A 72,089-nucleotide genomic window follows, 5' to 3' on the forward strand; every position below is an offset into this window, starting at 1 on the left:
AAGAAGAGGAGATGCCTAATGTAGACGCAGTGTACAATGGAGCCAATGATGGAAGGAGAATTAGGGATCACATCACTCAGATGTACTTCACCAATTAAATTCACACATTAAATTCTTAATTACCTTTCTACTTTATTTTGTTTCTCTTTATTTTTTTAAAAGTATAATTTATGCTTCCTACATGTACAGACACTTCATGTGACGAAGTTTCAATCTGTCTTATGACTTTTGTCATCGACCTCAATTTCATGGTTCAGCGATGACAGTTAAGTATTTTGTCAATCATAATTCATATGCAAGACAGTGTTTGGTCGATTGAATTATTGCTAGTTTTCATATCAATAAGTAAAATTGAGAATGAACATGGGACATATTTCAAAGAGACAACAACCCTACAATAGAGCAGACAACAGCTGAAGGCTTCTAAAACATGGTTCACCTGACCTCGCCTATAAATAAAACATCGACCGTATAGTCATTCATTCATTCAGTTTTTGTGATATTTGTAGATATAATTGTATCTTAAAGACTTTCTGCATAAATTGAATGTTTATCAGCCTCAGAAAGCAGTTGCTAATATTAGTGTGGGCACTACTGTTTATAATTTTGTTGCCAATGGAAAATAAAAAATCAACCAGACAGAGTCAACATATTTATATGTATAATATATATTTGAGATAAACAAAAAAAAAAAAAAAACATCCGTCCATCAATCTTATCTTTGTTAGTCTTCAACTTTTTGTATACTTATTTTACCTCTGTCAGTCCCTCTGTCCTACTATTCCATAAATATTTTTTGTCAAATTTTTCTCAATAACTACATTACCACAATTTCTATTTTTTTTATAAGTGACCTGAGTGACCTATACCATGTGATGCGTTTTCAGATTCATCACTCGACAACTTCCTATTTATCAAACACCAACATCATGATAGCCAAGTTGAAAATCATTTTTCGCAGGAACTACATTTTTACAGTACAAGGATTTCTGTAATTTGGTTTCAAGGTTTATACGAGTGAGTTAATCTGTCATGACTATGTGATGTGTTTTCAAGTTTAGTTCATCACATCCCTTAGCCGTATTTGGCACAACTTTTTGGAATTTTGGGTCCTCAATGCTCTTCAACTTTGTATTTATTTGGCTTTATAACTATTTTGATCTGAGCGTCACTGATGAGTCTATTGTAAACGAAACGCGCGTCTGGCGTATAAAATTAAAATCCTGGTACTTTTGATAACTATTTTCTCAGTAACTACATTACAAGGATGTCTGAAATTTGTTTTCAAGGTTTAAATTTAATTAGGGAGTTATACCATATGGTGCGTTTTTAGATTCATCAACTTACAACTTCCTGTTAACCAAACACTTACATCATTTTACACATGATAGTGGCTATTATCATAATTGATTTTTGTATATACCCTCTCTTTGAAAAAAGTTGTGGTATACTGTTTTACCTTTGTCTGTTTGACAGTTTTTCCATCCCATAAATGTCTTTCATCAAATTATTCTTAAGAACTACATAAAAAAGATTTCTGAAATTTTTTTCAAGGTTTATATGAGTGAGCTCTACCAAGTGATGCGTTTTTCAATTTATTATTTATCAACTTCATGGTTCTATCATTAAAAAAGGTCACTAAGAAGAATCACTTTAGCCTCTGTTTTCTGCTTGACGAATTTGCCAAAAACCTTTATATAAAGGTTTTGAAAAATAACGATTGTTGCATTTGATATCACGACATACGTCTCATAAAAATATTTTCTAGCACCATGCTGTAAATATATTTCAGTCTATAAACATTTGGTGTATAAACCCCCATATGATGAGATACACTGTACCCATGTTTTCTTAGTTCAGTTGTAACATGTTAGACATATCTCAGTGTTAATAGTGAATTGTATTTATCCACAGAAAACTGAAGAGAATTTGCAGATATTGGAGGAGTTGTACCAGTCAGTAATGACTTCCAAAGGAAAATCCAGTGAATCATTTCACAAAGAAACAGAAAGTAAAACTTGATTACAACTTCAAGTTATAAAGGTAAAATATCATGTTAAATGGTATCTTTTAGTAAGGTAAAATAAAATACATTAAAAACAGTTATTTTCTTTGAAGATTTAATCACATTAAAGTTGATTATTTTAAGACATAATTATCTTGTTCATTAAATTACTTCAATATCAACAGACTGTTTTCGACTTATAATGAACCTGTATTATTTTTTCTCCTTGGTTAGTTGTCTTGATATTTATCTTGAACCATAAAAATAAAACTATTTGCAATCATGATATTTTTTTCATTCAGCAATAAACCACTTCGCACCAAAGATGGTTTGTTTCTCCTTTAATTGGATACACTGATGGTAAACACGTTAAGAATTCAATTAAGAATTGTTAATTTATAGAAATTAAACAAAGCATACTACTTCAGTTTATATTCCAATGAACAGGGGCACAAAACACTAATTTTCTTGCAACTATGTCATTTGTTTATAAAACTTTTGTTCAATTTAAAAAGTAAACCATTATAGGTTAAATAACGGCCTTCAACACGGAGCCTTGGCTCGCACCGAACACCAAGCTATAAAGGGCCCCAAAATTACTAGTGTAAAACCATTCAAACGGGAAAACCAACGGTCTAATCTATATAAACAAAACGAGAAACACGTATATATTACATAAAAAAACGACAACTACTGTTCATCAGATTCCTGACTTAGGACATGTGCAAATCTGGCCACTGGATAAGCGTTCAAGGCAAAAGCTTGCCATTTGAGATTTTGATAAACTTTTCTCAAAGTCTTTAACGGAACACTTTTGAAGCATAAATGGATATTTTATTTTCACCAAACCAAAATCATCTTCTCCACCATCCGAAACATCCCTCACTAGTCCATCTCGACTACAAGCTAGCTCTGGGTGTTTTGGGTTAACCCATAAACCACTTTGCGCAACTCCTAGCAATGGAGATTGCTTTTGCTTTATCAATGTGTACTCTTTTAAAGCATCATTTTCATGCTCGATTCCATAGGTCATAGCTCTAGTTTTGATGGTATCGGCTTTATACATAACTTTCTTCCGGTTATTAAACACTGAAGATTGTTTCTTAAGTGTGGACACATACTTTGCATTTGATGCTGTTATCCTCATTGCTCTCTGGTAAAACCATTCATCACTTCTCTGATTTTCAACTATTTCATATGGCACATCACTACCATATAAAGATAAGTTAAGCAACAACTCTGTTCGTTTTTTCTCCAGATACAATTTTGTGTCAATATTCATTTCATAGTCTTCATAATTGTATTCATTGATTGTTGGTTGCTTAACGTCCAGTGTCAAATTTTTTATGCATATTCAGGACGGGAACAAGTTCACAATAAATACAGTAGGTAGGTCTTGTCACAATAAAGGCCATCTGGAATGATGGTCGGGAAAATTTGGACTGCCATAGGAAAATGAAGGTATATTGGAAAGGGACAGAAATTATGCCTTGCAACAGGCCACCTATGGGCCCTCAAAGAGTTGTTGCATAGGTTCTTAACGTGCATTGAGCGTGGCACTCTCATTACACGAGACATCGGATTTAACGTCCCCATTCTGACCGGACGTGACTGCGATCTTAATACATCCCGCACAGCCAAACAAAAAATATATAAGAAAAATGCTTTCAAATAGTCATCAATTCATCTTGACGTTGAATACAATATTCATGTATTTCTTATTACAGGAAATTCATTCGAGGGTAGTTCTGAATTTGACACATCAAACTTTGGACTCCCTTCCAAACCTTTTTTTATTTATTAATTTTTGGTTGCTTTACGCCGCAATAGCACAAAAATGATATATTGCAGCGAGAGCTTATTCGAATATTTTTACAATGTAAAGAATATTTTTTAGAATAATATACTAAAATTCTAGACTAAAGCAAATTGATTATTTAAAAATTAACAGTAAGATAACGTAATAAAAATTAAATAAGGTTTAATTTCATGTAATTTATTATCATCCATTTTAGCTATAGCGTTACTCGTGATACCAATGCTTATGACAATAAGGATGACTACTGAAACAGATAAACCTGTTAGCTATAGCTTTACTCGTGATACCAATGCTTATGACAATAAGGATGACTACTGAAACAGATAAACCTGTTAGCTATAGCTTTACTCGTGATACCAATGCTTATGACAATAAGGAAGACTACTGAATCAGATTAACAAACAAGTTACTGTTCAAACAAGTCAGTAGTTGCATGGGTAATGAACCTTCTTATGTTTTGAGGAGATGAAAATTGGCGTTTTTGTCGGCTTCAACTTCAGATTTTGATTGATTGATTGATTGATTGTTGGTTGCTTTACGCCGCATTAGCACAAAAAGGCTATATCGCGGCGAGAGCTAATTCGAGTATTTTTACAATTTAAAGCATATTTTTAAAATAAGACAAAAGGTCCTTCAATACACTAAAATTCTTGACTAAAGCAAATTGATTATATACAAATAAAAATCAACAGTAAAATAACGTGATAAAAATTAAAAACGATTTAAATATAATAACATTTTTATATTTTATAATAAATTCCAATTTCTTTTAAAAAAGCAACAATATTTGTAAATGGAACATTATTAAATAAATCATACATATTATTGACATTGAAATGCTTCTTACGAATATCAGCAAAGTCAATACAATTAATTAAAACATGTTTAATAGTATACTTGCAGTTGCAAGGAACACATTGTGGTTCATCTTCATTTTTTAAAAGATACTCGTGTGTTATTCTAGTATGACCAATACGACATCTAGTAATAACACACTGACCTTTTCTGCACATAATATTATCAAAAGGTTTGCCTAAATTAGGTTTAATTTCATGCAATTTATTATCGTCTTTTTTACTCCATTTATTTTTCAATATATTAAAAACATATTCTCTAATATTAGATTTAAAATCAGTATATGGTATATCACAGTTAGATATAGGGTCACCAAGGGCATTCTTTGCCTCAAGGTCTACAGCTGTGTTTCCAAGGATTCCAACATGACTCGGAACCCATAGAAATATTATTTCTTTCAGAAGAATTTTTAAATTCCTCATTACATATAAAATTTTCAGGATTGTTGGGTTTTTAATTTTAGTATTTCGTATAGCTTGTAAGCATGAAAGAGAATCCGAACATATAATAAATTTGGATTTATCTGAAGAAGCAATACATTTCAAAGCCAAAATTATTGCTTCTGCTTCAGCAGTAAAGATGGATGCATCAGATGGCAAACGGAGGGTTGCAGCTCTGTCCCTGAAGACAGCAGCAGATGCAACTCTATCACCATCTTTTGATCCATCAGTATAGACAGTTGAAAAATCGAGATAATCGGCTTTAATTTCAGCATAGTGTTGCTGAATTAAAAGAGGATTTGTTTTATTTTTATTGTGTTCACGGAGATCAAATATCATTTTTGGTTTGGGAAGTTCCCATGGAGGACATTTGCAAGTTTGAACTTGAGCAACAGATTTTAAATCAAAAGAAGCTAAATGTGGTTTTAAACGTAAACCTAACGGAGGAATTTTATTTTCATGTTTTGCAAAAATATCTTCATAAATCGGATTAAAACACAGCTGTAGGCAGGATTATCTGAATGCGCTTTTAGTTTGACAGCATATTGAAGTCCAAGCTTCAAACGTCTGTCAGTGAGTGAGTGCTCATCAGCCTCTACATACAGACTCTCAACTGGTGAGGTTTTAAATGCGCCAAGACAGAGACGCAAACCTTGGTGATGCACAGCATCGAGAATCTGTATGTAGGACTTCCTTGCAGAGCCATACACTATAGAGCCATAATCTAACAAGAGATCTATATAAATTGAGTAAAATGTTGCGATCAGCACCCCAGTCAGTGCTGCCGACAACTTTTAAAATATCTAAAGCTTTTAAACATCTCGCTTTTAACATTTTGATATGGGGTAGAAAGGTTAACTTTTTATCGAAAAGTAAACCAAGAAATTTGGATTCATCAACCATTTTAATTGGGTTGCCGTACAAAGTTAGTTCTGGATCAAGATGCAATTTTCTTTTGTTACAAAAATGCATCCCGACCGTTTTTGAAGTGGAAAATTTAAAACCATTTTCCGAGGCCCATTTTTCAATTCTTCCAAGACATAATTGTAATTGTCTTTCAATGTTATTCATATTTTTGCCTCTGTAACATATTAAAAAATCATCAACGTACAATGAACCTTCAATATTACTTTTTAAAACTTCAACAAGGCTGTTGATTTTAAGACTAAATAATGTAACAGATAAAATACTGCCCTGAGGGACACCCATCTCTTGATCATAAAGATCAGACATGGTCGAATTAACTCTAACATTAAATTGTCTGTTAGAGAGAAAATTAGAAATAAAATTAGGCATATTGCCTTTCAACCCCATATCAAATAGATCTTTTAAAATACCATATTTCCATGCAGTATCATAGGCCTTCTCAAGGTCGAAAAAGACCGACACCACATGCTCATTTTTCGCAAAACCATTACGGACAAATGATTCGAATCGAACAAGATGATCAAGAGTACTGCGACCCTGTCGGAATCCACACTGGATATTGGCCAATAGCCCATTGGATTCCAGGAACCAAACAAGGCGATCATTGACCATCCGTTCGAGTGTTTTACAGACACAACTGGTAAGAGCAATTGGTCGATAATTAATAGGATCCGTATGATCTTTACTTGGTTTTGGAATAGGCACGACGGTTGCAAGCTTCCAGATTGATGGTAAATCACCAGATTCCCAGATGTTATTCATGAGCTGCAAGAGAGCTTCTAGCGAGGAATCTGGCAAGTGTTTTAAGAGTTGGTAGTGAATATTATCAGGCCCACAAGCTGTATCATGGGCTTTTGACAGAGATGTTTTAAGTTCTTCAAGAGAAAATAGTTTATTATAATTTTCACCATTTTTTGATTTAAAGTTTAATTTAATTTTTTCTTTTTGTTTTTTAACTTTTTTAAAGTCTTCCCTGTAGTTGTTACAAGAAGAAGACTTCGCAAAAGTTTCACCAAGTTTGTTGGCAATTTCCTTTTCAGATGTTAATAAATTATTGCCGTCTTTCAAATGTTTTACAGTGGCTTTAGAATTTTTACCTTTAATTTTATTTACCATATTCCAAACTTTTGTCATCGGAGTGCGAGAATATGAATAACATTGAAAGACAATTACAATTGTAATCCCCGAGACAAATTTTTTCCAGGATGTTCGTCGGGCTTGCCTACAAGTCCGCCGTGCCTTAGCGCGAAAAATACGGAAATTACTCAAGTTTTCCGTCGTTGGTTGTTGATTGAACCGTCTTTCAGATTTTTTACGGTCACCTATGGCTTGATCACATGCGTCATCAAACCATGGTTTACTGGGATGTTTTGGATTTGCCGAGGTCTTAGGAATAGTTCTGTCAGCAATTGACGTTAGAACTGTATTAAAAGTTAAAATTGGATCTTGCACAGTCTCAAACATCTTTGACTGAAGTTCCGCTCGACAGAGATTCTCAAACAAGGACCAGTCCGATTTTGAACAATGGCTAAATATATATATATAATTGGGACAATACCCCTAATGCGCCTTGAAATGAGGAACACAAAAGTCACGTGTAAACGAAAAATCTGTGTAGTGATATTTGACACATTTCTATAATAACAAAATGACTGAGCTGAACCATTTGTGTTAATTCAGGAAGTAAGGGAACACAGAATAAATGTGTAAAAACTATGGATTTATTAAATGTGTTCAAAGTATTAAAGTATTAAATTTTCCATGCACTTATTGTGTTAAAAATGGGATTTTTTACCATGAGGAGCCACATCGAAAAGGATACTCGGGGTTTGCTAATTTACGGAAAAATGAATCACACTTCGTACCCCGAAAATTAAAATGTCTCAGCTTCGAAACAAGCCATCATACATATACAAGTTTACGATATGGACTGAGCAACAGAAGAACACGTTACCATTACGGCCTATGTAGAAACAATTGCGCATATTGCCCCAATTGTCCCCCAAAAATGTGATCATATATTTTAAATGCTCTGTTTTTATATTTCAGACTTACATTTGTGTTACCTGTAAAAATGAATTTAAGTCCAGCTCAGGTCTGTCAACGCATCAGAGATTTGTTCACATAGAAAACCAACCAGGGTGTGGAGTATGCACAAAGACATACAAGTCAAGAGAATTCCTGCGACGACGGTTCATCAGGTAATTATATGGTACAAAATCTTTAAGTCATGAGATGCTCTACGACGACACGAGAGAACAGTACATCAGGGAATTATATGGTACAAAATCTTTAAGTCATGAGATGCTTTACATCGTCACGAGAGAACAGTGCATCAGGTAATTATATGGTACAAAATCTTTTAGTCAAGAGATGCTCTAACGACGACACGAGAGAACAGTGCATCAGGTAATTATATGGTACAATATCTTTTAGTCAAGAGATGCTCTATGACGACACGAGAGAACAGTGCATCGGGTAATTATATGGTACAAAATCTTTAAGTCAAGAGATGCTCTACGACGACACGAGAAAACAGTGCATCAGGTAATTATATGGTACAAAATCTTAAAGTCAAGAGATGCTCTACGACGACACGAGAGAACAGTGCATCAGGTAATTATATGGTACAAAATCTTTAAGTCAAGAGATGCTCTACAACGACACGAGAGAACAGTGCATCAGGTTATTATATGATACAAAATCTATCTTCAAGTCAAGAGATGCTCTACGACGACACGAGAGAACAGTGCATCAGGTAATTATATGGTACAAAATCTTTAAGTCAAGAGATGCTCTACGACGACACGAGAGAACAGTGCATCAGGTAATTATATGGTACAAAATCTTTAAGTCATGAGATGCTTTACATCGACACGAGAGAACAGTGCATCAGGTAATTATATGGTACAAAATCTTTAAGTCAAGAGGTGCTTTACATCGACACGAGAGAACAGTGCATCAGGTAATTATATGGTACAAAATCTTATAGTCAAGAGATGCTCTAACGACGACACGAGAGAACAGTGCATCAGGTAATTATATGGTACGAAATCTTTTAGTCAAGAGATGCTCTACGACGACACGAGAGAACAGTGCATCAGGTAATTATATGGTACAAAATCTTTAAGTCAAGAGATGCTCTACGACGACACGAGAGAACAGTGCATCAGGTAATTATATGGTACAAAATCTTTAAGTCATGAGATGCTTTACATCGACACGAGAGAACAGTGCATCAGGTAATTATATGGTACAAAATCTTTAAGTCAAGAGGTGCTTTACATCGACACGAGAGAACAGTGCATCAGGTAATTATATGGTACAAAATCTTATAGTCAAGAGATGCTCTAACGACGACACGAGAGAACAGTGCATCAGGTAATTATATGGTACGAAATCTTTTAGTCAAGAGATGCTCTACGACGACACGAGAGAACAGTGCATCGGGTAATTATATGGTACAAAATCTTTTAGTCAAGAGATGCTCTAACGACGACACGAGAGAACAGTGCATCAGGTAATTATATGGTACTAAATCTTTTAGTCAAGAGGTGCTCTACGACGACACGAGAGAACAGTGCATCAGGTAATTATATGGTAGAAAATCTTTTAGTCAAGAGATGCTCTAACGACGACACGAGAGAACAGTGCATCAGGTAATTATATGGTACGAAATCTTTAAGGCAAGAGATGCTCTACGACGACACGAGAAAACAGTGCATCAGGTAATTAAATGGTACAAAATCTTTAAGTCAAGAGATGCTCTAACGACGACACGAGAGAACAGTGCATCAGGTAATTATATGGTACAAAATCTTTAAGCAGTAACAAACACGAGTCGATTTTATATAATTGTTATTTGTGTCATACAAATGTACCAGTGAAATGGAGTTACATCTTACAATTGTTCCATACAAATGTACCAGTGAAATGGAATTACATCATTCAATTGTTCCATACAAATGTACCAGTGAAATGGAATTACATCATTCAATTGTTCCATATAAATGTACCAGTGAAATGGAATTACATCATTTAATTGTTCCATACAAATGCAGAATAAGAGTTCTAATTTTATTATCTACAATGTTAATGAGCGATCTCGTTCGGAGTGCATCTGCGATATCTGCGCCTATCTTTATCAACTGTTTATTCAAGTTCAATCATTTATCAAATTTCAATAATGGTTTAAATTTTATTCAGTTGTTCCATTGTGGTTTTTACCTAATTTTACAGAAACGAAAATACGCGATATACTATGTCATAAGTTAAAAAGTAGGGATCTGTGTACAATTTCATTGTTTTTGGTATAAAAAGACAGTCAGATGACACACCAGGGTGTAGGCAAGTTTCCTTGTGATACATGCAAAAAAGTGCACAACAGAAATGAAGACTTGCAAATACATCATTCCAGAAAACATCAGGTAATAGTATGTACCTAACATCACTCGGTGACATACAGTTCAATAAAGTTGACAACAAAAACCCGATACTTTAGGTAACACAGAATATGGCACTACATTTAAACATTTCAAAATCGTATGTACCGGCGTGTTTTTGAACATTTGTTTTTGCACGTGTTTACTAGAAATATTAATTGATTACCAATACAAGACATTTTAACATAACAACTTATATTTCATTTGCATATCAATACAGGCTGGACCACCTTCACCAACTCCAGGTGCAGTTCAAGTATCAGATTTCCTAGACATGATAGTTATTGACAACAATCTAGACCCAATTCAAATGGAGCCAATCCGTTTTGAGGAAGATTTTTGCTCGATTTATGATAGTTTAGAACAAATTAGATAACTTTTGATTTAATATTTACAAAGATCGTTTTCACGAAAACAATTTTACATTAAATACATATTACTTGCACGGAACTTTGTGTGCACACTGATAAAAAAGTTACTTTCTTTTTATTCCTTCGTTATTGAAGTCCAAATGATCAAGATGTTAAACAAGATCACACGGATATATTAAGTTGTAGCAACAGGAGAGAAGATAGTAATTGCTAGTAATTCCGGTTCTTTATTTTACATGTTTCATTAAAAACCAGAGGAAATAGGTAGATGTGTTTGCAATATTGAACAGATATGTGATAGGACACTTTTTTCTAGTTTTTTTTTTTAGTTGATTATAGTTTATAGAAAGCTTATCCACAGAAGAATGCGATACTAGCTTAGACAGCACTATACTATTTACAATATTTCAGCATGCACAGTACTATTTTTACATTAAAAAAAAATTCAAAATTAATTATCGTATGTTAAAAGTGTGCCTTTTGTACTTCTTCGTTACATTTGTTGTTTTTATAGTGATATTAAGATAATGACACAATAATGACTGCTGTACCCCAATTTTTGACATTTTTACTCCTTGAGTATGTTTGTTTTGTTCATGCATCGTTGACAATGGAATGGAATTTGATGCGACTGTCATACTAGTGAGAGGTTTAGCTAGCTATAAAACCAGGTTCAATCCACCATTTTCTTCATTAGAAAATGCCTGTACCAAGTCAGGAATATGACAGTTGTTATCCATTCGTTTGATGTGTTTGGACTTCTGATTTTGGATTTTCCTTTTTGAATTTTCCTCGGAGTTACATAATACAACTATTTTAACATATACAGTATTATTTCTATCAGCGAGGACAACTGTAATACTTTAATCATTGAGCATGTTTGATAATACCTTCTGCTGATAAAAAAGTACAAAGTGACGCATCACTCATTATTTATATCTTAACGAAAAAATAAATATCCCTCTTTGATAAATGCAGTTATTGCACTGCATGAATTGAACCGTTTAAGAAATTACTGTAAAGACAACAAAGGATAATGAATTGTACCTAATTGGATTCATGGTACGATTTAACTCTGACAACCACGTGCGCTGTCTGTAACAAAGGTAAACGGAAAAAATTCACAGGAAAAAAGTCATGGATAAAAAGTCACAGATTGTTAAGTAAACTTATTGTCAGAAATATGTTGGAATGCATGTGAAAAAAGTCAATATGTATGTATATTTATGCAATAAATAATTTAAGTGGAGTTTTTGAATGCATTGAAAAATTGTAATTTGATATGGCTTCTTACGGACGGAGACAGGAAATGAAAGGTCTACAAAGGGGGAGCTGCCACAAGAAGCCACACATCAATATCAACAGTCCCTAGATATATATGTATAAAAACACTAAGCTATAATTATTAATGGCAATGGGTTGTTTGTTTAAATTACAGAATACTTATCTTTATAAAAATCTAAAAAAAACATGTGGTCAAGTAATATACAGAACTTCTAACTTGTATTCAAATTGAAGGAAATTGTTGCTGTTAAGCTCACATCTCTTAGAGATATAAAACAAACATAAATACAACAAATCTTTGAAAACCTGTATCAATCTAGTACACCACCATGTAAATGTTCCATTTAAATGATTTGCAATTTGTATCTAAATTTCCAAGGCTAGTCGTATAAAATGAATTAAAAAATGTCTATTTCAAAACAAATATGTTTCGCCAATTATTCATATACATGTGCGGCCTTATGACCATTTCCATAAAAAATACAAATTGGATATGTTTCTTCTGTTAATACATGTATGTGCAGACCCTATGACTATTTCATGCAAAAAATATGTATTGTGACTTTTTTTCCTGTGACCTTTTTTCCCTACATTCGTAACAAATTCACCCTAAATATTCTGGAAAAAATTATAAAACCCACGTGACACAGGTATAACAATCTTAAAATAAGTAAACCAGTATAGGTCAGTGTACGGCCTTCACCACGGAGCCTTTGACGCACACCAAACAACAAGCTATAACGGGCCCCACATATACTAATGAAAAACCATTCAAACGGGAAAACCAACGGTCTAATCTATATAAAAAAAACGAGAAACACGTATATATTACATTAACACACGACAACTTTACATCAGATTCCTGACTTAGGACAGGTGCAAACATTTAAAGCGGGATTAAACGTTTTAATGGATCAAAACCGTCTCCCTTTATTCTGAAATAATAGCATAACATCACAACATAGAAAAAAACACACAATTCAATTGCCAGACTTAACTCACTGAAAAAACGTAAATTATTAATAAATGAAATAATAAAGCCCATCTTACACAGGTAAATTGAAAATAGCTTTGTCGTTGTTATTATTGAACATTGGAATTTAAGACCACGTGACACAGGTAGATTGAAAATATTTTGACGTTGTTGGTGTAACAGTATTGTCGGGTGGCTATATTCTGATTCCCAAATTGATGAATAAAAAATCTGTTCAAGCAGATAGACCAAAAAAAAAAATTTTGATTTTAAAATGATTTTATCTTTCAGATATCCAAAATAAATTTAACTTTTATATATATCTAAAAAATATTAAAACTTTCCAAACCGCACATGTCAGTCTGTACACTGTATTTGCCAATTTGTTATGATAAAACTGAATACTATCAATACTGTTCAATTTTGACTAAATAATCTTAATTGATAGCGCTAAAGGGCTTCGGTAATAAAAATCTGACTCGAATAAAAAACAAACATTTGTGTTTCTGATCATCTTTTTTCACCTCCATCTTCATTCTTCATCAATATCATGTACTATTAAATTCAGAGTCGGTTTTATGTAATTTCTTGCATATAATTTTTTTGTTTTATATGTACATGATGTAGCTTACTTTTCAAGTTCTCATATGACAGCAAACTAAAATTGAGAATGGAAATGGGAAATGCATGCATGTCAAAAACTTGCTTTTGAGTAATGCTTAATCATGTCATAGTTGTTTTCAAGAAGACACATTTGGTTTCAGACAATAACTTGAGTATAAGTTAATGGATCTCCATGAAATTTTTCTAGGAGGTTCAATTCACAAAAGGAAGATTAGAATTGATTTTGGGGTTATAAAACAACATTATTGGGGGTATTTTTTTTCAAAATTTTTGGTTTTTCTTCTACTGATTTGGGAGGAGATGCACTCAAAGTAGGGTGTTTTAAATATTTTATCTGTAATTTGTGTATTTTTTACAAAGCTCGACATAGGGATAATGATCCGGTGGCGGCGGCGTTAGCAAACTTCTTAAAAGCTTTATTTTTTAGAAGATAGAAGACCTGGATGCTTCATACTGTGTATATAGATGCCTCATGTTACCAAGTTTCCATCAGTCACATGTCAAATGTCCTTGACCTCATTTTGTAGGCTAAGTGACTACTTGAAAAAAAAGTTAAAAATTTTTGTAATGTGAATTTTCTCTTATTATAAGTAATTGGATAACTATACTTGGTATTTGCGTACATTGCAAGGTTCTCATGCCCGTCAGACAGTTTTCACTTGACCTCTACCTCATTTCATGGATCAGTGAACAAGGTTAAGTTCTGGTGGTCAAGTCCATATCTCAGATACTATAAGCAATAGGTCTAGTATATTCTGTGTATGGAAGGACTGTAAGGTGTACATGTCCAACTGGAAGGTGTCATCTGACCTTGACCTCATTTTCATGGTTCAGTGGTTATTGTTAGGTTTGTGTGTTTTGGCCTATTTTTCTTATACTATATGCAATAGGTCTTCTATATTTGATGTATGGAATGATTGTAAGGTGTACATGTATAGCTGACAGGTGCCATCTGACCTTGACCTCATTTTCATGGTTCAGAGGTCAAAGTTAAGTTTTTGAGTTTTGTTCTATTTTTCTAATACTTTATGCATTAGGTCCACTATATTTGGTATATGGAAATATTTTATGATGTATATGTCTGTTACGCAAGTTTTATTTGACCTTGACCTCATTTTCACGGCTTATTGCTCGGTGTTAAGTTCATGTGTTTTGGTCTGTTTTTCTGAATTTATAAGCAATAAGTCAACATTATTTGTTGTATTGAAGAATTGTTAGCTGTACAAGTCAGCCTGGCACTTGACCTCATTTTCATGGTTCATTGGTCAATGTTTTGTTTGCTTGGTTAATATTGAGTTTATGTGACAGTTGTACTAAAGCTTTATATTTGGTCTATCAACACAATATCTACATGTATGATTAGTAAAGAAGGTGATACATTTCAGCGTGTGCACTCTTGTTCTTATGATACATGTATGTACTTCTTGATAATGTCGATGTAAGTATCATGATAAAGAAAATATATTTGGTAAGTATATATTCACAATTGACATGCGCCAGTGCGCCGCAAAAGGGTCTTCTTTCAAAATGAATATTGCACATGATTTTTTTTCTCACAGAAACACATGAGTTAGTTGGTAAATAAAACACTTGTCATTGTTTGACACTTTCGGTAATAAACATTAAGTATCGCCTGTTTAAATATTTCACTGATTGTGTGAAAATTTTAATAGAAAATGTACAAAATACTTGATAAAATTGCATTATCTGCAGAATTATCGATAACTTTCCTCACAATATCACAATATATTCACAAGGACATAGAACAAACATATTGCATTGAAGGATCCAGTTTGGGGGGGGGGGGGGGGGGGGGGGTCTGCGGGGTGGAACCCCCCTTTTTGTCCTGGGTTGGGATCCCCTTTTAAAATGTCTGGATCTCCCCCTGTATTGTCCATGCTTATCTGATCCAAGTTTTTATTCATACATACATGTATACTGGCATGGCTGGTGCTGTTTCAAGTTGTCTTCTTTTTCCATTTCTTGAGAAGTATTTGTTTAACCTGTTCAGTCACTATAAAGTGTTACAATTTTTATCTAGACACAACACATAAATAGTGACCAAAAAGGTACTGCTTTCACATGAGAGAAGCTATAAAAAAAAATGTACAATATTTTTGTAGGACTTACTATCATATGAAATTAAGGATATATGTAGTTAGAGTCTTCTGCTGAATAGAAATATGTGGATTCACCTGATACCTGTTTTCAAATTAGTCCATATTGAAGTTTAAAGGATCCCAAATTAAAATATGTTTGATTTCAACTGACATAAAAAAAAAATGGTGTTTTATATATGCTTAATCTACATCTGTGGTCGTATCAGGCTTAGGGTGGAGAAACAATTATTGCCTTTAGTTCTGGCTACATTTAACTCGGCTGTGTATTTTTAAATAAACCCTTGATAGTTGATTTTTTTGTGCTTAATCATTTAGGCAAGTCTGTGAGCATGTATTTTTGTCGATCCACGTTCTCAACGCTACTGACGGTTATGGTGATAATTTTTTTTTATCAATGAACAGTGAATAAACTGAAATGATGAGTATTTGTTAAATAACAAGGGTATTTATACGCCCATATAATGAATAACAATATACCCTTTATTCTTACGTTATGTTTGCCTTAATTAACTGCGACGTTTCTTTTGCGGTTCAGTATATATTCACTATGGATTTAGCACTTCTTTTGCACCGTCCAACATATGTTTTCTTAATTCCCGGCGAATTTTTCCCGTTGAAATCTGACACTTTGTTGTCAAAGTATTTCTCGGTTTCTGGATACCCAATAAAAGGGGGCGAATGTTGACTTTGCAATTCTTGCATATAAAGGTAGTTCATCCAAGGCAAATCTTCTTAGGTCAATTGTAAGAGTTGCTGCATGATGTCTTCTTTTAAGTTTTGCCTCGATTGTCTTACTTGCTTCTGGGATTATATTAATTCCCTCTTCATCGAATACCTCGTCTAGACTTCCTAAGTCGATGCTGATAGGGCTAATTCTATGCATGGGAGAAGATTGTTGTGATGAAGGAATTTCGTCATCCATTTTGTCCAAATCTAATCTTGTATTATTCAATTTTTTACTTTCAACCTGTAGTGCGTTTAAAAGGAGAATGAGGTTTTCTGGTGTATTTTGCTGTAATTTAGGTTTAAATCAATGAAATCGATTATACGCCTAAGCTTTTCATTTCACAATAAAAAAAATAGACATTTTTTTGTAAAACTTACTTGCCATTGAACTCATTGAGTGTGACATGATACCCAATAATCAAAATGAGATACCTACCTGTGACGTAGCTGCTAATGAATCCATTGCTCAATTCATACTTCCTCTTGGTGGTGAGGCGAAAATATTGCTTATTAGTAGAGATTGTCAAGCCATATCATGTCCACTATTGTTACTTTTTGTTTTATGATGAAAAACATATTTGCAGTTGACTTTTTACCATGATAATCAATCTACCTATTTTCATCAAAATATGAAGTTACCTTTCAGGTAGACAAAGTTTAATTACACACATATCTGCAGCTTTGTGAGGAACAGAAATTTAAGACACGCAACTCCTACTCAAGAAATTTCAGAGGATGCATGTAGAGTGACAAGATTAAAGTTTAATATAGTGACAAATTAGCTCCTTTACAATGATGAACTAGTTTCTCATAAACACCCACAGCTAGTTCTTGTAGATTTCATACAGTTTTTAATGTCACTTTGTGCCAGTGACAAACAAATTGCCTGAAACGAACAATTGAGCTGGTCCAAAACAGTAGAATTTTTTTTAAGGTTAAAATAACAGGCGTCAAGAAATAAAATAAAACATAAAATGTCGTTTAAACATTAAAGGAGGAAATAATTTTAAAATAAGTGGCAAATATACAATTCGGAAAAAAACACCATAAAAGATAATAACAATGCTTTCCTGCACATATATGTTAAAATAAATACTTGCATAAAATAAAAATTATTTACATTACATTTTATGAAAGGCATTTTTTTTATTTAGTGCAGCTTCGATTCAGCACCAATTCCTTCGGACAACTTTGAAGCAGCAATGGGTAATTTCAAGAGTCCCCCGGTTGTCACCATCATCAATATAGCAACTCTGCCAGTCAACCAGAGGATATCTGTAAGAGGTGAAATAGCCTGAGTAAGTTTGTATTCAAATTAATTTTACATTGTGCAAATATTAGTATATGGAGAATACATCATTATATCAGTTGCATATCATTTTTACTTAGAACTCTTACCATTAACAAGTTTCTTCAAATGTTAATGTATAAAAATTAACTAAATGTGTTTGTAGAGAATATCTGTGCGAGGAGAAATAGACAGAGTTTGAAGTCAAATTAATTTACATTTTGCAAGTACTAGTATGTGGGGAATACATCATTATATTTAAACATACAGCAGTTGCATATCATTTTATTTTTTTTTTACTTGGAACTCTTACCATTAACAAGTTTCTTCAAGTGTTAATGTATAAGCATGAAATAAATGTGTTTTGATAGGTTCACATTTCATCAGCAAGTGTGGCATCTTCAAATACAAGTATTTACTTTAAATAAAGCACACATTTTGCAATTGACCAGAACTTGAGAATTTACTTAAAGATAAGATCAATGTAGGATAAACTAGTTTGGAGTAGAGATGAGTTAAAATTTCAGCAAGTTTTCCTCTCGTGTATGTAAAAATACATTTTGGACAAACAAAATATATTGAAAATTACTGGACATCTAAATGAAGCTATGAATAAAACACAAGTTAAGCTATTTGCATTTCCCGATAAATCAGAGTACGAGACCAAAGTGTGGTGTCAGCAGTTTCAACATAAACCTACATTGGGTTACTTTTATAAATTTTTACTTGGATGGGGAGTTGTTTATTGGCACTAGTACCACATCTTACTATATTTATTGAACATGAATGCAATAATCATATACCCATCAGTCATCAAATTGCCATATATGAGGGTAGAGGGATAAAGGCTGTGGATTTTCTACCAATTTCCCATATGTTTAGCATTGAATCCAGGGAACATAATCTTTAAGGTTAATGGTCATTTCTGTGTCCTGTTTATTACGAAATTCTCATACTGCAATACTATTAAAACCATTAGGTTCATGTATCACAGGGAAAATTAGTGCAAAGTATTATTATTTATAAATTAATTGCATTTTGAAAAACAAGAAAAATTAGAGAACATAAACCCAAGGTTATATTTGTAGATATTCCATACAGTTTAATAGAGGGGTTTCTCTCCTTCTATGTCCAGCTAACGTTTATTGTTTACAAAAAGTCCAATAAAACAACATTTAAATTCCAAACACCTCGTGCGAAGTCACTCAAGTCGAGCACACGTTCTTGAATAGGTCCAGATATACAGATCTACATTGGTTTTAACTAATATCTAAATTTATAAATTTGTTTTAAGGAAATCATGGCTAACACTGTTGCAATAAGCTTATGAGTATCGCTCATCGCATAGCATCACATGAAAGTACAAGGCGAAAGGTTTGGGTTTCCTATAAAATTACCATGTCTGGCATTGAATAAACACAAGGGTACATGAGATTGAGGAATTCAACTAAACAGTGCTAGTTCACACTTGACATATTTATAGAACTTTCAGGCTGGCCATTTGAAAACAATTAACGATTTTAAACAGTAGTTTTGATAGAATTTTACACGCACATCTGATTAATCAACTTGCTCCTTTTTCAAGTTTAGGTGAAAACAGATAAATATTCATCGCTATGCCGTAGGTTTTCGAAATCAAAGAACCGGTTTTATAATTTGGAATCTTGAATCACATACAATTTTAAGTTGTCACGAAATTAAATCGCTTGTAAAGTTTCTGCTCGAATTGTCTTGATATTCACCAGCATACTACTGTTAAATGTCCATGCAAAACTCATCTCCTATCCAATACAGACAGTTATTTCAGTGGGATAATTGAAGAGTATCTGACTTACCGTCATAAATGACAGATCAGTTTTCAGTAAAAAGTAAAATTACATAAACTCTGAACTTGGGGGAAACTAAAATCGGAAAATCCCTAATCACATGGCAAAATCATGTAAAATTAAAATATGTGCCCATTCTCTAGCTTTATACCAACATAGAAATGAGTACCATTTTCGTATCCTGTAACAGACAAGACATGAGAGGGAATACATCTTTGGTGGATACCTATAAACAAAATAAAAATCTTAATTTCAATTTTATTAAATTGCAGTCATCTATAACCATGATAACACTGAGGCATATGACCGCACTTTGAAATATCAGTCTACCAGATGTAAATCACCATATAAGAGGGACGAAGGATACCAACGGGACACTCAAACTCATAAATCGAAAATGAACTGACAACGCCACGGCTAAAAAAAGAAAATACAAACAATCTTGTATATCACATATCATAGAAAACTAAAGAATAAGCAACACGAACATTGTTATTCTAAACAATTTTCACATAATTCGTGCGGAGTGTTTGATGTTTATTCTTTAAAGTAGTAAGTATCTGTATATTGCTTACAATAATATAAAGGATTTAAATTTGTTATATACGTTGTGAATATTTGTCTATCATATTCTATTAGATTTCGTCGCGGTCACATGATAATTTTAGGACTATGATACTAGATACTATATTCTCCAAAATTGTTTGGAATTTATACTGAAGCGCAAAAGAAACGTCGTATTTTTCGAAAGCCTAAATTTTCAAATGCATTTTACCCCAATGGTGACTGGGGTTAAAGTCCGGAAATTCGAAAAAGGAATTTCCGGATCCCGAAAGGGTCAATCCCGAAATCCCGAGCTTAAAAACACACGATCCCGGAGTCCCGATAAAGGTCCTATTCCTCCTCTTGTATGAATGTATTAAGATATCACGTGACTGGTCAGTTCAACTATTAACAAGAGCTATCTTTAAAAAAGATAGCCGCCGTATTTAAATTTGAGTATATGTTTAAAACTATCATTTCGATAACCTTCAGAAGCAGTCCCACTTTGACCACCTCTCGTTGTTTGCTGTCTGCATTGTAGGTTGCTAATCCCTCTTCAAGTTAAACCAATTCGTTTACGATGAACTCATTATACTTATTCAACTTCTCAGAAGCACGTGGTCCTACAGAGAAAAAGTTCAAATACACTAATAATTAAAAAAAAATATGTGCCAATATAAAACTTCTTGATAATTCAACTTATTCTATACTACGGGTTCTACACATTATTTAACATAACTTTTACACCTACTTCATCTTTGAATCCTGTGGGACACTGAACTATAAAATATTTGTTTTGAAATCCAGACAATCCTCTTTTTCAAATACTAACCAGAACAATAATAATTCACATACATGTATTTTAACACCATGCAGTACGGAACTACAACGTCAAGAAAGAATTCGTCATCCGGCAATGCACAAGTTTGATAAAGTTATGCTTCTATCAAACACAGAAATTTAGGGCGGATCCAATATTTTTTATGAACAATAGTTATCAAAGGTACCAGGATTATAATTTAGTACGCCAGACGCGCGTTTCGTCTACATAAGATTCATCAGTGACGCTCAAATCAAAATATTTATAAAGCCAAACAAGTATAAAGTTGAAGAGCATTGAGGATCCAAAATTCCAAAAAGTTGTGCCAAATACTGCTAAGATAATCTATACCTTGGATAAGAAAATCCTTAGTTTTTCGAAAATTCAAAGTTTTATATTGTTATTAAAAACTCATAATTCATGTTTAAAGAACAAAACAATTTAAAACTTGTTTGAGAGATATATCTGGTTCTTTGACATATTATATATATCAATTTTAATGCGTTATGATGGTACATATGCTACTTTACTAATAAGTAAAAATATTTTTAAATTCTATGTGTAAATCAGATCATTCATGATGATACTAGAAAAAGATAATGTATGCTCTGTAGCATTCAATTGTTGCTTGGTTGTGCATTATTTTATGTAATACAAATTAGAAAATATAATCACACTTGAAATAAGTATAAACAAGTGACAATAGATAAAACATATTTTAAAATTTCATCATACAGAAAATTTAATATTTTTTTCTATAATTTGTTGCTTAAAATGTACTATTCTTACTTTTAATATAACAGCCATGAATGTGATCTGTGTAATGTCTGTGGCAACATGCAGTGGTTTTCTACGTGAGTCATCCTTATTGTGAATCAGGTGTCCAAATGGTGTTATTGGATGATCCTGCAAAGGTTGTGCCAAATACGGCGTTGTTTTTATGCTTGGGATAGGAACATCCTTATTATTTAAAACAATTCTTGCTATCGCAAACAGTAAATTTTATCAAATGAATATGAATGAGATATACATTATGAAACTGAAGTATAAACTAATTACAGAAAACTAAACGCGAATACATAATGCTAAGACCAACACAAAATAGACACACCCGAGTCCAGGCGTCAACGCAATAAATCATAAAAATGACGTCACATGCGATGGTGAAAAGGCACAAACGTTTCGCCACATTTGAATTTATGAAATTTAGAAACAGCATGACGTCACACATGAAAAACTATAATTCAAAAGTAAGAGAAAATTAGGATTTATTTATGATTATATTAGAACTAAATACTGATATTACATTTAAACACAATGCAGATTTAAATTTACTTCTTATTACCAAATACAAAATATTTGGTAAGGAAGAGACCGACTTAGATATTTATGAATTGTAACAAAAGGGTTCTGGTATCATTTTCAAATTACAATATCTTGTTTGTGACAATGTAAATTATACAATAATATTTCTGATGCGCCCGTCAAAAATTTTGATGGAAAGTATTATGGTATACAAATGTCTGACATCCGCCCGTCTATCAGGCGTAAACATGTCAAACCGTAACTTGAAAATATCCAAATTTCATGAAACTTTATATAGTTACTTTTTATGATGGTGAAACTATCTATATGTTCCGGACCATATGAGTATTTGGACCATACGCGAGGAAAATGTAACAGGTGATTTGGCGCTAGAATTTCTAAAGATGCGGGCCAAAGACTCATTGAACTCATTAAGTGGAAATTTGTCATCATCTTCAATTCAAAGATGTGGAAGAAGTTTGCAGTTTGACAGCTACACAGAAGGTTTGCAGCAAGTTATATTTCAAGTTACTTCAAAATTAGGGTGAACGAGATCAAGAAAATATGCCAAATTTCAGGTTTTCCTGGCGAAATAACTAGGTACTTTATGACAGCACGGTTACCATAGCAACCAAATAGCAAAACAGTGATATTTTTTCATTTTTTTCACTTATTCCCTGAAAGGAAACAATAGAACCCCATCAGATCCAATTTTGCAACTACCAGTGAATCACCCTTTGCATGAATCTTAGGTGGAATGGTACTTAAAAATTCATTTTATTTATGCGTTTCCATAGTAACCGACCCCATATTATCTTGTATTTCTGTGAATTCTAGTATTCTCTGATTCTAACCAATATTATGGTTAAAAGTTGGTTAAATGTCAGAAAATTTAATTTTATTTGTTTGCCTTTTAATATTTCACATATTCCTATTTATTTTTATTTTTTATTTGCACTGTAATCATATGAAAAAAATATTCTTAGTGATAAAAAGGTCCCAAAAGTGATGAAAATGTGAAAAATGGCTTGGTCAGTTGTTTAAAAATGTGGCTACTGATAGCAAAACTTGTCATCTTTACTTGTAATATTCATTTTTCTGAACAACATATAAAAAAATTAAAGTGGTAATATTTGTTTAAATAAAATAAAATAATGTTATTGATTGCTTGTTTCTGACAATTTCACAAGATTTTATTAAGAGTTATTTCCCTTGTTAGAAATCTTTTCTCAGTGTTTTGTGCAAGTGAAAGTGAAAGTAGCAGCAGACGTTTATACTGTGTGAAATATGGACTGTATAGGGAACCATTGCTGAAGTATATTGATGATTTTGGCACAGAAACAGAACTTGCCTGTGATATAAACAGTTTTTTAACAGTTTTGATGGCATAATTCTGTATTTATTTAAATTAATGGCCGCATCATGTCCTGTCAGTGTCATTTCACTTTATCAACTTCAACTGAATGTTCCGGTAACATTGTTTTATTAAATGCTTGTGCTTACAGAGATAAAACAGTTATTTTATCCACTGAAAATGGATTGCATCCTACAAAATTAAATAAATTAAATATTCAGAATGTGGCTATATGCACTGAACATTTCAACTATTTCTTAAAATTAAATGTAAACCGCTCAAAAAGAACACTATGCCAACTGCCACCACTATTGAGCTACCATCCAGGGTAGTCCAAATAATTATGACGTCTTGAATGGCTATTATAATTTTTTTCTTTGACGCCTTACATGATGTAAGGCGTCAAAGAAAAAAATTATAATAGCCATTCAAGACGTCATAATTATTATTAACTCAACGTCATAGATTCGCAAAGGCCTGCTGGATTGGTAGTTCAGCCCTGGATGGTAGTCCAAATAATTATGACGTCTTGAATGTCTATTATAATTTTTTTCTTGTACACGACGTCTGATGAACGTTAAAGAACTAGCAGTCAATGTTACAGTTAATCCTACACTACTTGATCAGGAGGTAAAATTATAAAAAAATATGCTTTTATTTCAATTAAATAGATAAAAAGAGTCTGCCATGGCATTTATATAAGTATATATTATATGGAGTGACTGAACTGTGATATAGGCAAATGCTTGGATTTCACAAGGTGTGAAATATTGTCCCAAAGGAATACCATGAACTACTTCTGTTTCTCGAATAAGGAAGCACTTAATCTAATACAAGTACTTCCCTTTAATATTTTCCACGAGAATAAGAAAAAATAAATAAATTGGAAAAAATTAACTCTGACATTTGTTGTACCATATTAAGTAGAAAAGATGTATTTTATGACTAATATATTTATTTTTAGATTTTGGTCAATTCCTGGGACTATTATACTAACAAAGAATTATAGTTCCAGTTAATACCGATATATTTTAAATTAAGATTTTATTATTATTTATAGGTTCAGACAGTTGAAGACACTGCAACTACTGATAAACAGTCAAAAGACAACCCTTTATGCAGGTACCACATAGCCAGAAATGAGTAGTGGTTTTGCTAATTAATATTCATAATATGTAAATGAGAATTGTACCACGTGATAGTAGTTTGAACTGGACTGGCTTGATAGACTTGATATCATTAAAATCTTTAAAACACGGATATTATAAGTTGCCCGTCACAGAGTCCTTATTTACAATCACTTTGATATTTCCGTAAAGTTGCCAGGCGGTCAAAATCAAAACAATGAACGTGAATTTAGTGTTTTTATCGTGCTTTCGTGAGTTTATTCTTCTTGAAATAGTGACATTTTAATTTTACGTGGGAACCTAGAGTTCAACGACTACACATACAAGGTTTGGACTCGCTTATTCTTTGGAAATTCAAGTTTCAAATTCCACCCCGGCAACATGTTTTTGTAATGACCTTGTAAGCCAATTTTCAACACGAAGTTGGCAAATTTGACGTTTCAGCCATTTTAGCCTGTATTTTACACTGCAATGTTAAAGGCCTCTCGCTTCGAAATTTAAAATAGCTCAGGAACCTGTATTTTTGCAACAACAGTCATAATGTTTCGTTTAAATGGTGTATATTTTTGTGTATATTCATTTTCTGCCCCGGCAACCTGTCTATCACTTAAATTAAAATTCCCTATCATTTTTAGTAGATTCCGTGACCCGTATCCGATTTCTTTAGTATAATATTCAAATAAGCAAAGTGGCGTTGATTTCTGGATATGAACAGCTTTTGAAACTGCCATGTCACATGTGTACTGCAATTATAATATTTTCAGCTAAATTTTATCACTTTGATTGCCAGTTTGTAGTTATTACAAACATACTTGAGACTGTTGGTTTTGATGTTTGAATGATTTTACACTAGAAATTTTTGGACACCATTTGTAGCGTGCAATTCGGTGTGAGCTAAGGCTTCGTTTTGAAAGCCGTACATTGACCGATAATTGTTTCCTTTTATTAATTGTTACTTTGATGGAGAGTTGTCTCATTTGCACTCATACCACATCTTCCTATATCTATAAAAAGTAACGTTTCTAAACATTTTGCATTTGAAGAATGACAAGTTCCAATTTACCATGTTTCATGACTACAATTAGTATTATTTTAATGTTTAATAATCATTAGTACCCTACCAACAAAGTTTGAGAGGACAATATATAAAATTGCTTCTATTCGTAAGTCACTCTTCTATTTTCTTAACCACTTTAGAGACCATTTGACCAAATGATTTTGTTTTTGGCATATATGCTGAAAATTGTGAGTTTAAATTTCCCACTTATCAGATTATATTTTAAAGAGTTATTCCCTTTATATGCTATGAAACCACAATTATCTTCCTTTGATTTGTGCTGTCCAGGAATATATTCCCTATTGTGATAGTGTGTTTCTTGCCAATATGTTTTATACCCCTTCCAAATTTATTTCTTCATATTTTATGCCTCAAATAAAGATTTAAAAAAGGGGGGGAGTGTAATTATACTGTAAAAAACAGGGTTCTTGAATTTAGAAGTAAAGTTGTGATTTGGTCCTGCTGAAAAAGGTTTAAAAAAGGCATTTCAGAAGTTATTAAAAGATTTCAAGACCCCCTTTTCTTAAATTGTCCATATTTTGAGTTAAACACGGTGAAGTTTTCTATAATTTTAATATAATTTGTCCATATAGTAGTATAAAAAAAATATTGAAAAAAAAACCACATGGGATTTTTTAAATTTTCATTAATTGTCTCAAAGAAATGCACTTTGAAATAAATGTGGTCTCAATTAAGGGAGTACCATACACCTAAGACAAGATAACTCTTAATAAAATTCTAAGTTAACTAACGTCAATTAAGTGTTTTAAAATACGCCTCATATTACAAGCGTTTTATTGACATGAAATAGTTGTTTACCTGTTGTTATGAAGCAGGACGATACATCACTGTCATAATGGAACAGCGTAAACGTAATACGTTTAGTAAATTTACGAGATCTTAATCTGCCGATAAGTTTTTAGTTAGGTTATCTAGTTATTGAGGCAGTAGAACCAGGTGATTTTGTATTGGATTTCAAAGTCAAACTGTATTTGCTTACAAGCAGTATTATTATTGAATTGTTTTTAAATAATACCATGCTGATCTTTTTTATAAATCTAATAAATGTATCATATAGAATTATATCACACTAAAGTTTAGTATCTCCCTCAAACATCAGATATATTAAAGTCAACAATCTTTCATGTAATACATAATTTACAAAATGCCTGAATATGCATATAGTTCTGAATTGATATTTAACCATATGTCATTATGAATGCATTTTTCTTCTTCAAATAAAATGTATTCTTGTTATTTACTTTGTTGTGAATTATTTTACTAAGTAAAAGTGCATTTTCCAAAGGACATACGTATTTTACATCATCATGAAAATAAAATACAAAAAGTGAGAAAAATAAGGTTGTCTGTTTTAGATGATTTACTGGGTTTGTATAACATAATCAACACAAAGGGTGCTACATGTGGAGCAGGATAGTGTTGTTAATTTATTTTTGATGTATGACTTTCAATGTCCCTCTAGCATACACAGACTGTTACTTATGATAAAGATTTCCACACAGTTTACTTAAAATTAAGGCACACCTCGAGTAAAAAACAGGCCATCTAATTTTTTTTACCTGATTTGTTATAATCCAGAATATAGATAGTTTGAACCAGCATTTCATTCATTATAAAAGAAAGGTATAGTAATTCCATCAAAGTAACTTGATTTTTTTAGTTCCACAAAACTGAATAAGATAACAATAGGAGAACAAAAAAATATTTTTAATGCAGCAAATTCATTCATTTTTACAAGATTGGTTTTATCGTGAGGCTCATATAGGCTTAAATATATGTTCGCCCTTTTAAAGGCTCACTTATAGGCTATTTTGTAAAATAAAAGTGTTTAAACAGTCATATTATCAACTAAATAAAAAGAGAAAAATAATTTCCGATTATCCTTTTCGTTTTAAAAAGGTTCTTAGTATGTTGTGAAGATAAACAGCTGATTATGAGCTAATTTACCCCCCTTTGAGCCCCAAATTTAAAAAAAAAAATTGTAAGAAAACATCTCATGGTTATGTATGGCACCCTGATATTCATTGTTCAAAGCATATTTTGGCTGTAATATTGTTAACACATGATAATTTTTACCTAAAATTGGCAAGCAAGATAATTAAAAACCTAATTTATCCGCAATTTTCAATATTTTTTTTTTGTTAAATCAAATATTACCACTCTTATTTTTCTAGAATAAACCAGAACATTTTGTTGTAATCTCTAAACAAACCTAAATTAATAAGAAACTTTAACAGTTTAAACCCCGATTGATTTTTTTTTCTAATTTTTATTATACCGTTAAATTTAAGCAAACACATTAACTCTCATTTTGCAAATACTTTGGAAAATACAATTTCAAAAGATCACATCATTAACATACATTTAAAATAGATATTAGTTAACAGTTAATGGCAATTTGCTTAATATATATGAAATCTGCATTATACTAATTTGTAATAAATAAGGATTATCTTATACCAGTAATAGATAACCTTAGCCGTATTCGGCACAACTTATAAAATTTTTGGTTATTCTGTACTTAATTGGCTTTAAAACTAATTTGATCTGAGCGTCACTGATGAGTCTGTTGTAGACGAAACGAGCGTTTGACGTAGTAAACTGTAACCGTGGTACCTTTAATAACTATTACAAAATTCCAGACCCTTTCACTATTCTATCATTATCCTATTATTCCCTATTGTAGTATTTCAATCAGAATCGGAAAGAATATAAGATACGAATACTATAGAGCTAGACTATAGTGTGTGATAACATTGTGTGAGGGAATTCGACGTTTGACTTCAGTATTACCTCCCTTGGACTGAAAGAGCATGGTGAAAATGCTCCGATAAAAAGTTAATTTTCCTGCAAGAAGGGACCGTTGAATTGTAAGCAAAGGATGATATTATGATGCAAAAGTAATTAGATTGATATAAAATTGAATTATTTGACACTAGGGAGAGAAAAATACGCTTAATTTAATAAAACGTAGAAATGGGGAAAACCAGAAGTCCCGCAAGTAAAAAGGTACAACTGAAAACCGACCCCCGGCAGATAACGTTTAATGCAAATAAATCATCAATCGCTATATGGCGAAGAATGTTTCTACTGAGATACTTTATAAAGCTTGGAGAAAGTGAACTCATCACGGTTTCTTGGAGTGATTTTGATATTAAATGTAAACGAATAACCCTTGACGATGAACAGAAGCCATTTAGCTCATCACTACCATCAACCCTATATAAATCTGTTACCCAGATATTTGTGAAGGGTAAAAAACTTATCACAATAACTATATTTTATACAACACTGAACTGCTTAGTACAGGGCAGTGTCACACAGAAATGGGTAGAGACAGAATTTAACTTGCTAAGTGAAACAGTAGCAGATATTTTTGTGCAAAACAAGGAAAATAATCCTGATGAAATAATAAACCAAATGACATTAGTTTTACCCTTACAAAATGAAGCTGAACAAAATGAAAACATTCAAAACTCAGATAAGAAATCAAGAGAATCAGATGAAAATGATCATACCCCAACATCAGAAACTGATAAGGAAGGTGAAAAAAACAATGAAAAACAAGGAACCTTGTGTGATGATGACATATTACATGCCATACACAGTATAGAATCTGATCATATTGATCAATCCATTACACTACAGAGTGATGTTAAATCTATCCAAATAGTGGCAAATGAGATGCTTAAAACACTACAATTTTTATGTACAAAAGTGGAAGCTCTGGAAAAAAAGGTTTATCAAGATTACAATATGAATAATGTGGTTGATCAAAGATTGAAAAAAAATAGAAGAGAAAATAAGTACCGAAAATCAAAATCAAACAAAGTCGAATGATGATAATACACATTTTATTGATACATTGGTTGAACTGACATCACAAGTATCTGGTTTGGAAAATAAAATTGATGAGATGGCAAATATTTCAAAAATAAAGCCAATAAACAAAGAAATTCAAATCGAAGATAGTATGAAAGAACCTATTACACACAGTACAGAAAATGAGGAAAAAGAACTACAAATCAATGTAGAAACATATAATAAATTTGAAATTTTACAAAATTTTAGTGAGGATAATGTAAACACAGAAAGTTCACATAATCTAGATGGACAACAATATGATCAAAACAAATCTAATCCTGCCATAAGACAGGGACAGGACCATCACAAACACATAAACACAGATAAAAATGTGCATGAAGAAAGCAGTCAATTAGATGAGAAAGACACACGATTTGGACAAGACAGAGAAAAAAATACTGATATGACAGTTAGTAATCAAAAAGATAAATTACTGAAACATGAGGTACCTGTAATTGATTTATGGATCGTAGGCACTTCAATTACAAAAAACATTAATCCTAGGCTAATGTACAACAATAAAGTGGTTCAGGTGTCAACGTTGGGCGACAAAACCATCAGTGGTGCTAAGTCATTTATCGAATCATGTAATGTTAGGGCCAAAGTTATTCTATTACAAATAGGTTCAAATGATATCAATAGAAAAAACACAAATGAAGCATTAAATGAGTTCGAAGATCTATTACATACATGTAAGGACTATATCCCTACAGCAGAGATAGTGATTGGTGAAATTCTACCAAGATTCCAGTCAAATTTGCATTGGAGAAAACATATGAGGAAAAGAGAAGAGAATTTAACTTGGGTCTTAAACGTATGGTAGAGAAGTATAAGTGTACTCTATCAAGAAGCCCATACATCACCGAACATGATGTTATAGATGGAATACACATAACTCAAGAATCAGGACTACCAAAATTAGTTAATTCTTATAAAATTGCTATCAATAAATTACTTGGCTTGAAGGAACCAACACAACAACTCAGGGTTGGCTTTCAAAGAAACAAAAATATTGGATCAACAACTCACAACTATGCCAGTAGGATGCCACTAAGAGAAAGTCGACAACATAACCATCACTACCCGTACAGTAGAGAAGATAACCGTAACTACCAGTACAGTAGAGAGGTCAACCGTAACAACCCGTACAGTTGAGATGAAAACAATTATCAATATCGTAAAAGTGAAAACTACACTCATGATAATAATACCTATAATGATGAAGATCGGCTCTTACACAGTGAACATGAAAAGATGTATCCAACGCCTTACTTAAATACGGATGAAAACAATATTGATTACAATCATGGCTATACCAGAGAAATAGGGAGGACTGTAAACCAAACAAATGATAATAATAACATGAATAAAGTGGAAGACCAGACACAAGAAAAGCTCAAATTATTTCTTAAAAACTTTATTCAAGAACTGTGTTAAATTGTTAATTATAACCAATTTTAAACATCTGTATTGATTTTTTCTCAAGATTTTTGTCTCTTGCTATTGGAGGCAAAATAATTTTTGTGTGTACTAATATACAAGTTTGATTTTGACACTTCTGTTTAGTACTTTATACTGATAATGGTATTTATGTCAATTACTAGTGATAATAGTATCGCCATTGATAAACATTTGGTATGTGAGGACCTAACTTAAACAGGAATTTATTATAGAAAATTATTGGCCATGTAAGCTGCATACTCACATAATTAAATTAAGTCATTGTATGCTAATTGTTTTTAATAATGTAAACAAAATCTTTAAAAAAAATTTAATCTTACTGGAACAGGAAATATTAAGTAGATAGATGAATGTTTTGATGATAAATACATAAATATAAATTGGAAAACAAATACCACTTAAAAACTACTATATATATACAAACTGAACTTACATTTTACATGACTTAATTGGTTTCTATAAGAATTCAGACATTGTTAATACTGGATATGTTGGTGTGTTTTTTATTATTTTTTTCTTGTTATAACTATTAATCGATACTGTAGAAATATGCAGATATTCATTAATTTAGATGTTTACAAAAGAGTTGACATTTCTCATTATTATTTTTCTAGTAAATACATCTTTTATGGGAAAATAGATTTAAAGCTAAAAATTAACAAAAACTTGCTATATATATAATTAAAACTTATTTTGCAAGTAACTTTTAATATCACATGATAAAGTATATATGGTAAAATATATAATGAAAAGTAATGATAATAAATTAGGTCTTATTTTTATACAGACCAGTTATAAATTTTCTTTCTTTGAATTAGCAACTTTATATATGATTACTAATTAGAACCATAGGACTAAGCTTAAATTTTAGTGTCAACTTCTTGCAGGGAAACAGAGAAATATATATAATATAATTAATGAAACATATTCAAATTGATAATATAACTGTATCAAGTTGGAATGTAAATGGACTTGGGCACAAGCACAGAGATGAAACATTTTTAGAAAATATAAAATATGATATAATTTTTTTACTAGAAACATGGAAAGGGGACCTATCTGATATAGATATTACTACTTTTGACTGTTTTTCAAAGTCAAGAGGCAGAAAAAAGAAAGCAAGGAGATATAGTGGAGGTATTATAGTATATATTAAAAAGGAAATAAAAAATGGTGTTATACACATGAAAAATATATCACAGTCTGCAAATAGAATGTGGCTGAAGCTGGATAAAACCTTTTTTGGCTTAGATGAAGATTTATATCTTTGTGGCATATACATACCACCACTTAATTCTCCACATTATAATAATGAGTATCAGAACCTTGAGTCAGAAATAAGTAAATTAGCAGGGAAGGGAAAGATTTTAATTACAGGGGATTTTAACTCCAGAGTATCTACTCATGCTGACTTTGTTCTCCATGATGACAATAATGATAATTTATCACATTTATTACCAGATAATTATAAGTCAGATTATGACATGACAAGAAGGTCACAAGATAAGATATTGAACTCTCAAGGGAGAGAACTTTTAGATCTCTGTGCTACTGCCCAACTCAGACTATTAAATGGTCGATTTATAGGAGACATTTTGGGTAATATAACATGTTTTAATACAAAAGGTTGTAGTATTGTAGATTATGCAGTTACAAGTATGAGTCTGCTCTCTTCAGTGAAATATTTTAAAGTGCAAGATCCATCACCATTCTCAGATCACTGCCAGTTGGTAACTTATATAACATGTAATTTTCAGATCAGTAAACTTCAAAGCCAATATATAAAACAAAAGTTTAATTATAAATGGACTAAACTTTCTAAAAAATTATTGGAAATGGAACTGACTAAATCAAATATATATGAAGAAATAGACAGGTTTCAGACAAACAAATTTGAGAAAACATCAGAAGGAATAAATCTTGCAAGTAATGCAATATGTAATATTTATACTAATCTATCAGAAAAGTGTATGATAAAAAATTGTTTTAAAAAGGTAAAGAAAAAATATAAAGCACCATGGACAGATAATGAATATCTGGAATTTAGAAAAACTGTACAAAAGATAGGCAAAAAACTAAAATTATCTCCCTTTGACCAAAACTTGAAATTAAAATTTTTTCATTATAGTAAACTTTTGAAAAAAGCATATAAATTTAAAAGAAAGCAGTATAAACAAAACATATTAAATAAACTTAAAAATCTGTCTCCTACAGAGAGTAAGGAATTTTGGAATATCTTAAAAGGAATTAATAAAAGAGAAACAAACTCAAATGATTCACCACTTTTGATCTTAATGTGCTAGCTAAACACTTTAAAACACAAGGAGAACCAGATAAAATAGATGAAAATTTCAAAAATTTAATATCTAAAGAGGTAGGAAACAGAGAAAAAAAAATAAATGAAAAACAAACAGATGACCCTATTAAAATATCTGAAATAAAAAATGTTATAAAATCACTAAAGAATGGTAAAAGTACTGGCCCAGACTTAATTTGTTATGAAATAATAAAACACAGTAGCCAGGTAATGCTAACTTCATTAGCAAAATGCTTTAATCTAATATTAGATAGTTCAATTTATCCAGATGAGTGGAATAAATCATATATAATACCTATTTTTAAACAGGGAGACTTACTCGATCCAGCTAATTATAGGGGTATTTCCCTAATGAATTGTTTAAGTAAGATATTTAATTCTGTCATAAATAACAGGTTGATAATAATTTTTGAAGATAACATGAATCCATCACAGTTTGGATTCCGAAAGAATAATAGAACTTCAGATAGTTTGTTTATTTTAAAAACAGTTATTAATAAATAATAAAAACCAAAAATTATTTGGATGTTTTGTAGATTTGAAGAAGGCATTTGACTCAGTTTGGAGACTAGGCCTTCTATATAAATTGATAAAGACTGATAATATTAGACCTAAATTATATAAAGTGTTAAAAAATATGTATGAATGCACTGAAGCTTCAGTAAAATATAAAGAAAACATATCTGATTCAGTATTTATAGATAGAGGCTTGAAACAGGGTGACAGCCTCAGTCCTAATCTTTTTAATATTTATATAAATGACCTTCCTGAAATTTTTGATAGTGATTGTAAACCAGTAAATCTTAATAACATGTCATTAAGCTGTCTTATGTTTGCCGATGATTTACTTTTATTGTCTGAAAGTGCAGAGGGTTTACAGAAGTCATTAGAGAAATTAAGCAACTATTGTAAAAAATGGCAGTTGTCAATTAACATAAATAAAACTAAAGTGATAGTATTTCAACAAAAAAACATACCGTACACTAAAGCAGAGTTTACTTTGGATGGTTATAAATTAGAAAAAGTATTAAAATATAAATATCTAGGTAATATTATAGAGGCTTTTGGTAAATTCCATACATCACATATGGAACTATCAAAAAAAGGCACAAAAGTTCTATTCAGTTTGTTTAAATATATGAATAATATAGAAAATATACCTATAAATATACATAAAAAACAATTGAATCTTTAATAAAACCAATTTTAATGTATAACTCAGAAATTTGGTATATGGACTACTATGAAAAAGTACTGAGGTCTCAGAGTAGAGCAGTAAATAATGATAAAGATTTTGATTTACTTTCGTCAATTGATAATAGCTTTATTGAAAAGGTGAATTTAAAATTTTGCAAATTAATTCTAGGTTTAAGTAAAAAAGCAGTTAACATTGCATCAAGGGCAGAGTTAGGACAATATCCATTAGATGTATATGTAAAGGTTCAAGCACTAAAATATATGGCAAGAGTATCTAACACAGAAATTAATCCGTTGTTGTATATGATGCATACTGCACAACTAAACTGTTGGATGAATCAGGAACCTATTCTTGGTATACTTTTGTAAAAAATATAACTCATGAAAATAATTTAAATATATCTGATATACAAAATATTGACTTCATAAAAGAAAAATATAAAATGAATAAACACATGAAAGATATTATGCAAGAAAACTATAAAAAAGCTGTTCTTTAAAAAATTTAATTCTTTAACAGAAAATAATAAATTATTTATCTATAGTAAAATCAAGAAAGAAATACGAAACTGAGCCTTATTTACTTAAAGAGAATAACTTTGAAATAAGGAAAAAATTTTACTAAATTAAGGGTAAGTGACCATATTTTGGAAATTGAAAGGGGTAGATACAAAAATATAAAAAGGGAAGAACGTTTATGTCAACATTGTTGTCTAAATAAAATAGATGATGAAGAACATTTTTTATTTACATGTATTAAAAATAAAGATTTGAGACTTGAATTTTTGCAGAAAGTTAGAAATACCTATTCTGATATAGATAATATGGATAATGTGGATAAATTGGTTTTATGTCTTTCGTGTCCGTCACTTATGCAGTATACGGCTCCATTTGTTAAAAAGTCATGGTCACTGAGGAGAGTGGACTCAACAACTGCATGATAGATACTTATATGTATATAATGTTTGTTCTTTTGTTGTTATTTTTGTATGATGTATTGTGTTCATTTATATATGCCTTCAACCCCATTGGGGTATAAATGTGCATTTATTCAATAAACATAAACATTAATTAATTTGGTGTGGCCTCATGACAAAAACCAAACTTCGGGGAGCATATAGTTTCAAGCATCCAGTATATGAGATTGGGCGATATATAAAATTGTTTATATATATAATAGTTATACTCATAATTAACAAAATACATTTTGAAGGTTTTTTTCCACCAGTTTTAAGGTACAACACTTTATGTTGATTGAATATCATAACATGTTGTTAAGTTCGATATAAAATTTTGTTGATGATACCTCACTTATTCCTAGTTGATATTGAAGCCAAATCTTTCCTTTATAGTTCAAAACATTATCATATACATGTTTAATTAAAAACCATTTAATCATAAATTTAAATGAAACTATCACTAGTTACAATGTGAATTCTAAAATTCAGTAAAAGACAATTTTATCTCTTCAGATTCTTTATAACCCACATAAAACACTAGGCATTGGTTTGACAGATGATGAAGGCATGGAAAGGTTGTGGTCTTACTTGGGGAAATTTTCAAGTATCACGAAAGAAATGACTGAAAATAGGATTGACTTACTGACTGATGCCTTGATATATTATGGGCAGAAAAAGAAACAAAAACTGGGTAAGTATTTAAAAATATTATATCATGCAGATTTTTCATTTCTTATTGGCATCAGATCAATCATGAAAATACTTATGAAATGACTGTTTTGGTCGGGTTGTTGTGTCTCTGATATATTCCCTGTTTCCATTCTTGTTCAATGATAGATATTGCATACATTATGGAATAAGAATGCATGCTCTGCATTGTTTATTCTGTGAAATAAACATTTCAACACATGAGTGTATGAAACCTACATGTGCTGTTATATAGTACAAATGAATCCAGACATGTCAGTGTAGGTACTCTAATGATGCAGCCTAATGGTTTTGTTTTACACACCATCATGAACTACTATATCTATTGACTGTTCAATATAAAGAATATAGAGATGAAATGCTGGCTCTCCGAATTTATGCAGTAAATTTATTGCATTAATTCTTTTCTAATATTTTTGATTACATGTACATTTTCGGTCCTATTAAAATGTGCACAGGAGCTCCAGGAGAAAACATTAAGGCGCTCAATACAATACTTTGCGGGTATATAGATTTACAAATAAAAGTGCAAATATGGTCAGTTTTGGTCAAATAATTTTGTTGTACAAGTTAGCATTCGGTTTCAAAACTACTAAAATTGTGTTACGTAACAATAGTTTTAAATAAAAAGGACATGCTGGCACTCGAAATTTATGCGAACACTTTTCCTTTTTTCAGAATGTCAAAGCATATATCCTAGAAGAGGTAATTTCATTTCCCGTCAGGAATAGATTCTCCCCTGACTGAAAATCCCTTAAATATACAGTGTGGACATCTAAATATGTCATGTTTCCACATTCAGAGAGAAAAATGCCCAGCAGCTTCACAGAGACGACCAAATCAAATTGATCAAATTGTTTAATGACACAACATACGGCTATATGATTAGGCCGGACACAGTTGTAAAATGTATAAAGTAATATTTAAAGTTTATAATTTAAGTCGCGAATGACATGACGGGAATCTACAGTTCAAGTAAAAGTTGATGAATTTCGAAAGAAACAAAAAGTGGATATTAAATATTCTGTACGTCCTTCAACAATGAGCAAAGCCGGTACCTCATAATAATCTTTAACAGACCATGAAATTACAGAGAAACTAATGGCCGAATTCATGCATAAAAAAATTAACGGAAAACAAATTTATGATGAAGCACATCAACAAACGACAAGCACTGAATTGCAGGCTCCTAAAAGAGGGACGAAAGATACCAAAGGGACAGTCAAACTCGTAAATCTAAAACAAACTGACAACGCCAAGGGTAAAAATGAAAAAGACAAACAGAAAAACAAAAGTACACATGACACAACATAGACAACTAAAGAATAAACAACACGAACCCCACCAAAAACTAGGGGTGATCTCAGGTGCTCCGGAAGGGTAAGCAGATCCTGCTCCACATGTGGCACCCGTCCTGTTGCTTATGTGATTACAAATCCGGTGAATAGTCTAATTCGATAGGTCACAATCATGAATGGGAAGGGGATTGTAGTTACGACGTAAGGAACATATCCGATATCATAGTCTGTCCTAACTTGGGACAGTTACATACTAGTACTATTACATACAAAATATGTGGCGTGGTTAACCATGTAAATAGTCATGTAAGATGTTAAAAAGTGAAGATTATACAGGAGAAAACTTCAGGTTAGGCGGTTAGTCATCCCTTAGGGAGCTAGATTTTAACTCCAGATTTGATTGATTGATTGATTGATTGTTGGTTGCTAAACGTCCAGTGGCAATTATTTCATGCATATTCAGGACGAGAACAAGTTCACAATGAATACAATAGGTAGGTTGATACAATAGAGGCCATCTGGGATGATGGTCGGGGAAATTTGGACCTCCACTGGAAAATGAGGGTATATTGGATAGGGACAGAAAAATAATGCAACAAGAAAAAAGAAATACACTTAATTTAACATCTCCGTCTTTACTGATGGGAAGAAATAGTAGAAGCTTGATCTCCATGGTATTCCAGGTCTAGATCTCAGTCATTCTGGAGCGACAGGTCTAGTTAATCTGCAGGGGAACTAGAAATAATTGGGTCAAGCAAAATTTGAAGAAAATTGTATATTACAATTCTATTTATCAGTGGAAATCTTTACTGGACTTCTATGCTGCATTTTTGAGACAAATTGAAACAAGTGTTTAAACCTGGAAAGATACTACTGATAATTTGGAAGTTCCTCTTTTGTCTATATATGTTAAACAAGAGTAAGATTAAAAGCATTCTTTTGGGACTAAATAAAACACCAAGACACATACTTCATGGTATTGTTCGTTATTTCAGAAAAATAAATGTTCGAAAACATCACCTTATAACATTCTGATTAGAGGTGGTGAACTTGAGGTTTATCATTTTTGTGGCACTTGTTATAGATAAAACGTTTTTTCTGAGCTTGTGTCAATAGTCTTCTTCTCTTCTGTTGTCACTTTTCTGTTTTGTTTTCATTTATTTTAATTCTGGTCAAAGTCTTTTGAATTCTGGCAAGTGACTTCAAATTATGCAATTGTAAATCTATTTTTTTTTACCTATATTTTTAAAAATCATTCTGTGAAAAAAAATAACCAAATAGGAAGCAATTTCATGAATATTAATAAAATAAAAAAAAGTATTGTCACTTTTTATCGTAATTAATATAAATATTATATTTATGATTGTCTAATTGTCCCCTAAAATGTGATCATATATTTTAAATGCTTTGTTTTAATATTTCAGACTTACATTTCTGTTAACATCTGTAAAAAGGAATTTAAAAAGAGATTTTTTCACACAGAAAACCAACTAGGGTGTGGAATATGCACAAAAACCTATAAGTCAAGAGATGCTCTACGACGACACGAGAGAACAGTACATCAGGTCATTATATGGTACAAAATCTTTAAGCAGTATCAAACATGAGTCGATTTTATATAATTGTATATAATAATCAATTAAAATGAGAAATAACTTTTAAAAGGGATTTAAATTTGTATTTTTTCTTGAAAGCCCACCAACACAATAATATGAAACGATTCTGGACATAGAGTAAACATATGAAGATTACGTAGTGATGGAATACTTCACTCTCATTAGACCAAGCAACCATCCTAAACAAGAAGTTTCAATATGCATTATCTTTCTGTCAAAATGTCGACCGATTACCGATAAAGGTCACGTGACTTGAAACACCTATTACTAGATTAGCTGTTGTTTGTAATAAAATGTATCATAATGGTTCCTTAATTCCTTATAAACTACCCCATGAGGGATTCAATGATTTCTTATTTATATATCAAAATCTAAAGACACGCCTATCTTTAATAGGACATAGCATGAACATATTTTATTGTCATATCTATTTAAAACATTGTCCTCTCCAAATATTTGGAATGATTTCTTGTTTTTTTTTAGATTTATCGAATGTATTTGCACACGTTGCTTTCGTGGCTGTCCACTGAAAAAATAACATATTTAGGCAAGTGTTATATATTTAGATATATATATGTTTTATATATGTGTAATTCAGTTTTATATGTTTTACGGAATTGTACAAGTGATGTCCGGAAACGCCTTTTTGTTTTACTCTCTCTTTTATTAAATTTCGTCAACGTAAGACGTGTTTTATTGCTTGAGCTAGTCCCAACCCAAAACCTATAATTACGACGAGGCGATATCGTTACACAAGGTGTCACTAAGAAACTATGCATGGCTGGATCAGGATAAGTAAACCTGCCAGACTCGAAGGCTACCTCACCTCAATTTACATTGAACGTTAATGCGCCCGTCTTTGGAAAGAAATTAGAAGTAAAACATGTTAAACAAGAAACAAAACGCCCGTCTTTGGAAAGAAATTAGAAGTAAAACATGTTAAACAAGAAACAAAACAAGTACTGAACTATCACAATTCCTGCTTAAAAAGGATCTATTATTTTCGAGGCTCACTGACTTCAACGACAAACCGGAAATGTATGCAGTTTGGAAGTAAAGCTTCACAAGTGTAATGAACGAGCTTGAAGTAACCGATTACGAACAATTAGATCTATTGGTGAAATGGCTTGGTCACGAATCCAGCAACTACGCAATTAGTATTAGAGCATCTAACATCATCAATCCTTCGAAAGTTTTTACCAAATTATGGTCACGACTAGACGGGAGCTACGGTTCACCAGAGAAAATTGAAAGCCCTCTCAAAACACGAGTTTCATCAGTTCCGAAACTTTCTAACAAAGACAATGTAAAACTGTACGAGCTGGCAGATCTATTATCCGAAATTCCTTACGTATAATCACAACCTGCATACATTACGCTGTTAGCTAATTTGTATTCTTCCGTTGGCGTTAAACCTATGGTGGAAAATATCCCGTATTCTATACAAGAGAAATGGACCAACCGAGCAGCTCGCTACAAATTGGAGAATTCTGTCGCATATCCTCCCTTTGATTTTATATCAGAAATAAGCCGCATTATAAACGACCCAGCTTCAACTGTACCATTGGATGTCCTCATACTGTAAATGACAAATTTATTTTCCATTACCTTTTGAAAAATAAGTGCATCGAGCAGTAAGTAACGATTAAATTTAGATCGGTTCAATTGTTGTCAAACGCAACCTCACCTACACATGCGCCGCCGAACGAAGGTCATGATAGTTATATTTTCTGCAATTTTAAACACTTACAGGATATATCTCTAACAAATTTCTTACTTGTTAATCGTGTATATATATTGGACGAAATTAGTTAAGCAAGTTACAGGACATGAAGTGACTAATATATTTTCTTACGTCACTCAGGTAATGGAAAATAAAGTTGTCGTTTATAGTATTGTGGTAGCGAAGGTAAAGACTTAAATCGTATGCATTTAGTTTACTTAAATATGAAATCGTGAAGCGAACTGCACACAGGAGCCAAGTTCTAGTGGTTGATTGGGTCTCATAGTAATCCCGGAGTACCATCGGTTGTGTATGTAGGACGTATGAGGTACAGGAAAGGGGAGTAGGATTTATCAAGGGTACCAGAGTTATAATTTAGGAACATGAAAAAGCTATCCATTGTGTTGAAGTCTTGAGTGGGATGTATTTACTAATTGAGTTAATCCTGAATTGCCGATCTTATTAGCAATGCTAAAAAATTCCTCTTTTTGTAACATATTACCAGTGAAGACCACAAAACCGTCATCTCTATATTGACAGTGTAATTTAATGTGTGTTCTGTACTGGAATCTATCTGATTTCATCTTTAGTATATAGGCCAGATGTAAATCTGTGCACGTAGGCGATAAAATCCCTCCCATGGGGGCGCCTATTTGTTTATAGATGTGTCCATTAAATTCAAATTCATTGTTTTCTAATACTATTTTAATTAGCTCAGCTAAATCTGCTTCATTGGGGATTTGAAAATTATATGATAGCTTGTCAATTTTTTCTACATTGTTGACTAATGTTTCTTGCAAATCTTTTATTTACATGTTTGTATACATCGAAAAAACATCATAGGCAATCAGAAAACATTTGTTTTCTATCTTTTTTTTCTCTAAATTTACAATAAAATCTTTTAGAGTCTTGAATGAAGAATGGATCTTTCCTCAATAAAGGTTTAAAAATTAGATCTAAGAATTTTTCAATTCTTCAAGTTGGGGAATTGCTTTTGTTGACAATGGGTCTATATGCAACCTCAATACTTTAATGGTTAAAACCTTGTTGAATGATATTTTTAACTACCTCTGGGTTAACTTTGTGGATTTTAGGTAGAAAATACATGTGCCCATGTTTTGGGTTATGACTATGTGTCAGAAAAGTATATGTTTTCATATCTATTTCTTTTGGAAAAAACAATTTCCTAATTATCTCTTCTATCTTTTTACTAATAGATGCAGTATTAGGTTGTTCAAGTTCTACGTAGTATATGCTACGTAGGTAATTTACTCCTGCTCTAGTATAGTTATTCTTATCTATTAATACTGTAGTATTATTTTTGTCTGCTTTAGAAATATAAATCTCAGAATTATTAGAAATTTTAACTAGTGATTTACGTTCTACTCTCGACAAATTGTCTTTGAATGAGTTCATCTCCAAGCTAGATATAGCCAGCATTGTGTCTTATATAATTTTCAAGAGCATTGTTGCACCTAGGAGGTACATGTCCTGTTTTTTAAGTATACTGGATGGAGTTCTGTATTTTTTGATGTGTTAGAATAACAAAACCCACATCTCATTTTCCTTGCTAATTCTATAAAATCTGCCATAATATTATTTCTGACATGAAATATATTAGGGCTCGGAACAACTTTAGTTCCTTTACTCAGCAGGAGGATCTCTTCATTAGATAATTTTGTTCTAGTAAAATTAAGAATAAATTTCTTGTTGAACTCAGCTCGAGTTCTCATATTTCTTTGGATTTTTTAATTAACCCTTGCGATTTAATAATCTATAAGATTTTCTAAAGCGTCTGTTACCCGTGCTGATAAAGAACATCACTGCCGAGAAGGAAACGATAAAAACTGAGAAATCTCAACTTCACATGCGTGCGCATCAATACAGAAAACTAGAGAATAATAACATACTTCCATAAAGATTATCTATCATTTAATCAATAAATCCTACATTACAAAGAAAAAATCGAAACGCAAAAATCCATCAAAATAGAAAGTTCACATATAAAGTCCGACTATACTGTTGTATGAAGCACTAAAATCTATACTAAAAACTAGTAACTGTAAATGTTCTTTCTCGGGAATATTTAAAGTTCACATAAAATCCTGCTTAAGTCCACTAAAATCTGTTTTTGAACTTGTCTTTTGGCTTAGCCACAGTTGGCTTCCTGGCCAGAGAGTCTATAACTTTACTCCTCATTAATTCTTGTGCTGCTTTAAAAAGTTCCCTTCTTTCGTCGTATTTTTCTGATTCTTGAAGCTTAGTGTCTGCTTATAGTATGTCGTCAAGTTGTTTCGACACTTATCGAATGCCTTTAGCAAGTGCTTCTGACAGTTGTGATAAGGCAACCGTTTTTAGATACTGTTGTATATCTCGAACTTTCTCTTTGATATGTTCTTTTGATGGATGCTCCATCAATCTAGGAGTAAATTTCATATCAACACTCCATGTAGGGAGGCAGTAATTTGAACCCTTGGCTAACCTCAGCCCTTCTTGGATAGGGTTCAAGTTGTGCTTCACCTCCATAAGAGTCCGAAGCTCATTGATGGCTGGTTTCACTGTATTGCCAGGCCCTTCCTGTGGAATCATTTCAACAAAAAAAGCAGAATCAGTGGTAGAGACTACTTGAAAAGAGTTCGGAGAGCTAAATATAGATTGTTGAAGTCCAGAATTTCTTTAGCAACCCCAAGACCATCAAAACAATTAAAGGTATTTTTAGGAGCCAAAAAGGCAAAGGCATTAACAATATTGGAATACATGTAGCACCTAAAATGTTCAAATTCAGCACCATTAACAAGGAAGGCCAATTAACAGAATTGAACAAACAAATATATGGCAGAAAAATACCTCTCCAGGACATAATTTAGGCTGAAAATAACAGCACGACTCTTCTTAATCTTCAAAATAAACTAACAACATTGTGAACAGTAGCAACATATTGTCAACATCATCAGCCAGAGACATCTTAGCTGAACTGAACTGCCAGATGCCAGAGCAACATTCCAGATAAAGAACTTATTGCGCCAATTTCTCTCAACATTAGAACACCAGTGATTTATTTATAGTTTTTATATTTCCGTCTGACAACAATTTTACAAAACAAAACTTCTTCTGTTAAAACCAATTTGCACTTGTTTCAACCAGAACCTACGATATCGCCATACAACCAGATCCCTGACAACCATCTGCAGGCGATTCTTGTAGACGATTTGCCGTCAAACTCTTCAGGAATATTTGCTCCATAGAAGATGTAATGAACAAAAATGTAAAAAGGAAAGTGTTTCAAGGGAAAGCTTCTATAAAAGGACAGATATCAACTTAGAAGATCAATGCTATTCGCTTAGCCTGTCAGACTCATTATCCATCGTTACCATCACTTTCCGAGAAGAACTGGTCAGTTGTGAGAGCAATCGACAAAGCAAATTGGAACTTTCAGCAGCATTTGAGAGAATCCTGTTCAGTCGGGTGTGTCTATTCTGCGTTGGTCTTAGCATTATGTATTCGGGTTTAGTTTTCTGTAATTAGTTAATACTTCAGTTTTATTATGTATATCTCTTTCATATTCATTTGATAAAATTAACTGTTTGCAATAGCATTAATTGTTCTAAATAATAAGGATGTTCTTTTCCCAAGCATTAAAACAACGCAGTATTTGGCACAACCTTTTTCAACGTTTGATCTTCGGTGCTGTACAACTTTGTACTTTTTTTTCACTTTCGATCTTTTATATCTTGGCGTCACTGGTGAGTCTTGTATTTGAAATTCATCGACTGCTTCTAACATTTGTAGCTTCAAAGCTTGTTTATGGGGTAATTTCTTTTAAAATCACTGTATTTTTTCTTGTATCCCTGGTGCTTTTGACTTGAAAAATGCCGTACACACATATCATCCAAGTAGGCACGCCACAGTGGGGGGAGAGCAAGCACCTGAACATGATTATGTTTATCAATAGTACTGTTTCAGCGGACCCTAGTCATGCTAGTGGCCAGCTTGTATGGTAAAATGATTCTTTCAATGTTGAAGACCGACGGGTGAATGTCAAGATGAAGAACAGGAATAAAGGCCCTATTCATTGATAACTTGTATATGTTCTATGTACATGTATTGTGTGCGATTTTGTCCTTTGCACACTTGCCACAAAAACATTTATAGGTACATGTAGGATTGGAGTTCTTGGTTAAAAAAAATGACAGGACAGGAGTTTGGAGTAAAAAATATGAAAGATGACTGAGCAACTGGGCCAAACAAAATAAGATAAACTTGTAACTGTTAATTAAGTTTTCCAGATACCTAAAATGATATAAATCTTATATATTTTCATTCATATTTTTAGTACTTTTATTTCAAATCTTTCACCAAAAAAAAAATTTCATAGCTACTGCCTTTTTTAAATAATCATTACAAATATAAAAATTAATTCTAAATTAATTTTACAAAGACACATTATTTTTAATGTTTGTTTGAGGCTCCCATGTTGGTTTAGTAAAGCCTTTCCATTTGATCAGGGCTTCTGTTTTCCCTTTTCTCACACGGGTTTTCAACACATTTTCGATGGCAAACAGTTCATCTGAGGATAAAAGAAATTATAAATTATTATCAAGAAAAGACAAATATAAAAAAGAGGATAAAAGAAATTATAAATTATTATCAAGAAAAGACAAATATAAATAACAAGGCAAACAGGTTAAAAAAATAACTTAATGGTTAGTTTATTGTATTAAACTTTTATTCATATACTTGTTTTAGAGAAAACTCATATATATTTTTTAATATAAAATTCTAAATTATTATCTTCCATCAGGTATTTGTTCTGAGATTCACAGACCACAGTATGCATGATATCCCAAGTAAAAAAAAGTGTTTTCAATGCCTGCTTTTGTTAATTGTTTGTCAATGTAAATATGCTAGATGTCAGTCATCAGAAGGTTATCACAGACTTTAATTAGAAGACCTGTTTTCCAGATTGAGATTCAGATTCAAAATTTTATTATAGTATCACCACATACAAACATAACATATTGACATAGTAACATATAAAACATATAAAACATTTGCATTGTATGCACCAATCAAAAAAGATTTATGAGAGACTGTTTAAGACAAGTTTATATATACATACATTTAAATACATAACATCATATAAAATGAACACAATTCAAACTAAAACAATTTTCTTTCTTCATAGAACTTTTGATATAAAATACTATTTCTTTGTATTAAAATACTGTTGCAGGTTTTGGCAACTATATGCGAAACATTTTCATTCTTAAATAAAAATATATTTTTTTCATCATCTGATAAAAGATTAAAATGTTCATCAAAATTTAAAGCTTCGTTTATCATTATTTGTCTTTTATTTTTTCAGAGGAGAAGAAGTTACCAAACATGATGAACTAATTCAGTAAAATTGTCTTTAAAGGGCAATAACTCTATAAGAAGACATTTGTTAAGTAAAATTAATTTAAAACTAAAAAGATAAAAACCTTCTGTAGGGTTAACCAACTCTTGTGTTGATTCATCTAATAAGAGAGGACTTAACATCTCCACATCTTCTGATGATAACTCTGCACCTATATGAAGATGTAACAATTAATATTATATTTATACATCATAATGACTAGATATATATTTATTGTAATCAAATGGACCAACTGAGATACTTATCCAGCAGCCACTTTCATATTCATTTTAAATTTATAATTTTCAAGAGTTATTTAATTCTAAACCTGCATGGCTTAAGGAAAATTGCTACATTTCAAAATAAAAGGTTTTCATAATAATGTTTTATTGATAGAGGATAAATAAGGGATTGTCAAGAATGTGTCCATAGTACACAGATGCCCCACTCGCACTATTATTTCCTTGTTCAGTGGACCGTGAAATTGGGGTCAAAACGCTAATTTTGCATTAAAATTAGAAAGATCATATCATAGGGAACATGTGTGCTAAGTTTCAAGTTGATTGGACTTCAACTTCATAAAAAACTACCTTGACCAAACACTTTAACCTGATGAACGAATGGACGGACGGACGGACGAACGAACGGACGAACGAATGAACGGACGCACAGACCAGAAAACATAATGCCCCTCTACTATTGTAGGTGGGGCATAAAAAAGAAGTAGTCTATAGTCTGCAGTTTAAGTTTTTATACGACCGCAAATTTTGAAAAAATTTTCGTCGTATATTGCTATCACGTTGGCGTCGTCGTCGTCGTCCGAATACTTTTAGTTTTCGCACTCTTAACTTAAGTAAAAGTGAATAGAAATCTATGAAATTTTAACACAAGGTTTATGACCATAAAAGGAAGGCTGGTATTGATTTTGGGAGTTTTGGTCCCAACATTTTAGGAATAAGGGGCCAAAAAGGGCCCAAATAAGCATTTTCTTAGTTTTCGCACTATAACTTTAGTTTAAGTTAATAGAAATCTATGAAATTTTGACACAAGGTTTATGACCACAAAAGAAAGGTTGGGATTGATTTAGGGAGTTTTGGTTTCAACAGTTTAGGAGTTAGGGGCCAAAAAAGGGCCCAAATAAGCATTATTCTTGGTTTTCGCACAATAACTTTAGTCAAAGTAAATAGAAATCAATGAAATTTAAACACAATGTTTATGACCACAAAAGGAAGGTTGGTATTGATTTTGGGAGTTTCGGTCCCAACAGTTTAGGAATTAGGGGCCAAAAAGGGACCCAAATAAGCATTTTTCTTGGTTTTCGCACCATAGCTTTAGTATAAGTAAATAGAAATCTATGAAATTTAAACACAAGGTTTATGACTATAAAAGGAAGGTTGGTATTGATTTTGGGAGTTTTGGTCCCAACAGTTAAGGAAAAAGGGGCCCAAAGGGTCCAAAATTAAACTTTGTTTGATTTCATCAAAATTGAATAATTGGGGTTCTTTAATATGCCGAATCTAACTGTGTATGTAGATTCTTAATTTTTGGTCCCGTTTTCAAATTGGTCTACATTAAGGTCCAAAGGGTCCAAAATTAAACTTAGTTTGATTTTAACAAAAAATGAAACCTTGGGGTTCTTTGATATGCTGAATCTAAAAATGTAATTATATTTTTGATTATTGGCCCAGTTTTCAAGTTGGCCCAAATCGAGGTCCAAAATTAAACATTGTTTGATTTCATCAAAAATTGCATAATTGGGGTTCTTTGATATGCCAAATCTAACTGTGTATGTAGATTCTTAATTTTTGGTCCAGTTTTAAAATTGGTCTAAATTAAAGTGCAAAGGGTCCAAAATTTAACTAAGTTTGATTTTAACAAAAATTAAATTCTTGGGCCTCTTTGTTATGCTGAATCTAAACATGTACTTAGATTTTTGATTATGGGCCCAGTTTTCAAGTTGGTCCAAATCAGGATCTAAAATTATTATATTAAGTATTGTGCAATAGCAAGTCTTTTCAATTGCACAGTATTGTGCAATGGCAAGAAATATCTAATTTCACAATATTGTGAAATAGCAAATTTTATTTTAATTAAGAGTTATCTTTCTTTGTCCAGTATAGTAAGCAAGAAATATCTGCAAGAATTTTTTTTTAATTGGAGTTATCTTTCTTTGTCCAGAATCAACTTAAATCTTTGTTATATACAATTTACAATGTATATTCACTTTTTACTACCAACTGATAAATTTAAATAATCTTTACCATTCAGTGATAACAAGCAGTTTTTTTACATCTTAATATTTTATGATGTATTTAAGGTGGTAGACCTGGGGTAAGGGGAATAACTCGTACACATACACTTGGTGTCATTGATGCGTTTTATTACGGCCCTTAATTTCAAGCATCTGTGTACACAGATCGTTTACCTTGGATACTGTGACAGACGCTGATTAACAACAATGAGAGGTTTGTTCCAATCGAAAATAAAATCTAAACGCTCGAACTTTTTTAAAAATTTAAACAGGTCTATAAACTTACAAAACACTAATGACCATACTTATGTAAAACATAATTACATCGATATCGGGGCTGAAGAGGAAGTGGAGGATGAAATCGAAGGAATGGTGATAGACAATGATTGGCAAGTTGGCAGACGCATCGTAGAATTGGGTGTCCTGGCGGAAAAGATGTACTGTTGTAGGTGCAATGTTCCTTTGCACCTGCATGATACCATCCATGAAAGAACAACAGGATTTGGCAGTTATCTCCACATAATGTGCACCAACCAAGAATGCCGAACAGTGACAGATGTGCCAACTGGAAAAGTCGGTCCAACTGGATCATTCAATATCACTGCCAAGATAGTTATAGGTAGATAATTAAATATATCAATACTTTTTTAATCAAAACTTATTTCTATTTCTGTACAAATAAAGGACATACCCCCAATGCATGTAAACAGCGTACTACGATAAGCACACCTTTTTCCCCGTTTTATCGCTATCTGTTTATTACATTTAATACAACTCTTGTACATTATCGTGTACATTTCCTATTTCACCCCACAAAAGTAGAAAAATGTTGCATACATATCTATTTATGTTAGATTGTATCTGTAGATAATATTTTAGAGAAGATAAGATTGACTTCTATAAATTTTAAATACATAATTGTGTGTATAGTTACTTCCCCTGATTTTTTCCCGTTTGAAATTGTCCTCCAAATAATGTTTCGTTTCAAAAAAGTCTTTTACAATAAATTATCTATAAGAAAAGATATTTTCAAGTATCAAAAAGATAAAATGATTGTTCAAAGTTTATATTTAAATTAATAATTGCAATGAATGTTATTAATGTGCAGTATATTGTTTACATAAATAAAAAAGTTATAAATTTCCTTTGTCAAGTCTTAGCAATTGATGACTGTGACTCTGTAAGTCAAGGTTGTTAAAAACTTCCATTTGTCATTCTTATTTATGTCTAGCCATTCTATAATTGAATCCCTAGCCTACTGTTTAAATTGTGTAACAGCATAACATAACACAAGTTATATGTAAAATGAAAAAAGGTGAAACTACAAGGAATTTTATTTTTAAAGTTTGAAAAGTTAGGTACTACAAGGAATTATATTTTCAAAGTTTCAAAAGTTTCAAAGCTTACCAAAATTTATGTGCCAGTTCTCATACTACTATTTATAGTAGTCTCAGGCCAGTTTCAACATTTTTTGAAATATGTTACTGCCAGTTTTCTTTTAATACTCTTTAAAACTTTTCCTTTTATTTTGTTCAAGTTTCTAAGTTTTTATTAAATCAGGAAAATCAATACAAGTATAATGATGTCTTCCCCCGCATTAACATGATATTACATCACATAAATAAATATATATTATGTATGACAAAATATCAAATTAAGGTTTAATGTTGCAAACAGTTAGTACATGTAAGGGACCACATCAAAAGTTAAATGTAGGATAAAAAACTTAATTTACATATATTTTTTTTCATCCCTAAGTAATTAGTAAGTAATTTTTATTTGTTTGAAATTCAAAATTACCGGATTGACACCAAGCAATACAAAACATACAAACATATACATATATATCATATCAAATTCATAAACATTGTATACATATAAAATAGAATATGTGGTATTATTGCCCATGAGACAACTATCCACAAAAGACCAAAATGACGACAAACATTAAAAACTATAGGTAACCGTACAGCCTTCAACAATGAGCAGCTTCTGAAATAAAACTATGTCATTTTCTGATAGTTTTGACACCAAAAACTTAATCATGTAAAATTTGGAAACACATTTATATTATACAAATATTTGTATTTATTCTTGCCTTTGATATAGATGTTCTCATTTAATTTGTATCAAATTAATTGGTATTATCAATGAAATGCCAAATGAGGATTCAGAAGGGGGGAGGCCTTACATGGGAAAAAATTTGGTTGATAATATAGAGAAGCACTGAAGTGTGACTGGAGTGGTCCCCTTATGTGTAAGTCAGCCCCCCCCCCCCCCCCTCTTGCACAAAGTTATGGATCTGCCACTAAATGCTATTGTACTTATTGCTAGTCTTATGAGAATAATTATAAAAATTAGAAAATGTGGTATGATTGCCTTAAAGATAACTTTCAATCAAAGACCAAAGGATGTAAAAGTTAGCCACTGTGGGTCACTGAACAGCCTTCAACAATGAACAAAACCCATAACACATAGTCATCTATAATCTAAAATGTCAAGAAATTACAATAATTGTAAAATATATGAATTCAAACTTATGTATGAAGTCCATTGTTACTGAACTAGTATACATGTACATATTTGCTTAGGGGCCAGCTGAAGGACTGTCTCCGGGTACAGGAGCTTCTCACTACATTGAAGAATCATTGGTGGCCTTCGGCTCTTGTCTGCTCTATGGTGGGGCTTTAATACATTCCCAACTTCCTTTCTCAATTTTACATTTTGTACAAAACAAAGAGTTATATGTAATCAGGTACATTTTGTACTATTAATTCAAAATGAATCAATTTCCTTCTATTTATGTTATGAAATTACTCATGTCAATAAGCTAAAACCAATTTAAATGTAATTTTTGTTTCATAAAATGTTTTCTTTCATGTAGGAATGATACATGCTGGCCTAGGATATGCACAAGTAAGAAACTTTCTGACAGAGTGCAACTTGCCAGTGATGAGTAAATCTTGCTTCCAAAAACATGAGAAGAAAATTGGAAAAATCTTTGTGTCTGCTGCTGAAGAATCATGTAAGAATGCCCAACAACTGGAAAAGGAAATTTCTGCAGATAAGGTAATACTACATATCATATTATAATAAATTTGACTTTACATTTTAATCTACTGCTGGACCTCTTTCAACGCTGACTTATACATAATATCAAAATAAGAAAAAGTTGTAGCCAATGAGACATCTCTCCACAGAATACCAAATTACACAGGAATTATCAACCATAGGTCACCCTACGGCCTTAAACATTGAGCAAAGCCTACACTGCAAAGTCTGCTATTAAAGACACTGAAATTACAAATGTAATACTATTCAAGATTTATTTATTCAATTATATATATATATAAAATACTGAAGAATATTTTTCTAGACATTCAATGCGTTGTTTCTTCAGGGGGAGGGACCTGACAAACTTACATCTTGTACACAAAAAATATAAACTTTTAATTTTTTTCCTTATCTGCATAGTATCGTCTATTCTAGAGGATCTGGTACAATTCAGAAAATTTACTGGTTGGTCTTTTTTTTTAGACTTCTATATATAATAAATATATATATATATTTTAAATATTGGGCTGAAACAGATCAATAAATTTATTTCAAAAGGATTAATAAAATTTGTAAATTTTTGACTGGTTTGTTTTTTTTTATAATTCTTTTATATGAAGCTAAAATGAACAATATAAATTTAAGAAATTTAAACAATTTGTTAACTACCTTATTGCAATGACTAATTTTAAAAAAATCATGAATTTTAGGAGTTGGAGCTTGAGGTCAGTTTTGATGCAGGTTGGCAGAAACGGGGATCCGGATTTAATTACAATAGCTTAACAGGTAAACTTGACTTTGTAAAAGAGGGATGAAAGATACCGGAGGGGGACATTAAAAGCCATAGATCAAAGATAAACTGACTACGCCATGGCAATGATGGCTAAATAAGAAAAAAGTTTTCACTTTATTATAACTTTGCATTATTTATATTTGTTGGTACAATTGTCTAAAAAGATCAAAACCTGTTATCACAATCCGATACAAATACTATAGTATATATATAAATTTCAATTATTAATGGACATTGGGGTATCCAAGGGTTGGAACCAATCCCCCCCCTTTTTTTTAAATGGCTGTATCCGCCCCTGATGGGTATACAACAAACTATATGTTCATTCAATATTTCACATTATATGACATACAATATATATATATATATGTTTTATGTATGAGATTCTCACTTATATATCAGTATACTAGTAGTACTACCAGCTGGTCAACCTAAAAATAATGTAATGAATGAACATTTGTAGACCTGCTAGCTTAGATGCATTTAGATTCAAGTTCAAAATATTTAATACAGAATCAGATGTTATATACAAATTTAGACTATTGATTCATGTTGACAAATATTTCTACTGTTATAGAGAATTTCTATACTTCATAGAAGTACTAAATATATATACATGTATAAAGTCTCTATTTTAGATTTATTGAGTTTTATTCTTTCTGGCTGACTGATCCAATCCTACATGATTTTCTATTCATATTTTAAATAAATATTTAGTCTATTTCTAACAAATAAAATTTCTACCAAACTATGTAATTTTAAATTGAATTACAGGACATGCTTCAATGATAGGAAAGCAAACAGGGAAAGTGACCTGTTATGATATCAGAAGTAAAAGTTGTAAATTTTGTGAGCATCATGAGGGAAAGAAAGACACAGTTCCAAGTCATGACTGCTGTAGAAATTGGTATGGGTCTAGCAAGTCTATGGAACCAGATATGGCTGTTTCCATGGCACATAAGATGAATGATAATGAATGCCCGATTGATGTAATTCATGCTGACAATGATTCTACTACCATGTTAAAACTGAAACTGGACTTTGAAAACTTGAAGAAAAAGGACGACCAAAATCACACTACAAAGGGAATAACAAAATCACTGATTGAATTGTCTAAAAGGTAATGAAAATTATTTTTTCAGTCATATTGGTTTTTTGGGCTCTTGTCTTAGTCATGAGGATCTAAAAGGGGATCCATCAATTCTGTATTCTTTTTTTTTATGCAATTTTCTCTATTATCTGATCTTTATTTTTCAGCACCTCATTATTCCCTAATCTTTATTATTTTGTCCATTCCCCTCTATTCTTTTATTTTTTGGCCCATAATTTTCTATTATATGACCCTCATTAACACCCTCACCTATGTTGAGCAAATCATATTATAACATTTATTGTTGAGCACTTCATGTATAAATGTTCATGTTCACTGGATTGGCATTTCAGTGGGCCAGTGGTGGATCCAGAAATAGGTAGGGGACCACTGACGGCCTTAGAGGGGACACTCTGGTCATGCAACAGTGATTTCCTATATAATCAACCAAATTCTTCCTCTCAGAAAAAAGGGGTTCTATTTAGGTTCAATCAATCAATATTAGATAAAAAAGAGATTTTTCCTCCCTGTGCAGTTTTAGTCAAACTAACTTGATTTAATTATTCATTTAACACCCTGATTTTAAGTTACAACTGATGTAATGATAAATTATATGATTTTGTAGGCACAAGGAGCTGAAGCCAGGAGAGGTTATTCCCTATTTGAACCGATGTTTCATGTATGCTATAACACAGAACAGCAGTAGTGAACTTGAAATTGATGAGGGTCTTTCCAGAATTGTTCCCCATGTCTTTGGAGATCATGAATTGTGTGGTGCAGTAGACTGGTGTACATTTAAAGATGATCCTATATCTTTCAAGTATGCATGACTCATGATGATTTTTTATGGTTTTTTTTATATTGTAACATTGCTGTCTCATTCACAATAACCACATCACTTTTTTACCTGAAAACATTTAAAATATTTTCAGGCATGGATCCAGCCATTTTAAAAATGAGAGGGTTCCCAACCCAGAGTAAAGGGGGCTTCCAAGTATATGCCCCCATTCAAATGCTTTGATCTGCCAAAAAAAGGGGGTCCAACCCCCGGAACACCCCCCTTGTTCTTGAGGTTTTCTGCTAGCAGTTAGGTCATTTAATTTTTGCAAATTTTTAATTGTAATGAAAATTAAAAAAAAAAAAAAACTAGTTCATATAAAAATAACTTTAAAAAAATTAATTATAGTTCAACTGTACAAACAAATGCTTACATTATTTAATATGTAAACATTTATTGTATATAAGATATAAGAAGATGTGGTATGAGTGTCAATGAGACAACTCTCCATCCAATAACAAATTGGAGAAAAAAACAGATTAGAAAAAAAACATAATCTGTAAAAGTATGGTCTTTGACACAGGACCTATACACATTTTTACCTAGTCATAAATGTAAAAAAATAATAATCATATTCAGCTAAATGACATATGTCATCTTAATCTGTTATTACAAACTATAAGCAGATAGGGCATATATCCTTATGCAATACAAACTTTACATACATTCATGTCAATACCAACCATATTGAACACATTAGTAATCTTTGTGTAATAGTTTAGCTTGATTAAATTACCTTAAGATTTAAAGAAATTTTGTTTATTTAGATATAAAAGTCTTCCTAATGGAAAGCCTCTGATTAGTGAAGATTTGAGGAGAGATTTAGAGAATCTTATAGAGAAATATAAGAGCAAAGCATCTTCGCTCAGAAATTTAGGATCCACACAGGCTAATGAGAGCTTCAACCATTCTGTAGCAACGAAAGCTCCAAAATCCAAGTGAGTAAAGTTTCTACATGTATAATATTGTTAAGTTAAAATAGAAATAACACATGTTTTTATTATGGCCAGAACTATTATTAGGGTTGCTCCTGAATAAGAAATTTTAAGGATTTTTTTTTCTGTTATTATTTTGAATATTATTATAGATAGTGATAAATTGTAAACAGCAATATATGTTAGCAAAGTGAGATTTAAAAATAAGTCGCCGTTACAAAAATGCACATGGTCAAAGTTAACCATTTCTTGTAAAAAAATATTAAAACTTTTACAAATGTCTTCTCCTGAAACAACTGAGACAAATTTAACGAAAACTTGGCCACAAATAATCATTAGAGTATTTAGATTTTTAAAATATATCCATTGACCCTGCCTGCAAACCAAAATGGCAGACATGGCTAAAAATAAAACATTGGGAAAAAATGCTATTTTTTACTTTTAATTTCTAAAACTATAGCAAAAGTATAACGACTGTATTATTGGATGCATCAATTGTAAATGAAAAATATCATGTGAGTGACACATGTTTTTATATTTCAGACACTATGGTGGTTCACAATCCCTGGCAAGTAGAGTGTCATCAGCTGTGCTTCAAAAGAATGAGGGTTACAATTACTTAGAACAGGTAAATGTGAATTTTTGTAGGTTTTCATAATTCTTGATAAATCTAAGAAAAGCCATTGCTACCTTTTGTAGCCGACTATACAGTTTTGGTATCCTCATTGTTGACAACTGTAAAAATGCCTATAATGACTTGAATCCACTTTGTTTAAAATTTAGCAATATATTGTCTTATTGACAATTATACCACATTTTGTTTTTACAATTTTTTTTTATACATAATCATTTACAATTTATTTAAGGAATGACTGTAATATTTTTTCTGTCTATGAAGAAATATAACATAAAAAATTTGATGCACACTGAATAACGCGCATAGCAGGTTATTTAACAGTGTGCACCAAATTTTGTATGTTATTTTGAATAGACAGAAAAACTATTACAGTCATTTCTTATAATTTAATTCTAAATTCCATTTTAAACCGTAGAAAACCATGAAAAAACATTGATGATGTCATGGTCACATGACTAAATTATGTCTATGGGCTCATAAAAAAATAACGTCAACTGATCAGAAGACATGTTACATTCAAAATTAAATTATTTTCATAAAGTTTTACATCAGCATTACTACAATTGAAGTAGTTACTTCCTTTATTTTTAGGGGTATGAGTGTGCCCCAAAATAGGGTCCCTTTTTCATGCCCGGCTGGTTAGAACAGGGTCTTCTTTTTCATGTCCAGCTGGTTAGAACAGGGTATCTTTTTCATGCCCTCCTGGTGAAAACAGGATCTTTTTTAAACAAAGTATTTGTCTAGAACATGACCACTTATTTATAACTTTTTATGGAGCAAAAGGAGTTGAATAGATTTTTTTTTTTTGCTTTATTCTTAATCCTTGTTGAATTGTATGATTGTAGTAAAAAACGTGTCTAGAACAGGGTATACATTTTTTTAGCCTGTCTAGAACAGGGTATACATTTTTTGAGCGGGTCTAGAACAGGGTATACATTTTTTGAGCGGGTCTAGAACAGGGTATACATTTTTTTAAGCCTGTCTAGAACAGGGTATACATTTTTTGAGCCGGTCTAGAACAGGGTATACATTTTTTGAGCGGGTCTAGAACAGGGTTTTTCAATGTTTACTAGTTAGAACAGGGTTTCATTTGGCATAGTTATACTTAAAGGTTAGTCAGTAGCCCCCAGGGATACCATGCAGCAAACTTTTTGCTTTTGTATAAGCATATGATTCTTACTAACTGCGACTTTTTGAGGTTTACTTTTAAAATATTTACTACATAATATTTTTTGCTTTGTTTGCATCAGTTTTAATTTAATCATTACATTTGCCTCACATACAAATGTGTCAGTTATAAAAATTTTAATCTGTAATTCTTACATCATAATATTTCAGATGAATGAAGCTGCACTTCTTTCACCTGGAGAATATACAAAAAGTATTGCAAAGAAACTTGATTCAGAAAAACTCAAGAGAAAGATTAAGAGGCAAAGTCGTGAGTTCAAGATAAAAAGGACTGAACTAAAGAAAAAAAGGAATAAGAAAGAAAGGCGACTAAATATTCATGAACCGGTTTCATATCAATCTGAAGTTGCAACAGTAGGTTTATCAGATACTGAGGCTATTACTATACCATCGCCATTGAAATTGGACGGCACAGAATCCTTCACATTTTTTGATCTTGAAACCACAGGTTTAAGTAGAGTAAGTGATATTACTCAGATAGCAGCTGTACATGATAAGAAATTATATCAATCTTATGTTTTACCTAGATGCGATATTTCATTTGAAGCCTCAAAAGTAACCGGAATAACCTGCTGTCTGGCTAAAAATAAAATGTATGTGCACGGAAAAGAAGTGGATACTAAATCCCAATATGAATCATTATTAGATTTTATTGAATTTTTAAAAACAATTCCGAATCCAATCCTTGTTGGACATAACATATGTAATTTTGACATGGCAATTTTGTCAAACAAATTGAAGGAATTCAATTTATTTTCTTCATTTTGTAATGTTACTTCCGGATTTCTTGACACACTTAAATTAGCAAAAAGGATTTTCCCCCGAAATGAAGTAGACAATTATAAACAATCAACTCTTATTTTAAAGTATGTTGGTATGGAATACAGTGCACACAATGCCACAGAAGACGTACAGTCCCTTCAACATTTATTTCACAAAAAAATGAAGAATAGCTGTAAACATATCGATCTACATAGCATTTACTATTGCAGTTGCAAATCTACTTATGACAGTTTAGTGCAAAACAAAACTGTGAGCAGAGATACTTGTATGAGACTTGCAAAGAATGGAATATCTTTATCCCACTTACAGATAGCTAACAGTAGAGATGCAAACGGAATTAAATTATTGTTTCAAGAGTTCAACATTCCTACCAAAACTGCCTCTATATTTGTTTCTGCTTTTGCAACTGAACAGTAAATTTCAATAGTCAGGACGAAAGAAGTTTTTGTTACAGGAATGCTGTTATCAGATTAATATGCACAGAATGTTTGTCATAATGTACACCATCAGGTTTATAATGTATCAATTCATATTGTGTTTTGTCTTGAAAAGATATATTGGTTATTCTTTTCTATGAGCTAAATATCTTACTTGATTAATCTTTTTTATAAACTACATTTGTAGTAACTGCACTTAAATTCGTAGCATACATATTTCAAAACAAAAAGATCTATCTGAGAAATATTCACAATAAATTTTCTATACAGCTAATTTGGAAACCTCAGAACTAGAATTCATTGTGATAAGACACCATTAATACAGTAAGATTTGTATGCCCCACCTACAAAAGTAGAGGGGCATTATGTTTTCTGGTCTGTAAGTCTGTTCGTCCCTCGGTTCATTCGTTTGTTAGTCTGTCTGTCCCGCTTCAGGTTAAAGATTTTGGTGAAGGTAGTTTTTGTATGAAGTTGAAGTCCAATCCACTTGAAATTTAGTATACATGTGCCATATGATATGATTTTTCTAATTGTAATGTCTTATTAGAGTTTTGACCCCAATTTTACGGTTCACTGAACATGGAAAATGATAGTGCAAATTTCAGGTTAAAGTTTTTTGGTCAAGGTAGTTTTTGATGAAGTTGAAGTCCAATCAACTTGAAACGTAGTATACATGTTCCCTATGATAAGATCATTTTAATTTTAATGCCAAATTAGAGACTTTATTCCAATTTCATGGTCCACTAAACATAGAAAATGATAGTGCGAGTGGGGCATCTGTGTACTGTGGACACATTCTTGTTTCATCTTTTTTGGAAAGTCTATGCATGTATGTACATGTACAATGTATATATATCTTTACTGCAAAGTGATAACTTTTTAAAAACTACTTCTTAAGGTGTGGGGCAAAATATTTATAAAGTCCTTTTAACAAACCAATTCTAGTCAAGCAAGCATGAACTTTCACATTGGAATCATTTCAAGAAGTTTGAGTGTTTCATGTTTTGTAATAAATATGAAATTACTATATTGTATGCCAATGTGATTTGATGATAGATATGAACTCAATTTACTGTCAGTTAGTTTTGTAATAATGTTCATTCAATCATATTTTGTTTATGATAAATAATAAAATTATACCTTCTCAAATGGCATACATACTAACTTAGGAATTCTATTTTTTTAAATTTCATTTTGGCTTTATCAAATACATGCATTTAATTTTAGCAGAACATGATTTGCAGAACAGGATGCAACCCTCTGGCGCACCTTGAAAAGTCGTAAGGTTGTAAGTCCCTGGCGTAGATGGAATAAGCTCGTAAACTTGACCTGCTGCAAATCATAGTGTGGGGAGAATTGGAAATTTTATTTTAAAAACTGGTGTTTGATGAGTATGTATGTTGTTTGGGTGTTTGGTGAATTATATCATTAGTATATTCAGTTATGTTTTCTTGACTTTTTCTCTTTAAACACAAACACTGTTTAAAGGATTAAATATACAGTGTGCTTCATATTTTTTCATGTTTCAGTTACTCAAAGAATTCCATGAAAACAAAAATTTGATTGATCAATGTTGATATCTTACATTTGTCCTGCAGTTTAAAAAAAAATCCCCAAAACTAAATATATCGGATGGCAGACAGGCTTGGGATCACTTTCTATATACAATGGGTAAAGAAAGATGTGGTGTGAGGGCCAATGAGACAACTCACCATCGAAATAACAATTTAAAAAAGTAAACCATATAGTAATGTATGGCCTTCAACACGGAGCCTTGGTTCACACTGAACATCAAGCTATAAAGGACCCCAAAATTACTAGTGAAAAACCATTCAATCGGGAAAGTGATAGGACGTGCCCCTGGAATAGGTCACCTTTTCAAGTCTGAAAATATGTGAATAAGTTGAGAAAACTATCAGAAATATATGGTAAGGTAAATAAGTTTTCATAACTTTGTCTTTATTGGTGTTCATGTTGTTATCAACCAATTTTTGACATTTTTGGTTTTCCTCTTCTACATGTTCTACATTCATGACATTACACATCACAGGATACTCAAACAATATGGGAAAAGGTAACATTTTACCTAGGCAATACATGAAAAGGTTTACATTTTTGTTAACCTAAATTTTATGAAAAGGATGGGATAAAAGAAACACAGCGGCACCTATCAATTGAGTATTGAAGCCTCCCTACCCCCCCCCCCCCCCCCCCTCCCTTTTTGCCCCATCTTGAGCAGACAGGTAGCAGATTTGAATAATGCAGAAAGTGACATGCAGACTTGAAAAATATGATATAATGGATTACAAATTCAGCAGTCTTACCAAAATCTTATGATCATCATATGGATGCAACTCTGAAAAGTCGGATCAAAATCTGAAGTCTTCAGATTCAAAACTGTTCAAGTCCTAGCAATTATCGGCCTATTGCAGGTTGTGCTCTTGTGGGTTATCTCTCATCTACTATCAAAATACTAGCTAAAGCTAACAATTTACTCACATTAGCACACAGAAAGTATTTTGAAAGTGAAGGATGTGGTCCTTGTTGGTGTACACAAGTAAAAAAATATGACGGAGCTGTTGTTTTCCAGGGGAATGAAACCAATGTCATTGTGATGAAACGAAATTTTACACTATTTATGTTTGGGCCTATGTAACTTAGTTAATACATAAGTGGAGGAAGGATGTGTCACAAACAAACTCACTTATGGAGTAACTTATACGGTAAATGCATAGATTTTATCAAACTTCCACTCAAGACGCTTCTTTCTTGGCACGCTCCCCCTTTTTTTCTATGTCCGGAGTCCGCATCTTGAAGATAAATACTATTTGAAATGAACAACGGAATTATCATATATATATATTCATTGTGTTAAGCAACATCTTGAACTGTTATACCATAAATTATGGCTATGAGGGTTTATAGATGTCAATTTTGGTTATTTTCTTCAAAAAACCCTATTTTAGGGGGTCCATTTGGTCACTTCGATCAAATTTTTCGTAAAATTTCAAACGGTGAAAATTTATAAAAAGTTGTCATATGAAAAATATATGACTGATAAGTGTTCCAGTAGTTTTATATGCAAATTAAACGACAAAATATTTTTCCACATGTATTTATATATAAAAAGTGTCAAATGAGACTTACCAAAGTTTTGCATGTATCTGTTAGTTCCTACCTTACATTTTATTAAAAAATATCACATATGCCAATTATAGGTTATATTTACTTTAGAATATGATACTATAATACAATCAAATAGTAACAGTCATAATTTAGGCCGTGGATTTTCTCGAATATATGAATATATTTACATATTGGTATTTTGGACTGGCTTAAATGATGGCCGAAATTGACCATATTCAATCAATTCTAAAAATAGAACAAAACGGTCAATTTTGTTTAAACTTGTCCAGAACATGTATTAAGGCATACCTATTGATTGGTATAAATTTAAAAAATATTAAACGACGGGAAAATTTTGGGGTTACTGAGGCCTACCCCCTTAAATGAGTAGTAATTGTTGCAAACTCCATTATAATATTTTAATTGAAATTAGTTTTGGAATAAGAAAAAGGGGGATGTGAATAAAAAATTGGGTTCAATTTTTATACGACCGCAAATTTTGAAAAAATTTTCGTCGTATATTGCTATCACGTTGGCGTCGTCGTCGTCGTCGTCCGAATACTTTTAGTTTTCGCACTCTAACTTTAGTAAAAGTGAATATAAATCTATAAAATTTTATCACAAGGTTTATGACCACAAAAGGAAGGTTGGTATTGATTTTGGGAGTTTTGGTCCCAACATTTTAGGAATTAGGGGCCAAAAAGGGCCCAAATAAGCATTTTCTTGGTTTTCGCACTATAACTTTAGCTTAAGTTAATAGAAATCTATGAAATTTTGACACAATGTTTATGACCACAAAAGGAAGGTTGGTATTGATTTTGGGAGTTTAGGTCCCAACAGTTTAGGAATTAGGGGCCAAAAAGGGACCCAAATAACATTTTTCTTGGTTTTCGCACCATAACTTTAGTATAAGTAAATAGAAATCTATGAAATTTAAAAACAAGGTTTATGACCATAAAAGGAAGGTTGGTAATGATTTTGGGAGTTTTGGTCCCAACAGTTTAGGAATAAGGGGCCCAAAGGGTCCAAAATTAAACTTTGTTTGATTTCAACAAAATTGAATAATTGGGGTTCTTTGATATGCCTAATCTAACTGTGTATGTAGATTTTTAACTTTTGGTCCCGTTTTCAAATTGGTCTACATAAAGGTCCAAAGGGTCCAAAATTAAACTTCGTTTGATTTTGACAAAAAATTAATCGGTTGGGTTCTTTGATATGCTGAATCTAAAAATGTACTTAGATTCTTGATTATCGGCCCGGTTTTCAAGTTGGTCCAAATCGGGGTCCAAAATTAAACTTTGTTTGATTTCATCAAAAAATGAATAAATGGGGTTCTTTGATATGCCAAATCTAACTGTGTATGTAGATTCCTCATTTTTGGTCTTGTTTTCAAATTGGTCTACATTAAAGTCCAAAGGGTCCAAAATTAAACTTAGTTTGATTTTAACAAAAATTGAAATCTTAGGGTTCTTTGATATGCTGAATCCAAACATGTACTTAGATTTTTGATTCTGGGCCCAGTTTTCAAGTTGGTCCAAATCAGGATCTAAAATTATTATATTAAGTTTTGTGCAATGGCAAGTCTTTTCAATTGCACAGTATTGCGCAATGGCAAGAAATATCTTATTGCAAAATATTGTGAAATAGCAATTTTGTTTTTAATTAGAGTTATCTTTCTTTGTCCAGAACAGTAAGCAAGAAATATCTAATTGTAAGAATTTTTTTTATTTGGAGTTATTTTTCTTTGTCCAGAATCAACTTAAATCTTTGTTATATATACAATATACAATGTATATTCACTTTTTACTACCAACTGATAATTTAAAATAATCTACCATTCAGTGATATCAAGCAGTTTTTTTACATCTTAATATTTTATGATGTATTTAAATGAGTAGTAATTGTTGCAAACTCCATTAGAAATTTTAATTGAGATTAGTTTTGGAATAAGGGAAAGGGGGATGTGATTAAAAAAAATGGGTTCAATTTTCTCATTTGAAATTTCATAAATAAAAAGAAAATTTCTTCAAACATTTTTTTTGAGAGGAATAATATTCAACAGCATAGTGAATTGCTCTAAGAGAAAACAAAAATTTTAAGTTTATTAGACCACTTTCATTCTGTGTCAGAAACCTATGCTGTGTCAACTATTTAATCACAATCCAAATTTAGAGCTGAATCCAGCTTGAATGTTGTGTCCATACTTGCCCCAACCGTTCAGGGTTCAACCTCTGCGGTCGTATAAAGCTACGCCCTGCGGAGCATCTGGTTAAAACATATATTAGATTCATGAACTATCCTGGATGTTTACCAAACATAAATGACATAAGCTTCTTACAATCAAAAGATAGTATCAAGCGGAATACCTTTATTAATTTTTTACCTCATTTTTTTTAGCTTGCAATTTACAGCAATAGTAGTGCTGTCAAGACACTGGGTTCTGCAGAACGCTTACAATTTTTTTTTTAAATATCTAAAACGGGAGAATATTATGTAGGTCTATGAAAAGAACTGATGTATGAAACATTAAGACTTTTGAAATAGACCCATTTAGGAATCATTGTAACCTTTTTGTATTTTATGATTAAGTTGATATCTAAGGCCTGTATTTAGTGCCATAAGTGAACCTTGTACTTTATTTATCAAAATGCATATTTATTCATGGTTAGTTAGTAAGTATTATAAGTAGATTATTTATTACCATGATTACAGTAGTCATTTTTTTTTGGTGTTTTTCTATGTTGTGATGTTATGCTAATGTTTCAGAAAAAGGGAGAAGGTTTGGATCAATTAAAACGTTTAATCCCGCTGCAAATTTTTGCACCTGTCCTAAGTCAGGAATCTGATATACAGTAGTTTTTGTTTGTTTATGTAATATATATGTGTTTCTCGTTTTTTATTTAGATTAGACCGTTGGTTTTCCCGTTTGAATGGTTTTACACTAGTCATTTTGGGGCCCTTTATAGTTTGTTGTTCGGTGTGAGCAAAGGCTCCATGTTGAAGGCCGTACATTGACCTATAATGGTTAATCTTTTTATAAATTGTTATTTGGATGGAGAGTTGTCTCATTGGCACTCACACCTCATCGTCCTATATCTATTGGTAGCGTGTCAATTTACTGGCAATACAATCATCTTTATCTTGTAAGGATGGGTTGTTTATTTGCCCATATCCATTGCCCCTTTTATGCCTTTATGCTACCCCTAGATGAAATTTAAAAAATATACCTCGATGATCAATAGACTATAACCCGAGGTTTAATTTGACAAAATTCTATAAACAATGATCTACCATTAAAATGTATGCCGTCTGAGGTTAAACTATATATATACTTTTTATTCCTCTTAGGCCAAAAAAAAAATATTTGTCTATTTCCTGCTGCCAAGGCAAATAAATTAGGGTTGGTAGGTCAGGATTTTTTTTCCCGTCAGATTTGCAGTCGGTTAAATGTCATGTTTGTTAGGGTCCTGTACCCCAAAATGATTAAATCCCTTTAAAGAAGCTTTAATTGAATAATCCTCCCGATGCCGACATTTTTAAAACCTTAATTATAACACATTTGTGCTGGGAGCAGCCATTTTGCTTGTTAAGGCATAGTAAGATACGGATGTGGATCGGACCGGAAACGATTTTTTTACCGGATTTGAATAAAAAAATCAAGGGTCGGGGGTTTGAGTCCGGGTCGGTCGGGAAACAGACATATATTTTTTTTTTGGCCTTATTATTTTTCTATGTATTTGTTTATATAGATTAGATTTCTCGTTTTGTTTATATAGATTAGACCGTTGGTTTTCCCGTTTGAATGGTTTTACACTAGTAATTTTGGGGCCCTTTATAGCTTGTTGTTCGGTGTGAGCCAAGGCTCCGTGTTGAAGGCCGTACTTTAACCTATAATGGTTTAATTTTTAAATTATTATTTGGATGGAGAGTTGTCTTATTGGCACTCACACCACATCTTCCTATATCTATTGTGTGCATTGTACAATTAAGCCATTTAGATTAAATGTGAATACGTTTATGCACTGATGTAATTTCATATAACTTTGAATTAAGCCAAACAATGAAAAACATAATTGATAGATTCCATGATAAGGGAGCTACCATTTGATTTTTATGAGGGGATGGGGGGCTAGGATGAAATTTGAAAAAAAATTAGGCAGGACAGGAGTTTTGAGTAAAAACTAGAGGCTCCAAAGAGCCTGTGTCGCTCACCTTGGTCTATGTCATTAAACAAAGGAAGCAGATGGATTAATGACAACATTCTGTTTTGGTGATGGGGATGTGTTTGTAGATTTTACTTTATCAAACATTCTTCCTGCTTACAATTATCTCTATCTATAATGAACTTGGCCCAATAGCTTCAGTGGAAAATGTTAGTGAAAATTTACAAATTTTATGAAAATTGTTAAAAAATGACTATAAAGGGCAATAACTCCTTAGGTATTGACCATTTTGGTCATGTTGACTTATTGTTAGGTCTTATTTTGCTGTACATTATTGCTGTTTACAGTTTATCTCTATCTAAAATAATATTCAAGAGAATAACAAAAAAACGCCAAAATTTCCTTAAAATTACCAATTCAGGAGCAGCAACCTAACAACCGGTTATCTGATTCATCAGAAAATTCCAGGGCAGATAGATCTTCATTGATAAACAAATTCACTTCCTGTCAGATTTGCTCTAAATGCTTTGGTTTTTGAGTTATAAGCCAAAAACTGCATTTTACCCCTAAGTTCTATTTTAAGCCGTGGCGGCCATCTTGGTTGGTATGCTGGGCAACTGGACACAATTCTAAATCTAGATACCCCAATACTGATTGTGGCCAAGTTTTGTTCAATTTGGCCCAGTAGTTTCAGAGAAGATTTTCATAAAAGACTACTAAGATTTATGAAAAATGGTTAAAAATTGACTATAAAGGGCAATAACTCCTAAAGGGGTCAATTGACCATGTTGGTCATGTTGACTTATTTGTAGATCTTACTTTGCTGAACATTAATGCTGTTTACAGTTTATCTCCATCTATAATATTTTCAAGATAATAACCCAAAACAGCAAAATTTCCTTAAAATTACCAATTCAGGGGCAGCAACCTAACAATGGGTTGTCCGATTCGTCTGAAAATTTCAGGGCAGATAAATCTTGATCTAAATAACAAATTTACACATGTCTGATTTGCTCTAAATGCTTTGGCTTTGGTTTTGGTTTTGGAGTTATAAGCCAAAAACTGCATTTTACCCCCTATGTTCTATTTTTAGCCATGGCAGCCATCTTGGTTGGTTGGCCTGGTCACCGGACACATTTTTAAACTAGATACCCCAATGATGATTATGGCTAAGTTTGGTTAAATTTGGCCCAGTAGTTTCAGAGGAGAAGATTTTTGTAAAAGTTTACAGACGACGGACGCCAAGTGATGAGAAAAGCACACTTGACCTTTCAGGTCAGGTGAGCTAAAAAGGGAAGAACGTTTATGTCAACATTTTTGTCTAAATAAAATAGATGAAGAAATTTTGTTATTTACATGTATTAAAAATAAAGATTTGAGACTTCAATTTTTGCAGAAAGTTAGAAAATCTATTCTGATATAGATAATATGGATAATGTGGATAAATTAGTTTTATGTCTTTCGTGTCTGTCAATTATGCAGTTTACGGCTTCATTTGTTAAAAAGTCATGGTCACTCAGGAGGATGGACTCAACAACTGCATGATAGATACTTATATGTATATAACTCGTTGGAAGTACTTGATAAATTGCATGCTCATATTGGTGATTTTGAATCTGTTCAAAGTTTTGATTTTTCTACCCTGTATACCACATTGCCTCACATTCTCATTAAGAAAAAATTCACACACCTAATTAGATGGGCATTAAAAAAATCAGAATGTGAATATATATGTTCAAACTCTTTTAGGTCATTTTTTAGTAGCAATAAACAAAAAAACTATGTTAATTGGACATGCTTTGATACTATATATGCCCTTGAATTTTTACTAGATAACATTTTTGTTCGCTTTGGGGATTCCGTATATCGTCAGATTATCGGAATTCCAATGGGGACTAACTGTGCACCACTTATTGCGGACCTCTTTTTGTATTGTTATGAGTTACAATTTATGACAAAAATAAGTAAAGACCCATCAAAACAACATCTGATAAACAAATTTAATAATACTTTTAGATATTTGGATGATATTTTGGCTCTCAATAATGACGACTTCAGTATGTATACATTTATCCTGCTGAACTTACTTTAAATAAAGCTAATACTAATAATGACCACTGCCCTTTTCTCGATCTTGATATCTATATCACTAACGGAAAGCTGAATACTAAAATTTATGATAAAAGGGATGATTTTTCATTTCCTATCGTTAATTATCCGTTTTTAGATGGTGACGTTCCCTTGTCACCATCTTACGGTGTTTATATATCTCAACTTGTACGATTCGCTCGTGTTTGTAACAATGTTTTAGATTTTAACGAGAGAAATTTATGTATTACTGAAAAATTATTACACCAGGGTTTTCGATATCACAAACTAGTCAAAACTTTTACTAAATTTTATCATCGGTACAAAGACATCATTCGTAAATATAGCTCAACATGCAGACTTTTTATACGTTCAGGTATTTCACATCCAATTTTTTATGGAAATATTCTTTATAAAGCACAAAGGTGTCAGTATTCACCTCAGAAACTTACAAAACCTTTAAATAGACTGATTAAGAAGGGATATAATTACGATACTGTTGTCAAGTCATTAAAGATTGCATATTTTGGCGTTAATATTGAGTCACTGATAAGGTCTTTGCGTCGGAACTAATCAACTAATAGGAATTCTAATCAAAGAGCTGAATAGCTCTGAGGGGAAAGACGGCCCTTGTTTCTATTTAATTATGTTTTTGGAAAAGGGGGGGGGGGGGGTATCTTTTGATAGTTTTCATATGAAGAATGAAAAAGAGAACAGCTAGAACATGTAGAAAGGTTGACAATATTGAAATCAATTGTTGTTTAATATGTAATTTCATTTCCTTAGTTTAGTATTCAATTTGGACCAATGGAAGAGATCTGCATCTTCTAAATCTAAACATTTGATTAAAGTTGATAGCTAATTATCTAAAACTCAGCTGAATTCTGTCATTTCGCAACAACTACAACATTTTTTGAAATCTTGATTGTGTACCAATGAACTGCAGGCTAGGGCCATTTTCCATTTTTTGTGACAGTACTCTTGGATTTTTAAGTTTTTTCTTTAGAAAGTGTGGACTGAAAAATCTATTCAGTTTTAAATTTCCATTGTTAAAACTCTCATCACAGGGAAACAGGTACTAATAAATAAACAACATGAGTGATGTAAACTATGTGAAGCTTGTTTCCAAATCTTAATTTTGAAATATTTGTAAATAATAAATATATTTAAACTACAAAATGCAAATTTTTATTATATTTTTTTTACCATTACAATGATTATGTAGGTACACAAAAATTTAGTTTTAATAGAAGACTACTTATCCAATGAAATGTCACATTTGAAGTGTTTAAAAATACATTAACTTTTATTTTAGTGGATAATTACTCAACAATTGATGTGCTCCTGAATTGGAGGAAGATTCTCAGAATTTTAACAGAAAAAAGTGGTCTCACTAATTAGCGGCAAGAAGAATAATTTTTTCTTGTCGCTAAATAGTTTTCTTGACGCTTCTTGTCTCTAATTAGTGAGACCCGAAAAAAGTAATAAAATCGTTTCTTTCCCCTGTCTCATGTAACCCCACGATCTTTGTTTATTTTGAAAGTTGTTGACCTACAAATTAAAGTATTGCATGTTGATGTTTAAAAGAGGGACGAAAGACACCAATGGGACAGTCAAACTCGTAAATCTAAAACAAACTGACAACGCCATGGCTAAAAATGAAAAAGACAAACAGAAAAACAATAGTACACATGACACAACATAGAAAACTAAAGAATAAACAACACGAACCCCACCAAAAACTAGGGGTGATCTCAGGTGCTCATCTACAGTAAACAATATTATGTTTAGATTTAAAAAATTCAAATTTGTAATTAGTGCACGATCTCTAAGAATGTTTTAAATAACCAGTGAACTGGTGAAGGATATCCCTGCTTCTTCCAAGAATGACGTCACTATAAAATACAATGTAGGTTGGATATATTTAGAATATCTCGTCATACTAATTTTTCCGGATTGTAAAATAAACGTAAATAGTGTAAAAGAGAGTTCAAGATACGATAATTTCGGGTAGGGAACTGTTGGACTGGTCTGATGTGTTGAATCCTAATGGTTTTGTTGTGGCTTTTTAAATATTTTTTTTGGTGTAGTTGAAAGGTAAAATCTTAACAAAGATATTCCATTGTTGTCATACCATTCCTCAATTGTTTCATTTCATTTCATTTATTGATGTGTAAAATCTCAGTTCTAAATCAAATTCGTTCATATTTCGTATCTTGCTCATTCCACCGGGGAAAATACTGCCTTGCCTTTACCATGACTTCATCCTTTCTTTCGTCTATTTGAAAATCAAACTTCCTTGTACTTCCACCATTTTTCTCTTTAAATTGTCAGCAATTTCTGAATTGCTGACAGACACATTAAAGTAAAACCAGCCGATTTGGACCTTTTTTGGTTTGTTTTCGGGCATAAGAATTTCCCATCAAATGTGATTTTTTAGTGAATATCAAGTTGTCAATAGAAATTAACGTATATACTCAATTATAAATAACGGAGACAAAATTTATGAGAAAAGGAGTTGGCATTTGAGGGATAGGTTCATGCTCATCAAAATAACAGATAGATTACAGGTAGCTAACCTAGTAATATTCCTGTTTGTCATGTTTTTGATAATCATTTGTTTAAGTTGAATATTGGGAATTTGTCAGAGAGACAACAACCCGACCGTAGAAAAAACAACAGCAGAGGAATCACCAACAGGTCTTCAATTATGCGAGAAATTCCCGCACCCGGAGGCGTCCTTCAGCTGGCCCCTAAACAAATGTATACTAGTTCAGTGATTATGAACGCCATACTTATTTCCAAATTGTACACAAAAAACTAAAATTGAAATAATGCAAGACTAAAGGACACGACTACCCTTTTTTACTTTATCTTTCCACATGGTGAAAAAGAGATAATTTACATGTTCACACTCCTGGTATTTTGAGGTTGTAAGGATAAGAGCTATAAGACTTGTCATCAACGTAAAACACACACAAAAAAATTACGATAAAAATACAACTTTAAAAACGTGTTTTGCTTTTCTTTTTAAAGGGTGTTTTTTGGTGCCGAATTTGCCCTCCGAATCCTGTACTTGTGTCATTAGTTGTTTTATTTCTTTGCTTGGTATCAAAGAAGGATCCTAAGTCACAAGTCTTCATATTTGGTCGGACAATTTCTTCCTGTCAAGTTTAGTATCAGTATACAATGATTTGTGCATTCTTTGATACGTTAATTTTCTATTTAGGAACTTCTCACTGTTGTCCTGCTTTTCTGCAAACTCATAGCATTAGGGAAACAACTTGCTGCAAGGTGTTATTTTTAAGTCAACAAATGAACACATTATTCAAAAGGTCATTGCCATTTTAAATTGCAGCTACAGAAAGTTTATGAAAAATTGCTTCCTTTTTGATGTCACAAGAGTGTTTGTAAACAAAGGACAAATCAACTTTGTCATTCATGCCCCTTATCAATTTAGAAATGGAAGAGTATTTTTTATAATTATCTCCATTTTAAGAATCTTGTGAATGCTTCTGTAGCATATTTTTAACATACATTTCTGTGCTAACTATACTGAGCCAAAAAAGTTTAGCAACAAAAATGTGAAATTTTATTTATTACAAAATCATAACAACATATAATTTTAATAATAAAAAAATGGAATTATGATATGTCCGAAGCAACGTGAATGTTGATAACTCACATTCATTAAGATTTTCTTTGTATGGAGCGCGGGAGGGTCGAAATGCGTAAATGAGTATAGTATTTCTCAAAATCAATTTCTCAGCCATGCCCTAAGGGCACCAATGAAGGATTGGCAGGCACACCAGCAGCTTCCCTTAGTCAATGCACTACTTTTTTAACCGTAAAAAACTTGTCACGTGTTGTCGTAAAGCGAAGGAAGCGCTCCTCCCTTGATGATAGTTTTTTTTGTCAACGAGATATCGACCTATCCTGAGCAGTTGTAATTTGTCGATATCTGGATGTTAGTCTCTAAACTGTTGTCCTGTGCACATTAAATCGAGCCATGATGTCAGCAAACCTCATTGCGGCATCAACCATTCCAAGACCTTTCTGACTGTCATGTTCGGGGAGGCCTGGTTGACGCCCCATACATTTTTTTCAAAGGTGTTTTTGTTTTTCTTACTAATGTTGTGTTTCTAAACGGTAGTGAAAAAGTATTTTTTTATATCGTTTTAAAAGTACAGGTACAGAAGGTAAAACATCATTTACACGTGCAAAGCTGAAATGGCGCG

At 32.0% G+C, this 72,089-nt stretch overlaps 1 protein-coding gene across 1 annotated transcript; it reads left to right on the forward strand.

Annotated features, from left to right (window-relative positions):
- Window positions 1-48,784: 48,784 nt before the first annotated feature.
- On the forward strand, window positions 48,785-58,522 carry LOC134719240 (uncharacterized). The gene is made up of 8 exons (XM_063582245.1): window positions 48,785-49,338; window positions 51,604-51,788; window positions 52,484-52,559; window positions 53,341-53,686; window positions 54,282-54,476; window positions 55,262-55,432; window positions 55,973-56,057; window positions 57,405-58,522. The coding sequence occupies exons 1-8, from the start codon at window positions 48,927-48,929 to the stop codon at window positions 58,452-58,454; spliced, it is 2,520 nt and encodes an 839-aa protein (XP_063438315.1). The 5' UTR covers window positions 48,785-48,926; the 3' UTR covers window positions 58,455-58,522.
- The last annotated feature ends 13,567 nt before the right edge of the window (window positions 58,523-72,089 follow it).

Source organism: Mytilus trossulus, chromosome 5 (assembly GCF_036588685.1).
Source record: "Mytilus trossulus isolate FHL-02 chromosome 5, PNRI_Mtr1.1.1.hap1, whole genome shotgun sequence".
Lineage (NCBI taxonomy): Eukaryota > Metazoa > Mollusca > Bivalvia > Mytilida > Mytilidae > Mytilus > Mytilus trossulus.

What these genes read in the sequence shown, in the direction of transcription:
- LOC134719240 (XM_063582245.1), top strand. Translation starts at nt 48,927, where the DNA reads ATGAGAGGTTTGTTCCAATCGAAAATAAAATCTAAACGCTCGAACTTT. An exon ending in AGGAAATTTCTGCAGATAAG is followed by an intron (nt 51,789 to 52,483) that starts GTAATACTACAT and finishes CATGAATTTTAG; the next exon opens with GAGTTGGAGCTTGAGGTCAG. An exon ending in GATGATCCTATATCTTTCAA is followed by an intron (nt 54,477 to 55,261) that starts GTATGCATGACT and finishes TTGTTTATTTAG; the next exon opens with ATATAAAAGTCTTCCTAATG.